Source organism: Hypomesus transpacificus, chromosome 15 (genome assembly GCF_021917145.1).
Source record: "Hypomesus transpacificus isolate Combined female chromosome 15, fHypTra1, whole genome shotgun sequence".
Taxonomy (NCBI): domain Eukaryota; kingdom Metazoa; phylum Chordata; class Actinopteri; order Osmeriformes; family Osmeridae; genus Hypomesus; species Hypomesus transpacificus.
In genome coordinates this window covers 10,732,097-10,804,185 of record NC_061074.1, presented here as the reverse complement: position 1 = coordinate 10,804,185, position 72,089 = coordinate 10,732,097, and the positions used below count along the sequence as shown (strand labels likewise).

Sequence of the window (72,089 nt, the reverse complement as noted above, 5' to 3'; positions counted from 1 at the left end):
TGTCATTTAGCAGACGCTCTTATACAGAGCGACTTACAGTAAGTACAGGGACATTCCCCCGAGGCAAGTGCCTTGCCCAAGGACACAACGTCATTTGGGGAATGATGGGGGAATCAAAACGGCAACATTCTGATTACTAGCCCGATTCCCTAACCGCTCAGCCACCTGACTTCCCTATTAGAATTGAATTAATTAAATGTAGTGTGTTCCTAATAATTAATGATAATAATAATGAATAATTAATTAATTGAAACAGACACATCATCCTTTCACTATACGCTTCATGTCCAGAGTAGGAAGGTTAGAGGGTCAAAACTTTGTCTGGCATTCCCTCAAAGATTTATGAGGATTTTACAATAAACGGATTGCCTTCTCAAATCCTACCCCTTACTCAAAACCTTTTACTGTGACGTGATGCTGCTACAGTAAAGCACACATTTTTTGTGTTTAACAGGTAATACATTGGTTTTCTATATGACAAATGTGTATAAGAAAAATACGAGGTGCCAAAAGCATGTCTTGGAATGATGTATTAAGGTACGTGGAACATAATGTATGCCATATAGGTAAAGTATGGATGTGGATTTGGTCCATAGATAAAAAACTCTGAAGCAACACCTGTGTTTTGGCCCAGGGGGCACCAGGCAGCTTGGTCGCAGGTGGGCGTCCTTCCATTCCAGACATCAGAAATAATCTGCCCTGAATTGACGTTAAACAACTCCCCAAGAAAATGGCCTAATGACAGTGAAGACATCCGCCTTAATGAAGTCCATACATTTCTTTCTGCTGCTGCAAAGTATTTTGTGAGGACTGTATCAGTAATTCATTGTTGAGCCAAGGGAGTTTTTTCTACAGTGAATCTAGGACACTTGGAACCAATTTAAGAAAGACCAGGGCCTGCCAGTATTTCTGTCTCTCCCTCCAGAACCCTTTGAAATCTCTCTCTCTCCCTCTCTTTCTTACGCACACGCAAACAAACACACCACAACCCCCTTACTTGAGTGAATCCCAGATCAGTGAATCAGATGTGTATGCGCCTCAGAGTCAGGTGAAAGTGTGAGATGTGGAGAGCAAAAAAACATAGAGAGTGGTAGAGATCTGGGAGAGGGTGTTGGAGGAGGGGGGGGGCATGGATTCGCTGGTGTTTTTGACGTTGTCGGGTTAACAGGATGAGTTCTTACCGCCTCAATCCAGCACATTTCACACTGGCACACGCTCATGCACCAGAGCCCCTCTAAGCACACAGAGTGAATCCAGGGAAATCGCAATTAGCATCCCCTTCCATGTAGCCCTTTGGGAGGGCTGTGCAGCAACAGCTGGGGAGATAGTTACCACTAGATGTCAGGCAAACTCCTTCTATTGCACAAGCTCTTGCTTTAGTCAAAGCATGCCAGCAGAAAACGTGTTTGAGATAGAGGATGAAATATGTTGAGCTAATTCAAATGTTGTTTGATTCAGTATTGGTCTCTGCTAAAGCATGCTTTTGTGTTTCATAAATTTTAGGAGGAAGATGATTCCTTTCTTCTGGCAACTGAGCGGGCCTGGCTTGAAATAGTAGTTTACCTCTCTCTCTCTCCCTCTCCTATCCGTCTGCAAGCCACTCAACAGAACGGCGTGCCAACACAACCCAAACACTGGCTTGTTTAGGGCAGGGTGTGCCGTCTTTGAGACCACTCCCTGGGTGTAATCGCCAGCCGAGTTTTTTCCAAATTACAATAACAGATAAAGAGAATGGAGGGTGATGAGAACGAGAGATTATGTGTCCAAGCTCAGCATTATCTGGCATCAGCTTAATTGTAACAAACAATCTTGTTCTGAGTGTGAGTGTGTGTCGGTGTGTGTTAGTGTGTGTGTGTGGGTGTGTGTGTGTGCAAGCCGTGTACAATGGGGGCAAAACTGTTTATGAACAAGCTCATTTGGGACCACTTTGAAGAGAGAGCCAGCGTTCTCCATCGTTTTTTCAAGTGCATTGGGAGATTTTTTTTCAGAAGTTGTTTTAGTTTTGACTGACGATAAACAGCCAATTTCTAGTTGTTTTTTCATGCGTCACAGAAGATGGAAGGACTGTCTACTGAGAGCACTGAGAGTCTTCTGAGAGCATGACACAGACGTCAGCGTTTCATGTCTCGCTCCCAGGAAGCAGTTTCCAAACCCTTCTGTCTCTGTTAGCTTTTGTTTATCTGGAATCTGTGAATGTTTGATCATGGCGGTCAAAAATGCTGCGGGTTACACGTTTTGTTGAAACATGGCGTGGCGAAACAACCTCTGGCGTGCGGAGTCGGAGGGACGGGTTACTGTGCGCCGAGCGCTGACATGTCGCTGTACGCCAAACGCGTGTGGGTTTCTCAATCCTGTTGTCCAGATGCTCAGGCTGAGGAGAACCTCAGACAGCGGTCGGGTCTCCACAACGTATTCAGAGAGAGGACAGGAAAGAGGGAGGGCGGGAGTGAGTGAGAGGGAGAGATCGAGAGCGAGAATGAGTGATGGAGTAGTGGGGCAGAAGGTGGCGTGTTGAGAGGGTAGAAACTGTGGCCTGGTGTCTCCCTCGTTGGCCCTGTTCTCCCGCCACAACGAGGCTTCGCCCAGAACCCCTACTGAGTCCATTCCCCCCCTCCACCCCTCCCCCCCTCCCCACACTGCCCCCCTCTCCCCTTTGCATGAGGAGAGGAAATGACCCAACACTGAAAGGAAGTGCTGCAAGGTGACCAGTGGCAAGCTCATTTCGAGGGGCGGAAGTGTGCGTTTGTGTGTCTGCGTGGGGGGTGGGGGGTGTGGGAGGAGTGGGGGGGGGGATGTGGTTGGTTGTGCGACCCTGCGTGTTTATGTGTGCATTTGTGTGAGTCTGTACGTTTGCGGTTGCACATGTGAGTACCTGCATCTGCGTGTGTGAGTGTATGTGTGTGTGTGCGCGTGTGAGAGAGAGAGAAAGAGAAAGAGAAGAGAGAGAGAGAGAGAGAGAGAGAGAGAGAGAGAGAGAGAGAGAGAGAGAGAAAGAAAGAAAGAGAAAGAGAGAAAGAGAGAGAGAGAGAGAGAGAGAGAGAGAGAGAGAGAGAGAGAGAGAGAGAGAGAGAGAGAGAGAGAGAGAGAGCGTGTGTGAGTGAGTGAGTGAGTGAGTGAGTGAGTGTGAGAGAGTGTTTGTGTGAGTGTGTGTGTGTGTATGTGTGTGTATGTGTGTGTGTGTGCGTGTGTGTGTGAGAGTGTGTGTGTGTGTGGGGGGGGGGAGTTTGTGGTGTTGGCCTAACCCAGGCAATGCTGTGCCACTGTTTCAGCAGTTTGGAGGGAGGAAACAGCTGGGAGAGGGAGGACGTGGCCAAAGTCTCCAGGCAGCCGTTGGGTTGCAACAGTCTGTGAGCGCACATCAATCAAACGCACCCGGCTGGGCTTGTTCTCTGTTTTACCCTTTAGCACATTCACACATTCACACACTACCACTACAGTACTTTCTTAAAGCATGAAAACGTTCCCATCTTTTGATTTTATTCAGGGTATTTTTGGCATAGGGTTCCGTTGTAGTTATTTTTGACTTCTAGTCCAAGTGAAAGGCTACCACAGCCAGAATATGCTGGTGATGTGTAGGAACGCGTCAACTTGAATGCTCTGCAACCAGACCATTGATGGAACTGTAGGACTGTGTGCAATAGATCTGTTTTTGAACCGTTGGATTCATAATGATTCCTGTGGGGTTTGATCCTGTCCTTGGGGACTTGTAACTTTCCCATTTAACCATGCCTTTAATCCACACACACACACACACAATAGCTCAATGGCCCGGTAACGTCTCTGTGGCTTTTAACCAGCCATTACTGTAAATCTTGTGCTAATGAAAAACATGTTAGAATGCACAGAGAGAAAAAAAGTTTTGTATGTTTTTTTCCATCTGTGCATGTGTTTGTGAACGTTTTAGTAGAACGTCCAAAAATAGGAGAAGAGATTGGAGAGAGAGAGAGAGAGAGAGAGAGAGAGAGAGAGAGAGAGAGAGAGAGAGAGAGAGAGAGAGAGAGAGAGAGAGAGAATAATACAGTGAGAAAAGGAACCGGCTGAGAGGTGAAATTCCAGGCGTGTCAGCATTTGTGGCAAACCCTGTCGGGGAGTGAGTGACTGTGGTCCTGAGAGGAGGAGGGTGAGGCCACAGGAGCAGGTAAGAGGAGAAGCCCCTGAGGGATGCTGGGAGGGCCGGGGGGGAAGGGGGGGCATGGGCACCCCAGTGAAAGATGCTGTCAAACCCAACGGCAATGACCTCAGAGTATTATTCCCCCTAAAACTCTACATAAACCAGTGCAACAAGACAGACTCCACAAAAACAAAAGCCCCCCAATCCCAGGAGAGCCCTTTGGTTGCCCTGGCAAAATACCTCACAATCCATTTCTAGTCAGGTTCCGTTAAAACACGTATACTTTACACCCCAACTTCTCTCCGCTAAAATGCCAGCCCCCCCTTGCTTTCTCTTCTCTCTCTCTTCTCCGTCTCTCTCTTTCTCGCTCCCTCTATCCATCTTCCTCTCTACCTCCTATGATTGGCTTTTCCCAGGCCCAGTTATTAATTGCCCAACCTTTCGATAAGCAAGGCTTAATCGGCGAGGCTCTTGAATAATGGTCCGACATTAATTAGAAGCAGCTGCCGGCAGTATTTATAGAATGATATAAAATGTCATTATTAAATTGTATCTGTCACCCAGCTGCCGAGAGCACATCTGGCAACTGGCCGGTCCTGCCTTGAAATAGTAGTTTACCTCTGTCTCTCTGTCTCTGTGTCTCTCTCTCTCCCCGTCCCCCCCTACTCTCTCTCTGTTTTTCTGGTCTCTTTGTTGTCCACTTTTGAAACAATAGCATAAAACCACCCCTCCTGAATGAAAACGGCTTCCCCTTTAGCTTGCCAGGACAGAGCAGTGCTTGGTAATGGCTGTGCTATGAAGGTGGCTGGAGTTTACTACCGCTAAGACGAAACTCCAAGCACCGATAGGCCCCAAGCACTGATGCAGCAATGCCAAAGCACCCTTACCAAATATTACAGAAACATACAAGAGAAGGTTGTGCGTTTACTTACGTAAAAGAAATACCTTCTTACAACAATGATGGCAATGGTCAAACAAGTATTACGTCTCCACAGCTAATCTTGATCATATTTGACATAGAGTAGGCTAAATTAGTATTTTGCTTAGAACTGTATGTCCTTCTAATCCTTATTTATGACCCCATCATTTAGACTCCCTTGAGAAGTAATGTGTACGACCCTGTTGTCAGTCCTAGAGTGGGGGATGCAGGTTTGACTGCTGCCGTGTGTCTCAATCTTGTTGAATAGCGTTCCTCGAACAGAGCCTTAGCATTTGTCTAACTTGATGTTCTCATCTCTAGGGCTTTAAATAAGGAGGACGCTAAGACAAACACGTAAAAGCTGTTTCCGTGCACAGACGTGCACACACACGCGCACACACACAGACTCATCTTTCACTGCTACACGCTGTATCGAAAATGAGTCATCGCTCCCCAAGTGACCTCCAACGTCTTACTCTATGAAGAGCCAGCAGAAGAGGCACTCCTTGATTTTTTCTCTCAGAATACCCATGCACCCACACACATGCAGTGTATATACACACACACACACACATACAGTGTATACACACACACACAATACTAGCACAGGACTAATATTTACAGTCTGTCCGCAGTCTGGCCACGGTGATTCTCTCAATCCTGGGGTGTCCGACAAAGGCCCGCTACGCCCCAGTAGACATCCACCCCCTCCCTCGTATCTGTCTGGTCCTGGCTGAACACTGCAGGTGGACGACATGTACCAGCCCTACGGGCCACAGGTCTCTTCAGCTCTCACACGTTCTTCCTGACAACCACTCTCTGCTCGTTCTTTGGTGTTTGACCTGTGTGTTTATGAAAACCAAGACATCTGCTATCTTTCCCTATTATGGATATCTCTGTTGAAAGCATGTTATTGGCAGTTTTGAGTATCACAAGGACAGTGCGGTTCGGGATGTTGACTGGCTTATCAACTGGGGAGAGGTTAGCTGAAATTCAGAACAGGGGACATGTTTTCTGCATTATATCCAGCTGTTAAGATGGATAAAGTATGCTACCATGAGGTCATGACAGAAGTGCTAAGTATATTAGACTTTTGGACACGTGGCACTGTCTGACTGAGTTTGGTGTCGCTGTCGAGAATTCCTGCTCGAAACCCATCATGACCCGGCCACAATCTGTTTCTGTTGGAGAATGTTCCAGGCTGTTCGTTTGGCCCACGTGTGTTTGAGCAGACCTGAGCCCAAATGAAACACACATTGGATCACAGAAGAAGCACTGTCTCTTCAGTCTTGACCCTGGACACAGACCCGCGGGCTCTGGGAGAATAAGGGCGGACTGTTGTGACGTGCAGCAGTGATATTAGAAAAACAAAATCCTGATACCTGCTTCTCCTGCTTTAGAGTGCTCTCATTTCAGAACGTTGCTACTGTGTCCCTTACTTCACCCATGCAGTGAGCCTAGATGTTAGGCAGGGGGCAGCGGTGAGCTGTGAAGAACGAGTGGTGTGGTTTGGAGAGCGCACTCAAGCCACTGACGTGCTGTGAACTGGAGTCATTTGTACTCTTCCTGGTTTTTCTCATCAAGGCCTGTTTTAGTCATTCATTCTCAGAGCATCTCTCTGAGAGTAGCCAAACCACTGTTTTTGACGCCTTTTAAAATAGTTGAATGTCAGCCATTTTTGGGATCCCCGCATTTGCACCAAGAGGCAATTTGTCACTCAACTTAACGTGACTTAATTTGAGCAATAAAACTAATTTGCAGCATGAGACATCTCACTATCGAGCACTTGTGTTCCAAGTTGTTGACAAGGGGAGTAGCACTAAAGCTGGTTAAAAGGCAATCAATCATTTAATCTTTCCAAACTGTTGGGTTGCTGGGCTGTTCTTGCAAGGCAACTTTATGGCCAGAGACGCGTCTCTCTGTGCCTATAGAGCCACTTGTAGAGTTTACACCACCCCATAGACACAAGCACTGAAAGGGGATCTCTATCGTGACAGGTAGTAAACGTACTCACTATGGTCGGCTTTTATATCTTTGTCATCAGTTAGTGAGAGACTTCTAACAGAGTATGTTTCGCTTTAGACCAACACAGTATGTGACTCTACCTTGCATTCCACTGGCCTTATAACCAGTGGAATGCAAATACTTTTTCAGGGAACCACTCACCCTTGGTGTATCAGTCTCAAGCACAAGGTTTAGACATTTTGATTTGACCTCGATCAGAGCCCTGTTGGTCAGGGGAAGAGGTTGCGATTTCCAAACCTGACCTGATCTCTTTTGGAGTTTAGAGATGCTGGTTCTCCTCTGATCTTCTCTGCTCGGTGAGTCCTGACAGGAGAACATCCATACTGTCAGTATGGATCCATCCATCCAGACTGGGTAACAGAGTTGCAGCTCATTTTGAAGCTAAGGAACTGGACGTTCTTACTGGCTAGCCCTCCCCATTCTCACTCAAGGCACCAAAAAGTGTAAACTCTTATTTGGGTTTGTAAACAGAGGTAGCTCTGGTCCAAAAAGGAACACGAGGTGAAGAGTCATGCACTTGAGTTTTGCATTTGTCACGTCAACATTCATTAATCTCAGTAGATAAGGTTGTGGTATTTTCCCTTGTGTTTTTTTTGTTGGACGCTCTTACAAAACTTTCAGACTTGTTTTGTTTTTCAAACTAGGACTCCTTTGCAATATGTTTGGCCTGACTTGACCTGAAAGATGATGGACGGTCTTTGTGCTGTAAGCTTGTATTAGGCACAAACAAAAAATTTTGTCTAATCTAAGTGATGTTAACATATTGTGCAGTTTACTGAATGGAAACACAGTTTATCTCATAGCTCACGTTAGACTTAGTGTAGATCTGGTGTTGGAGATGACTCAGCCACAGAGATACAATCAAATAATAGTACTTCACAGGCAGTAACTCGATTGTATAACGTCTAGTCTGCTCTGGCAAAACCTGAAAAAAAGAGAAAGAGACATAGGCTATGCAATTTACAGAGAGATCCATTTCCACTGCGGCTGGTTGACTTTTAACTGTTTCAGCCCGTCTGCCCCACACCTGGCCTTTGAGTGTGGCACTGAACAGACGCTGCACTGTTCCCTAGCCCAGACAGAAATGCAGAGCCTCGCGGAAAATAAATCAGCTGCACGTTCATTACACAAAAAGCTGTGGGCAGATTTATTTCATTATTGGGGCTTTTCTCATTGACAGAGTTCCCCCCCCCCCCCACCCTCTCTCTCTCCCTCTCTTTCGTTCTCCTTTCTTGCTCTGTAACTTAACCTTTAGAGGGGCTAGCCAATGTATGTATTTGATATTGCCACCTTGTTTATGTCTTTGCATTGCGGTTTTTGGAGCTTTCTAGAAAGAACGCCGGCCCAGCCACTCTAATGATTGCATAAAGACCCTTTATAAGTGTCTCCTATCTGAAGCACCTATAGGCTTCCTGAAACAACACAGATAAACTTGTCAAAACAAAACTCTGGCAACTGAGAAGGAACGGACGTGTGGAAATAATACGACTACTAAGGGCAGACATTTCAAAGTGTGCTATCATTTCAAAGTGTGCTACTTTAAAACTGTTAACCACAAAGCCCCATTTGAAATCTTGGTTTAAAAAAAACAATGTACCATGTTAGTTTCAGACACTGACTTGAATATTTGGTGAGATGGTCTTCCACAAGACGTTGCACCCGCAGTTTTAAAGAAATAAGAACCCAGAAAAGTTGTGTAGTACATTTTACGTAAACACAATGTGTAATTTTATGAAGAAAAAAAATAAGATCGCTGTCTCTATTTACCGCAGAATTCTAGCACACAAAAATAAACTACTTAGCAAAATAGCACAAAAATAGGGATTGTCTACATTTACCCTTGAAGAACATGCTAGCACCAACAGTGGGAATGTAACTAGCAATGCTAATTCTCATTTGGACATTATCAATGGTAAGGCTATCGCTTCCTGTCCTGAGGGAAGGATGCTAGCGAGAGAGCCACGTTTGCTCCCCACCATCTTCTCAGCACCAGCTCATGCTGTGACCAAGGGGTTATTTTTGGAAACTGAGGGAGATCGTGTTACATCTCTGAGAAGACCCTTTAGACAGGAAATCACACAGTGAGACACCCAACAGCTCCAGTATTCTTGGCTTGTAGCCTGGCTGGCTAACCCTGTAGGGCTGATAGGGGAGAGGACAGCCCTTTGACCAAGAGGCCCATCTTCCTTTCAACTCGCCATGAACTCTTCCCAACATACTCTCAGCCAGTTCTTAGACCACATGTAAGTGAAAAAGGAAGTATGTTGTGGTTTGAGGGCACATTTGTAGGTGATGTAACGAACGCGATGGATCTAAGTAAAACTGGAAATCAGATTGAGTTTCACACTGGAGGTGTGGTTTGGTCAGGGACGTATACATGAGTGTATTTCTTCCTGGGTCATGACAGAGAGTTGCACATAGCAGTACAGTGACATGTTTGTCTGGCAAGGACATTCCTGAGGCTGGCCCAGAGACCACTTTGTAACTATGTGGGAAATATCAAAGTCAAAGCCTCCACCACTGCTTTAGCACGAAGTCTGGGAGGTTTATGACGAAACAGCCCATTCCCAACCAGTGTGTGTGTGTGTTGGGAGGGGGAAAAAAAGAAACATATGTTTGCATGCGTCTGTGTTGCCATAGTGAAAGTTTACTAGCGTTGGTCTGACCTCAAGGTGTCAAAACTGCAGCACCAGAACGCCATGGCTCTGTCAAGTCAAAGTGTCAATCATGAAAGAAAATATGAATCAGTGGAGTCCCCTGGGTCTCCAACTGCCATAATCCACCCCTCTCTCTCCACAATATCTGCAACAAGACACAGCATTTGGCATCCATTAACCCAGTTTGGTGTGGGCACATAAAAGTTGACTCCAATTTTCTACAACCCTGCTCACCACTGTAGTCTCCAATTGGCCAGCTCATGGTTGGAACTCAAAATGGCCGCCAGCAAACACCAGACAAGGTATATTTGGGCAGACTGAGGTGACACTCAACATGAGCTGTCTCTCTGTGGCACAGCAACACAAAGTGACCTTGGAAACAAAAATCTGGATATGATCTTCAGCCGCCACCGAAGTTTACCCTCTCTTTTGCCTGGTTGGAAACCCCACAGTAACCTTTTTAATGGAAACACGTTTTCTGTATTAAGATCAAAACTCCATTGCACAGTGACTCCGCAAAGGGATACTTGACACTGTGATAGACGTTATAAAACGATGGGTCCCCTGAATGGGAAGTTCAACTGTATGAGAGGGCTTTCGGGCCTCAAGCCAATGAAAAGTATAGATGTTTTTAGGGTCCATGAACGTTAGTGATACAGGGATTCCACAGTCTTTATTAGTCTAGTCTGGTTAAGACACCCCCTACCCCATAACTTCTACCCTCCTCCATTATAACTTTTGCTCTCCACGAAAACGTACCTCTACACCCACTTGCAATTTCAAGGTGAGGTAGCACTGACGCTGAAATCAAAACAGGAGAGAGACATTGGAGTTGGAGCTAGAATTATCACCCGGTGTCCAGATTTTAGCGTAGGTATCATATTCCTTGGCCAGGACGCAGGCTCTCCTCCTCCTCCTCCCTCACTCCCTCGGCTAGACCCACCTTCATTAAAACCCACCGGAGGGTTATGAATGGGCCTGTCTGGTGCTCCTACACGCCCTTGACGGCCCAGCTGGTTCTTATTATGCACTCAGTCTGTAGGAGAGAGAGAGGGAGATAGAGGGGGTGAGACAGAGGGAGGAAGGGGAGAGCGAGAGTCGGAGGGGACGGCGAGTGTGTGTGAGTGAGAGGGAGAGAGAGAGAGAGAGAGAGAGAGAGAGAGAGAGAGAGAGAGAGAGAGAGAGAGAGAGAGAGAGAGAGAGAGAGAGAGAGAGAGAGAGAGAGAGAGAGATGGAGAGAGGGAAAGGGGTGGTGTGTGTGTGTTGTGGGGGGGTTGGTGGGTGGGTGGGCGGGGGTGGAATGGGCGGCTGCTTTCATCTCGGCACAGGTCCCAGCTAAGCCCTGCCAGGTATCTATGATGAAGCCCAGAGTTCAGGTGCTGAGAGGAGAAGTGCTGGGCGAGGGAGATAGAAGCAAGGCAAGCGAGAGGGAGAGAGCCTTCACTTCCGGACCTTCGGCGTATCCATCCAAGCCTAAGAACCTCTCTTCTCCTCTCTCCTCCTCTCTCCTCCTCTCCCCTCCTCTCTCCTCCTCTCTCCTCCTCTCTCCTCCTATCCCCTCCTCTCTCCTCCTCTCCCCTCCTCTATCCACCCCCGCTATTCACATCACTCACTGGTTTTGTTGCTTTACAACCCCCTCACATTTTTTCACCTGCTCTGCCTCTCTGTAATTTATAGTAATAAATGAAGAGTTGTCTTTTTTTCCTTTTTTTCGCTGAGCCGTGGCCCTTACTTTCCTGGCAGATGTCCAAATGTGAGAATGGAAGATTTGCCCCCTGAGTCCCAGACATACTGTTTTGAGGCCACTTTTTATGAAAGTGAATAAATCTGAGAGGCAGAGGCGAGGTAGATGGGTAAGTCCCCTGGCCTTTGCTTCTGGAGTGTTCTCCGGCTCCCGTGGGGGAACGCGGAGATTAACGGAAGGGTGAAACGGAGTGCCAAGGCCCGATGCTATGCTTCACCTCGGTATCAAGTAATCCGAGGTTTACTTCAAACATATTTCGCTTTTAGGATGAGATTTCTTACATCACTGAGATTATGGATCAAATCTGAACCATGATTTTACACGACCGGCGTCGGATTTCAGCTCGAGTCAGAAACGGATGAGAACCCATAAATGTACCGTGCATCCCCACAAATAACCCCCCGTGGACGCCACCATGGACACGAGAGCAATGACCCATCGTGAAGTTCCCTTACTCGGTCCATATGCATGTGTTTACGAGTGTGGAGAAGCTCGGAGTGACTGACAGCGAATAGCAGCTCACTGTGGTCACGGTGGGAGAGAGAGATTACGTCCGCCTTTATGGCCCGGTGGGAGTGTATTGTTTATAGGGCAATATGGTTCCGATTGAGCTGCTCGAACACAGATGCGCACGCACGCGTGCGCGGCGACGCGCGCACACACACTTTTTTTTGTGCGCCCAAGAGCACGGAGAGGGAACGCTCAGACGTGCACTTGCTCACAGACATACATATGTACACGTATGAATGAGTTACACACGCGCATACTCTCACACACACAAACACACGCACCCTCCCCTCACTTTCCCAGGACTTTGTAAATCGCCGGACTTACGTCGAGCAGGGGGGGGGGGGGGGGGGGGGGGGCAGAGAGTTTCTGTTCTCATGCCCTCCAAGCCGTGAGCAGCCCCCACAATGTTGTGTTCTTTTTCTTTTTTCTTCTTCTGGTCTTTCTCTCATCAGCGACACACTCATTGAGAATAGCTGCGAGGAGCCTCCTCTCTCACCCCCTGCACACAGTGCGGCTCATGTGCTTCCAATTAGGTTTTCATTTGTGAAGAAAAGAGCAGTCCCTCCCCTTTCAGACACACACATGCACACAAACACACAGACACACACACACAGGCACACATACAAATATACAAATGCAAACACTTAAAGTACAAAGTACACAGCCATACTCAAACACACACACACATGCATTCTGACAAATAAATACAGCAACACATTTCACTCCGCATAGATACGTCGGTGCTTGGGAATTCATATTTTAGCACATTTCAAAAAGCCGCTTATACAAACATGACCTTTGCTTGAAAGCCAAAGTTGCGCATACTGTGAGTGGCCAGTTTGTCCTTTAAGGTATGGTCCTGGGGATGTGAAATGTTAGCGCCAAACTTCACATTTCGAACAGTTCTCAATGTGTCCACTAGAGGAGCTCTTACCTAACCAGAGAACCACAAAACATTCACAGTTAATGGACACACAATGGAGCAACAGCAGGTCGTTGTGTTCAAATTGATTTGCTCAACAGTTCTGTCGTAAGTTTCCAAAGTATACCACGTAGTGTATGATTTTATAGCCAACATCACAAAACCACAAATGCAAATCCACAAAACGTTGTTTGTCAGTACACTGTTCTGTCTTGTACAAATAGAATTGAGCATACAGTGAATATTTGGTGCATTTCAGGCACTTAAAACAGATTGAGTGCCTGAAATGGAGGAAAGCATGCAATGCAGTATGAAAACTCTGGACCTTATGTAGGACAGCAAAACTGCAACACCGACATTACACAATTTCATTATATAGTATATGATCTGTATTCATTTGATGAAAATGTACCCTCTCTTCGTTTCTTTTCAACCTCACAGTGCTCATTCTTCACACGCACGCTTTTCCACCAAAGGTCTATTGTTTCAGTTGTTTCTAGGCCATTTCTTCTGCAGGTGATTGTATTTGCTGTTGCCAGGGTAACATTCTAATTTGGCCACATTGAAGACGTGTGGTTAGAGCAACAGGTGCCTGTTATTTTTGGTCCCCTTTCTTGCAGTGTGTGTGTGTGCGTGTGTGTCTGTGTGTGTGTGTTACCGTGGTACCTTTACATCTTCAGAAGGACAGAAATACACACCTGCCGGCTGAGACAAAAGGGACCAAAACACCGGCTCTGCGGTTCGTCAAACACCCCACCCAAGGGATCCAAACCATTTGTTTATTGGCTCCCTGTGAAGGTGTGAAGTACAACACCGAGAGAAGAAAAAAAATGCTTGTGTGTTTGGGTTGTGTGTGTGTTCTAAATCGCACAGAGAAGTGCGCCGAAAGTGACTCATCCCGTCTACCCTCCTCCTCTTGCTGTACCGCTCGACAAACTGTCGCCTTTTGTGACCTTTTCAATGTTTCCATAGCAGTGTGGTGCACGGCACGTTGGGTTTGAACAGAGATAATATCATGTGGGTCCTCTCACTGATATTCAATAGCTTGTTCTGGCAAATTTGAGTGGATGCATGAAAAACGAAGACATGTTGCCAGATGTTTCTTTCATGTTGTTGGTACAGTGCACTGCAGTGGGAGGCTGCTTCTGATTGGGCCCGTCCTCCACTTGAATCCTGGTCATTTCACTGTCATTTCCATCACCTGGCTGAAACTGATTTGAAGTCTTTGATTGCAGGTATTATGCTGTATGATTGTTCCTTTGCTGAGAATGCAAAAAGGCTTTTTCTATGAGACAATCAATAGGAACTTGAAAGAACAATTGGCCTTTCCTCAGACCACATGCAGTGGACACAGCTGTTCAGTAACACAACCTCAAACATAGATGGGTTTTTCACTGTAAACAGTTCAATCTCACAATGCGGAGAAAAAAGTATACTTAGAGTGCAATTATGGACAAAGTGCAGTCCAAGCTTGCACAAGGTCATTAAGAAACACTTATTCTTCACTTCTGTAACATAATATCCTATCAAACTGTGCTCGTTCATGATTGTGTGTTGAGGACGGTTACAACATGGAGGGTAAAAGACCAGTCATGGTTGGAGTCCCACGGTAGTCACAGAATATTGTAGAAAGCACTTCTCTTCCTGAGAGGACAAATTTGTAGTTCTGTTCGATGTGTGTTTGAAGAAGAAGTGTGTCCTCTTGTGTCCGCTTCTTCAGCCGGGACGCCGTCTGTGCATCCAAGGAGGGTGGCGTGCCTGCCGTTGAGCCCTCGACCTCCTGGAGAAGACCCGGCCCTCGGCGAGGCTGTGACCTCAGGAGACCCTCCAGATCCTCGCTGCACTGCTCACCCATCCCAGTCCGAGGTGATATACGCTTCTGAGGAAGGGGGCTCGTTTGACCCCGGCCCACCCCTGGCGACCCCCCCTCCCCATGACCCCTCTCCAGGAGAGGAGAAGGGAGCTGGGCTCAGGCCCACACCACATGAGGCACCGCTAGGGATACCCCACTCTGTTATTCCAAATCTCTGGTTACAGTCCTAAACCCAAGGGGGTCTTTAACAGGCTTGGGGGATCACGACCCTGACTGTTAACAGCTCAGAGGTGAAAGGCTTTTTTTTCCACATTGGCTCCTAAATTTGGCATGTTCCAAAAGCCCTCCCCTGGCTAGGGTTGTCCCCAGAGGTAGTGTCCGTGTCTAAGGCTTCCCCTGTGAAGCCCACCACTATACTTGAGCTGGGCCAGGGATATACTGGGGATTGCTGAGTGAAATGAGAGCCCGTTTGACCTGTGAACCACAACAACTCGGACCACCAAGCCCAACTCCAGCCCAACTAACAGTCAATAGAGATGAATGAATCCTACAATGTTTGTGCTTTACCCTGTCAATGAAAAAAAGGATGAATTGGTTTTGATAGAAATGATAAGACCTTTGTGATAATAGTCGATACTGATGTATATTGCATTGCATTGCATTTTATGAATCTAATCATTTTGATTATCCAAGTATTTCAATGAACGAAAGTTGAGAAGACAAGTCCCAAACAATTTTTAGTCTAAACATCAAAATTCCGTGCCGACTTCTTCTTTGACCTGTTCATTTGTCTTTTTGACAGTGTGTCAGTGTCCTCCTCCGTTTGGAGATTTCCATTATCTTTCATGTCATTATCTTCTCACGTATCGCATTTGAACTTGTCACAGCCCATCGAAAGGTAGTAATTGATGCTCAATCTGAAACAGGCCTGACGACCTTCTGCTCTTTCTGTCAAAATTACACCTGCCATTTTTTATCTCAGAACACGCCTGTCACGATAACAACAGAGTTCTGTCCGTGGGCATATTTTGGCTCACCTGTCATCTGTGCTTACTTGCAGGACATATTTGATTACAAAAAAAGTGAGTAATATCTGATCTAATTCAGGTTTGCGGTGACGGAAATAGCTGATCTATTTTGTAAACCAAAAAACACTCAACCAATAGTCTTAGTCGGTGAAAAAAAAAGGCCTACAGAATACATATGATGTACACAAATATATACTCATTCCACAACATGATTATTTTAGCCCAGTTCAATTCAATCTTTAGGAAGGACACACACACAGTGGACTTAGTTCATTGAGGTAGAAAAATTTTTCATGTGTCACTTAATAGAGACTTCCAGGGCAGGTGGTCCATCACAGTACATATTGCGTGTGGTCCAGCTGAGGATATCCTCTCTGAAATTTCTGGTAAAAGGAATGGGGGTTTGGTCGAGGGTGTGTTCATCCAGTACTTCATGAGAGTCGAACAGACTACTAAACATTCTTTTTAAGAGAGCAAAAGAACCCCGAGTCATCCTTCCTGCTTTCATCCGATCCTACACCTCCACAGCCCCCTCTCCATGCACCCATGGAGGGGGGGGGGGGGGTCTGTTTCTATTTTTAACTGCGGGTTTCCTCGTCTTGTATTGTCGTCCTTCTCCTCTATCCACACCCCCGCTTCCTCCCAGCATTCGCGGCCCTCTCTTCCACTTCCTGTTTGTGCGGCAGATGCAGAAGGCCTGTGGCCAGAGAGTGGTCGAATAGAGGCTGTTGAGAGCGTCTCCCCTCGACCAACCCTGGCCGACAGGAAGACTGGGTCAATGAGCAGAGCGTGGAAGGCCTTAGTCATGTCTGAATCAACTACAGTATCCTAATTACCCTCCCAATGGATGGGAAGGGTCACCATACACGCATGTTCATAGGGAATTCCTGACGTTGTTTATACTTTGGTTCACAGATGATATCTCCACAGGGGCGGATCCAAGCGGGGGCAATGCCCCCCCAGTGCCCCATGGGAATTCCCCCCCAAATGGAATGCTGTGCCCCCCCCCCCCCACCCCCCCACACACACACACATTATTGCTATAGCTAAACATTTCTATTAGAGACCTATATACATAATGCCCCCTTCTGGAAATCAAATGCCCCCCCTGTACGATTCGTTCTGGAAACGAGCCTGTATCTCTAACTTTCAATGACTTTGTCCCATTGATAGTTTGAGATCAAGTGTGTGATAGAACGATAGAACATTTTGCTTGTGGGGCACTCAGTGTACTCAGAATACTTGAAGCAAAACAATGACATCCATACCTCTTCAAAGTGGCTGTTTAATCGACTTGGTCACACACATCCTTGAGTGTACCAGGCCTGTCAAAGGGACAGGGTGTGACGTATAGAAGTTGGATACACTGCGCAATTTGGACCACCCAATTATGTCGGTCTACATTATTATCATTCATCCAACATAAACAAAAGAATGTCTTCTGAAAGTTAGGAAGTTTTCTTTTTTGGCACCAAGAGACTGTTGTGTTTTAATCTAGAATGAGGCTGAGGAGTGGAGTCCTCTCTGATTACAGCAGCTTCTGCCAGTTCCTCCTCAGATCTTTGCTCCCTGGGGAGGACTTTTTATAGTCAAACAGGAACCCACCTAACCCTGTGGGATTTCTGTCCCATGCTTCGGCATGACAGAATATATTCAAATGATGCCTTTTTTCAAGCTCCATTGTTTTACTGTTGAGCTGAAACTGTTTCTTTTTTGTTTTTTTTACTTTGATTTCTGTTGTGTTGAAGATTTTTGTGTCAAAGGGTTAAATGCCTTATGTTTCAGATTGTCTTTAACTTATACATACATGTAAAATGTCACTGAAGCATTTTGGTAGTATTCCTCATGCAACAATGGCTGAAATATTAACTGGTCACTGTGTTTGAATGCGTGACAGGTATAAAATAATATGAATTGAACACAATATTTTGACAAAGAAAATGCTGAACAAAGAGAGTGATGCCTCGACTGACTCCAACATTGATATGTATTTTGTTGTTTGTTACACCACAATCTACTAAACCATGGCAGGAAATGATGCAAGCAGTGACCTGTAGATGTGAAAACATTTTGGAGAGGGGGTCCCAAGAGAGTCTGCCTGACAATGGATCAAACTCTAACATCAGACAATAGAGCATAAGTCAGTTGGCAACATCAATACCCGGTCCAGCTGCTTGTCTCGCCAGTTGTGTGGAAAATGTGTGAGGTTTGATTACTCAGACCTTCTGGGGTCTTTAAGCCAAGGTTACATCCCACCTACATTCATTCAAAAAGCCCCGCTGAGACAGTGCAGCGACTGGTTGACCTCTCACCTCTTAGTCTTATCTACCTCGGACATCTGTGTAGTCCTCGTCCCACAGATGTTTCCTGGTTCACTTCTGCGTGGCAGACGTAGCTAGCTAGCGCTGGGCCCGAAACTCGTTCCGCCTCCTGGCCCCGAGCACGTGCTAGACCTTGGGGTGCCATCTAATGTGTTTACGCAAGGCTTATCATGGCTGATGATAGTCGCTTGGCAACTGTGACCAAACAATTCCGGAATGTCAGCAGACAAGTGGGCGAGGGGATACAGAGTTATTTTTTGATCTCATCATGACGCGTAGGAATGAGGATAAACAGGAGGAATATCATTTGTCATGGTGACGTTTTCTTATCCAAAGGACGATATGTCATGTAATTGTACTTGGAGGAGAACAGGACTTCAACCCCACTGAGCTAAAATAAGATGAATCCACTGTAAGGGGTATCATGTTGCTGTCCAGCCACGTAAAACCTACGTGACTACGTGCACCACTTCCAAATTTGAATGGTCTTTCTTTTGTTTAATGAACAAATGTTGGAGAAGGTCCAAATTTACCTTACAAAGTACCCTTCCCAACTGGAAGTTCAATTATTATTCAGTCATCATGTTTATAATGTGAAAAGAGATCACTATCTGATTTTTAGTTGGCTCCATTCAAGACTTTACACACGTAGACAGAGTAGGCTTTTAGGAAATCAAATATATTTAGAAATGCCAGTCGTTAACCAATTCATGTATATTAGTTACATTTTCTTAAATGTTATACATAATATTGTGATGATATTGAGTACATGAACTTTAAGTAAATTGTACTTTATTTGTTATTGTAATATCAGTATGTTGTGGGAATCAATTGTCATTGCAGCTGGACTACCCTTGCAATAGTGCTACATTTCTATACATGTCCTAATTACTGTTACCCAAATTGGTTTCACTTCCACGTTTTGCTTGCATCTTGCCACCACTAAGACCTTAACATCTTTACATGCCTAGAACATTCTGTCTACTCCAGTCTAATCTGAGATGCTTTCTCCAGGCTTTGAACTTTGAGATCATTTCCACCGCTGTTAAGCTAATTGCTCGCCTCCCTCTGAACTAGAGTCTCGATTTGACTTTTACTGCGGTCTGATGATAGCCGTACACAGACTCCTGTGTGCGAGAGAGAGAGAGAGAGAGAGAGAGAGAGAGACAGAGAGACAGAGAGACAGAGAGACAGAGAGACAGAGAGAGAGAGAGAGTTACTCCATCATCTATGACAGGAGTGGAGCCTGCTTGACTCTCTCCTCCTCCCCAGTATCTCTACTCCTGGAGCGGGAGAGGCAGATAGCCATGGCTGGGGTTTGGGTACAGGTCGTGACTTCTATACAGTATGGTGGGTAAAACCGGCATGCTTTCACAAAGCAGATCAGTTGATAGTGTATATTTAGTTGAGTGTATACTTCGTGTCTGACTGGTTGTTTATACATAGTTGTATTTGTCATTTAGCTAAGCATCCTATGTTTGGGGCTCTTCATTACGATAAATAATAGGCTCCACCAACAGTAAATACATTAGTATGACTGCTAAAAGAATAGTTTGACTGAGGTGCAGTACTCCAACCAAACAGCTTTCTCAATGTGATTTTACCTACGCTGATGGCTTGTTTCAGCCTGGCATGTTCATTTGTATTGTAAACACAATGCAAAAATATCTGGCTGAACACAGTATGAAGTATCTGTCACACCAAGCTGCCACAGACGCAAAAAGGCTGCAGACAGAATGAGCCTGCAGATGAGAACCTGCACAATGCATGACATCATGCAACTGCTTTTGAAGTCTGCAGATATTAAACACCCTAGGTGATGTTCAGTGGTTTTGAAGCTTGCAGGAGCACCAAGCAATCTTCGATTGTCACCCACGCACGACAAAAAACAAAACTTGAACATGCCCCAAAACATGAGGGATTTCTAGTTACAGACAAAGACAAGTTCCAAAGAATGATTGTTATGAGTGTGAATTCAAGGTTGTTACGTGACTCTGACGTCGGCAGTCTTCCACAATTGACTCTGATGTGGCCGTTGACTCGATACGCTATAACTTTCCCAAATGTTTTGTCTTTGAGGTTTATAAATATGCCTGTATGCAATTCTCATCAATGTATGTTTTTGGAGGGTTCGTTTTCAACATGCCTTTCATTCTGCTTTTATAATATTTATCTTTTTTTTTCTTTTTTTTATATAAATTCTGATTAATCAAAAATAACTGTTGGGTGATTAATATTAATGAAATGTACTGTTATAGTGCTATTTAAGCAATCCACTCTCCAAATTAACCATTAGGTTGTTTGTGTATTTGTTCTGACAGTTCTCAGAATTTGAGAGCAAATTCTGAAATTCTGCTCCCAACTAGGCCCAATACGTTTCCCTTCAAACTTCATCTTCATCTTAATTCAAAACACATTTTTTGAATGAATCCTTCATTATCTTCAAGACTCTTGCAACATCATCTGACAAAAAATAAACACATGTTTAGACATTATTTTTATGTTCAGGTCTTACAGGGTTAAAGTAAAACTTTGAATGATCAAACTTGATGAATGAAATCGAGTTTAAATCTTGTGTTAGACTAGCAGAAGTGATCATTGTTTAGTGTTGTGCTGACTGTAATCAGGTAAAGGTGGCAGTTGCCTCTGGCAGTAAATATGAAAGCCTTTCCATAATTCCATTCCACGTTTTGCTACTTTTTGAGAGAGAAACCACTTAAAGAGTTTGAACCTGCGTTTCCAAGCTATTTCTAGAAAGTATCCATTCATAAAGAGGAACTACAGTATTGGCCTATCTACTGGAATTGATATACAGGGGCTTCCAGGCAAAGGGATCTATTTAATATCCTCCTACGTTTCATATGAGTTATAAGGATCAGAAGATATTTATAGCACTGCCAAGATGGTTGATGTTTTCCAGACTCTTTGCCTTGGGTCTTCAGGGAGTGACCAGCAGATGGTTCCTTTATTCACCTTCTCTACTGTTAGTTTTTCCCTCTCATATTTTTTTCACTCTTTCTCTTTCTCGGTTTTATGAAAAGAATCAGCTGAGTCGTTTTGGAACGAGAGGAAATCCTATCAGATCCACAGTGCACCCAACCTCCCGTGTCATAAATTATTGGACGCTTCAAAGTCACAGGAAGTTGAGGCCTAATAAGGTGTTTCCTCCTGGTTTCCTGTTAAGCTAACCCTGCACCAGAGGTACTTTACCCTACCACTGGATCATAACATTTGACCCCCACACACTTAAACCAGGCCCATTATGTGGTCAAGCTGCAAACTCACCGTCTCAACAAGTCTCGGTGGTTGAGGTTCTTGCGCTTTCTGTCTTCGACCACCAAGGTGGAACTCTGTGACACTTTTAATTAGAAACACACCTTTTGAACGCGGTCTAGAAATGGACTTTGATTGTTACATCAAATAAAAAGATGCACACGTACAACGCAAGCATTTCCACATCCATTCCCAAAGCGCCGTTCTTCTTCCCTTCCACCCCTGTCTGTTCTCCACCCAAACCCAGAGGGAGGAGGAGATCAGGTGCCCCATCTGGATCAAATCCCACCTGGGCCCGGATCAAAATAAAGGCAGGGTGGATGGGCCAAAGATAAGACAAACCAGCCTCACATCAAAGTCCGGAGGAAGGGGCAGCTCTCAGCCCGAGGGGGACGATGTTTGGAGTGTGGGTTGTGTTGGGTTGGGTTGGGTGGGGGCAGCAAGTGCCCAGACTGTCCACGCTCCCCTGGCTAACATGCACCACGGCTGGGTGTCTGCACGCTCTCATCTCCATGCCAGAGTTTGTCTTTGAACCACGGGAGTCATCCTCCTCCTTCTCCTCCTCCTCGCGCCTGTTTCACAGATAAGATGCACAGATTAAACACGTTGAAAGGACATGTTTCCAATTTGACTTGTGCCACCTTCCCCCTTCCCTTCCCCCTGATCTCCTCATCCCTCGTCCCCTCCTCCAGTCTGCCTCCCCCTGTCTGCCTGTGCCATGTGTCAGACAGCTGATTAATTCTCCCGTGGAGAGACGCAGAAAGAAAGGGGGGGTGGGGAGCACCAGGGCAGAGAGGAACGAACGGCAGATCGATAAATCATCTCTTTATTCATCCGCAGGTAAATGCAAAAACATGGCCGTGGTTAAAAAGACATGGATCTCTTCCCTGATGTCTCACAGATGCTCCTCATTAAGGTCTTCCTGGCCTCAGAGCAGCACTGTCATTTATAAACTGCTTTTACATGCAGAGCCCTGGGATGTGTCTTATCTCTACTGTGCAGTGTGTGTGTGTGTGTGCGCGCGCGCGTGTGTGTGTATGCAGGTGTGTGGTATAGCAGAGTATTGCTGAGTGTGTGTTCCGTGGCTGGCTGGGAGTGATTCCTCTGTGTGTGTGTGTGTGTGTGCGTGCGTGTGTGTGCGCACGTGTGCATGTGAGCACGTGCGTGTGTGTGCATGTGTGTGTGTGTGCGTGCGTGTGTGTGTGCGGATTTGCTTACATTAAACAATCCAAGTGTGTAATCTGGTAACCCATATCTTTAGCAATATCAAACCACTCAATTTGGCTTTTGAAGTCATTGGAAGCAATCACACAATAAATATTTGTACATACTGTAGTTACAGGATCTTTCTTGCAGTTTCTTACACGGTTTCTTATACTTTTGCCTCCAGAGTCATTAGTTTTAACTATGTATCTCTTGTTGGTAATCAGATGATAAAAAAAATCATCTGTTTTAATGTTACATGAATTGTACGTTTTTCTAAGGTGGGTTCTGAATAGTTTTTTTTATCAGAAAAAAGTCTGATTCTTGGTTTTCCATCTGCACACACTCTCTTGTCCAACAGATGGTGTTTCTATCCAGTGGATTGCTTGATTAGAGTTCCAGATAGAATATTCTTAAATCAGATAGAACCACATAGGGTTTAAAAACACATTTGTTAATAAAAATAGATATCTAAAGTACAGTAGCACACTGTACACTGTACTGACAATCAAAAGCTGTTGGGTACTAGTATCCTCGTAAGAACATTCTGTCTTATTTTTGGTGATCCTCAAAATCATATAGTTTACTTTCAGAGCAACTGCTGTTGGCTGATGCGAGTGCTGCTATAAACCAATGTCCTCAGGAAAAAGGAGAAAAGTTTGAGTTGGGACATTATGTTTACACAAGTAATGTGCTGGGCTAGCAGTAGATAACATGTCATCTTCCCTCAATGTATTGACCTCAGTGGAATTGTGAAGTCCATAAATGCATCAGTTCATTGAATTCTTGATTGAGACGTGTGGATTTAAAGAGATGGCTGTGTTTGGAAAAAAGCGAGTTAAAATAGAAGAATAGTTTCATTGAAAGACGTTTTTTCCCCCTTTGTTGAGAAAGGCATTGTGGTGGAGATCCCAGCCTCTGTCGTTGTCTCTCGTTCAGAGCAGATAACAGCGGCACAGTTCAGCTGTGCAGCGTAGCAGGCGGCCAGCCATGTTCTTTGAGGTGTTGTCATGACTCTGATAAAGGTGGTTTCCTGCCTCTGCTCCACTTAGCTGTCTCGGAGGGGAAGACGAGAGGAGATTGTGAAAGTGCAATCACAGCGAAAAGGGAAGGTGCAAACGTCTTTGTGCCAGATCAGCGAAGCACGTCCTCCTGGTCAGTGTTGGGCTTTGGGTTGCACTGTCCATGTTTATGACTCTGCAGCAAGTTGCTAATGGCTGCCAGGTTGTTGACCCCCACTGAAAACAGACGTTTTCTCTCCTCCCCCTCGACACTGCTGGTCTCCCCTTTTTGCTTTCTTTAGTTTTATCTGTGGGCTGCTGACGCCCACTCACTCTTGTGTTTAGCGAAGGGAGAAAAGGGTAGAGAAAGCGAAGGGGGTGGAGGGGCCGAGGGGGGGGGGGGGGGTTGTGTTCTGGTGAGATTGGAGCACTTTTGGACGGTTTCCTATCTGTTCTATGTCACTTTTTTGTTGTCATGTGATGCAAGGTTAGAATTAGATTTAGGTTCAGGTAGGAAGACTCAGTAGTAAATTACAACACACTTTATTGACAACACAAACACTTTCGTCCTGGTGTGTATGGTTCTGTTCGCACCGTCTCTCTGCAGGTAACTCAACTGAGACACTGTCTCGACATTGTGGCAGAGCGCTGTGATACACATCCCCCCCTTCAGAAGGAGAGACAGAACCAAGGGTGGAAGCCGGGGTTGTGGAGGCAACAAAGAAGAAGCAATGCACATATTGTGTAGTACCGGAGCCATGTCGGAGTGCTCGGGAGTTCCTTGTCTTAAATAGAGCGCCCTCTGCTGTGTGGAGGAGTGTCAAGACTGCGTGACGTGACAGTGGTGCTGACTGACAACGCTAAGGTCTCAGAGTCTTTTTGGGGGAGATTTGGGTGATTGTTCACACCACGAAAAACACTTTGGACAATTTTGCACTCACCGTTCACTGCTGGTCCATCTGTGTTCTGTGTCCAAGTCCTCTGTACTGTTTAACATCATTGTCCATATCACCTGACACCGAGTCAACCAGCTACACTCATGCCCCAGGCCCATCTCTCTCTCTCTCTCATATACACACACGTTCACTCTCTCTCTCCCATTCTCTCTCTTTATTTCTGTCTCTCTTTGTCAATCCATTTGTCTATATCTTTTTCCGTCGGTTTCTCTTTCTTTCCTCTAATCTCGCTCTCGCTCTCTTTTCCTGTCCCTCTTTCTCTCTCTCTTCTCCGCGCCTCTTTCTCTGTCGATCGGTTTCTCTCTCTCTCTCTCTCTCCCTGTTTCTCTCTCTCTCTCTCTTGCTGTGTCACTGGGCTGTAGGGGCGGAGATGGTGAGAACAGCAGGTCCTGGTCTTTCCCAGCCACGGCCCAGGAGATTGCTCTGGAGCATGGAGCGCGCCACCTCTCCGTGGCCCCCGCTATGTGGGAAAGCCCTGGGAGGGGGTCCCTCTGAACACACTCAGGCTCTCGGCCCATTTCAGCCAACCCAGCCCTGCGCAGCTCTGCCCTGCCTGGCCTGTGAACGATAGTTAGCGATGTGTGTTTTCATTGCCGTTGTTTCGCCTTGCCTTACAGACAAAACAAAAGTACCACACAAGTAGTTACCAGTTGGTTCTCTCCTGGGGGGCGTGACCCCTTTGTGGCCATGTCGAAGACCAACGTAAACAAGTGTTTCCATTGTGCCTAAAATGGCCCCTTTGAGATTTATTGATTGACACTTTTCCTGGTCAATTGTTTTGAAACTGTTCTCTAGTTTCATCTCTTTGTCTGTTCCAGGGTTGATACCGTTGTTTTTTTTGTTCTGTTACAACCCCTGGTGCTACAACTACAAACAACTGTCAGAATCATTTCTAGTATTGCAAACACCCAGGTACTGTTATGACTCAAATCCAACTGCTTGGCTAGGCTGTTCTGTGTTATGTATTACACAATTTGTGCTACTACAAGGTGGTTTGGTGAGTAATCTCCAGAAAGTTCCACCATGTTACACTGATACTAAGCAGAACAGTCTGTTGAGTTTCAAACCTCAGGAACCCTAAGGCCAAACTGAGAACAGTGACCTCACTGACTTCAATAGGCTTAGTGAGGTTTTACTTTTTCTTTTCTTTTTTATCCCCAATGTGTCAATTAGACAAATTAATTATATAGAAATTAGAGGTATTCCATTGTGTAAGACTACTTTGTCATAAAATCTGCTGTCTTAGCAGTAGTCCAGCATAACTACTTTTCAGTGGTCACACAAACAAGCTCCCAACCCACAAAACCCACTCTTCTAAAAAGATCTATGTTCTTCCAGTCTAATGTGCGACAATAATTTGATGTCCATATGTGACTGGATCCTTTTATGGGTACCTTGGTGACCTGAGGTGAGTATGTCTTCTACACACAGCGTGCAAACAAACTCTTTCTGCACCCCCCCCCCCCTCTCTCTCTCTCTCTCTCTATTTCCCTCTCTATCCCTCCCTTAATATCTCCTCTCTTAATGGTATGTGTTACATTGTCGTTTTTCTGTCTTGTCTTTTACAGTTTCATTGACCCACTGAGGTGGTATACAGCTGGCACAGACACCCTGTCTCTGGTTTCTGTTAGGGCTGAGTCACGTGAAGGCTGTTTATGGTGCCTCAGCAGTGAGGCTCTGGGAAGGGAAGCAAGCTCAGAGTGCTTTCTCTCTGGGTTCTGCGAGATGCATGTCATGGAAGTGTCTTTGGGGGAATGAAGGCAAGATCTGCTGGGTCGTGGGCGGGTGTTTGTTCAATGCTGGATGTTAGAATTTTCTCCTGGTGCGTCGTCATGTGACCTATGCTTTTCTCACACACTGAGAACAGGCAGATGTAGGCATGAAGTCATGGACAAAACCTTTGTAGGGAAAAAAGTCTACGTAAACATTTCAGCTCCCACGAAAATGTGTAATAACCCTATACTTTGGAAACCGTGTTGTAGAAGATGTTGACTTAGTGTTTGTGAAATGTTGTCACAAGTTTGCTAAAAAAGATGACTTTGGTGTGTGGTCTGAAACAAGAATACAGTGAGCTTCTGACAAGGTATGTGGCTCAAAAAGGTCAGAGGACCTCAGAAATCAGTCTTCAAGAAACCTCTGTTTCTAAAAAAAGCTTATGTTGACCTTTTTCACTACTGTGTAAAAATGACACATTTCCATAGTCTTGTCAAAATGAAAGTACATCTTTCCATTCCCTCCCATACACTCCTTCATACATGATGTTGACCTCTTAGGACTGTGAGGTACTGACTATTTTCAGTATGAAAAAACATGAACTTTGATTTTAAGACCAGCAGTTGTGGTTTCACCATCAGTACAAGTTGAGGACCCTTAGCTGTCTTTGCAGATGCCTGCATCTTGCAGCCCTCTTCTGGGAGGAACCCTTGGGTCCCAGAGGCCTTCTCCCGAGGCACTCTGGGAACTGCCCTTCTCACTGGTAAGGCAAGTGGCCAGCAGGCCGATTAAGTCGGGAATGTTTTCTTGGGTAAGTTTATGCTTGGATGGTTTATGGCTCGAGGCACTGAAGATATTTACAGTGTTATTGCTAGGAGAGAAAAAAAAAAGTTCATTCATGTAGAATGCAATGGCTTTCACACAAACCCAGAGTGTTTGTGTCCTTTCCCAGAAAACTTTCACCTCCGAAATGTCAAAGGTTGTCATAGATTACTTTACTCACTATGATCATTGGAAGACAAAAAAGGGGGAAGATTCCTCACAAGGACAGTATCTAACAGGACTGTGTTCCCTTGTTTTTTTTTGCTTTTACGGATTTGACTACTCAAGGACGTAAGTTGAGTCCCAGCTGGTTTGATGTTGTTGGTCAGAAAGGCTAGAAAGGCTTTAGGTTTCATGTCTGGAAGAACCTGGTATAATAATGGAAAAGAAAGGAAAATCTAACAACCAAAAACATAAAAAATCTAAAGGAAATTTGATGTTGACACAGTGTTACTGGAACAGTTAATAATTTGCCAAAAAGGAAAACAAAAATGCTGGATTGCAGTGTGACATGAAATTTGGTGTTCAGTTCTAGCCACATGAGTCAGATTCAGTGTCTGGGATAGCAGGTGCTGAGCTCTCTATTTTCTCTGCTTCTTTTTCCCCTGTCTCGCACTTGTTCATCTGTGTTTGCTCTTTTGAGTTCTAACTTTGTTTGCATTCTGTGGCCATGTTAACCACCACTTAGAGGAAGGTTGGGGAGAGGAGGGGAAGGGGAGGCAGGGAAGACATGGACACAAGATGGCCACTGTCCCACTGCTGGTTGCTTTCCAGCTTGACGAACAACCGGCTTTGCCAGTGGTCTCTTTCACGGTCGTCTCCATCTTTTCAATAACTAAATGTAAAACGGACTCATGACTCGTGACTTTCTCAAACTGCGATAGGCAACATTAACAGAAGCAAAAGACTGATATGTATTTAAAAGCCTATACTAGAGAAGAATAGATCATGGATTTACAGCCTAGGCCAGACCCGGGATTACCCAGGAAGGACACTCAGCACTACTGGGCAGTAAATCAGCTGTGCTGAAGCAGGAGTAGGCCCAGTGAGCCAGTGGTGTTAGGGGTGGAAGGTCAATGGGAAGCAAAGCTCAAAATCAGGCAGGCACAATCTCTTATCTGTTGCTGACCTGATTCCTTGACACAGCGCAAAAAGATGCATCCTCCTCATGTTCTCTCTGCTGAAAATGGGACACGTTTCCTATTTTCATCACTGACCAGTTGGTTAGATGTTATGGTAAAACACCAATATTTGAACACATACTGTCCTTAGATGTAAACGAATGTAGATGAATGTTGTCCTTAAAGTTCCCCAGTCTAACTAACTGCTGACAGTTACTGCAGCTTTGGGGCAGTAGGCTGACAGAGAAAACATTGTCAGCCCTTTGCTAACAGAACCCGGCGACGCTGAGAAGGGGTAAGGACTTCTTAGCTTGTGTGTTTTTGTTCGCCTACGGTGATTGAACATGCTTATTTCTGAATATGCATGGAAAGTACCTGCTATTATAAGCAGGGGTTTGAGTGTTTGTTGACTTGTTGCGGTTGAGAGTCACGCAAAATGTGCTACAGCACTGACCACACACGAGCACAGGGAAAGCGTCTCATTCAGAGTTGGGGGGTCATCAAAGTGTGTGTTAAAAGGCGAGAGATGAAGAGCGAGAAGGAGTTAGAGAGAGAGATAGACAGAGAGACACAGAGAGAGTGAGAGTGAGAGTGAGAGAGAGAGAGAGAGAGAGAGAGAGAGAGAGAGAGAGAGAGAGAGAGAGAGAGAGAACAAGAGAGAAAAAGAGAGAAAAAGAGAGAAAAAGAGAGAAAGAGAGAGAGGTATGGGATGAAAAAGGTGTAGTAAGGAGAAGCCAAGGGAGCTTTGTAGTGGATAGCTGACCTTAGCCTTCATTTCATTCTGAGAATAGGTGGGAGTGGGCCACTGAGAACGATTCATTGGCCCTAGCATTGTCTCTGTGTGTTTAAGCAAGTGTGTGTGGATGTGTGTGTAAGTGCATATTCACTCTGCCTCAAAACTTTATCCATCAAATTCTAGACACTCACACTATCTACAGACACACTCATCATCTGACTTTAAAGCGGTGGATACAGAATACTTTGCAAGATACGAATATGAAGTGATTTATTGAGAATTCTGACTTCTGATCTTCTTGGAATAGTTAGAGGTATACTTTAAAGAACACAAAGGATTTCAACCGTATAGAACTGCACATGTGGCATACCAAAAGTAAACACGACTCATGGTCTTGTACAGACTCTAAGTTTACCTGTCTCTCAGAACCATGGAAAACACTATCTTACCATGTAACGTAAGGAGTCAACAGGCTGTCAGACCAGGAGGGAGAAATACTGAATTGAGAAGGCTGGAGGCTTTTGAGGAGTGGGCTGAGTGGTGGGGGGGCTGTGTGTGTCGGTGTGTGTGTGTGTGAGAACCCCAGACAAGGGGGCCAGTGCTCACTAACTCTGATTGAAAACAGATGTTGGAGAGAGCCAAGACAGAGAAGAAAATGTTTCGGAAAATTCTCAGGCCTCAGCCTTCCCTTTCTGGGCCCTGGCCCCTGTGTCCAATCACAAGGCAGCATATGGTTGTCGGAGGGGCGTTCCGAGCACGTTGATTGGCCGATCAGTGAACGTGGGCGCTTGGAGCAGATGTCTTGGGAAAGTTGCTGAATCCCAGTCGACCCGCAGTAAAAGAGAAGTGAAAACATTCGGTCGTACAACTGGACAGTGACCAAAACCTGTTCTAATCCAGCTGCACACACGCACATGCACACACACTTTCACACACACACACATTCACACACACACATACATGCACACACGCCCGTCCACTTGTACAAACAGAAGAACACATGCATGGATCCCTACTCTGAGACCCACTGTGATGCCGCCAGACTTATAAATATAAAAGGAAATATCCTATTCAAGTTCAATCAACAAAATTGCCCTTTTTAATGGGGACCTATTAAAAGTGACCTTCATGCATAAATAGAAAAGTTGACTGGAAGATCCCACTTTCTTGCTTTTGTCCTTGTGTTCTGGAGAATCCATTTGGAAATGAATGGAGCTGCAGGCCTTGACACCTTTTCCAACCCTCTCTCCTCCCCAGACTCGCCTCTCCCCCACCTCACACCTCTCCCCCCTTCTCCCCCCTTCACCCTCACCTCCTGAAGCCCCACCTGGCCCAAGACAGTCCAGACACGCGCACAGTGCCTCACCGTCTCACAAAGAGCACTTCCCCCGTCCCCCATTGTGGCTCGGGTGTCAGATGTAAAGCCCCGCTCCTGTAGCATAAATCAATCACCATTACCAATGTGGAAAGTCCACATTACCATGAGAAGCAACCCCATTTCCGTCTCCAGAATGCCAGGTCGGACGGAGGCTGGACCTTCCTGGTGAGTGAGTCTGGGCTGGGGCAGGCTGGGGGCAGGCTGGGCCCTCATCTCAGCTGGGATGCGGGCAGGTCCAGAGGTGGCTCTGGGAGTCAATGGCATATTAACTGGGGATGCGACAAACGCCAATAAAAATGCAAATTGCTGCCAAAGCAGAGGATGCCCCCAGGGCCGACCTTCATAAAGCAGGGATAATACAGTCTCCGTGCCAGGGTCGACATGTGGGTCAACACCACCACAATACCCGCCAAATGAGAAAGGAGGACTGTGGCGGGGGGGGGGGGGGGGGGGGCGGTGGGAGACGACTGGTGGCGCCTCCTTAGAGTGGGAGGGAGAGTAAACAAGGTGGCGGCTTTGTGCGTCAGTCGTGTTTGTTTGGTTTCCTGTCTGTTAATTAAACCTGTAAGCATAAATGTCAAAAAACGAACTTGGCTTGAGGTGTCCTACAGATGTGGTCTGAACAGTGCCATGTTTGCTGTATGAGTTTCAATTGAAACACTTTAGTGTCACATTACACACCTCACTTATTGTCTATGCAGAAAAAAATGAGGATTTCCTACTACTACATTTTTTTTCAACAACAGTGACATTCTTGCACAAGTATCCAAACAAAACTTGTGACGAAATGTTACAAGTCTTGGAAGTAACCTCCCCCTTGCTCTAATGTTGCAACAGCAGGAATCATGAGAAGGGTCAGTGAGAGAAGACACTGCATGTTCTACGGGCATGGGCCAGAGTGTTTACACACAGTCCCCAGACTCTCCACTACCCACAGTCCTCTCTGATCTACCTCAACTCCACCATAAATAATACCAAAAAAGATCACTGCTCTGTGATGTCGTATCAGACAGAGCCAGAGGGATGATAGGGTCATGTTTTATGTCGGTCTTCTGTACGTAACCCAACTGTTCAGCTGTATCCACTTGCGTCACACAAGGAGTTGCCTGTCCCTGTGGGGAACAGAGCCTATGAGAGATCACTTAAAACAGCATTATTTATTTTCATCTGTATTACTTTTTGGCTCTTCATCAAAATCGAATGGGTATAAAATTGGATGCCTTGACGTCCAAGAGAAGGCACATATCTTGGATCTTGGCCCTGTTAAGTGTCATCCCCAATTGAGATGTGCACTTCGATGTACACTCATCAAAAAGAACTGCACGAAATGTGTGATACCAGACAATGAACGATTACCGACAAGCCGAATTCTTCCTGTTCCCTCCTCTCCTCTCCAACCTCCTCCTCTCCTATGCCTGTTGAGACAACTCGCAGGAGGCAGACGGAGCTCGCTGAGGCCTTTAGATAAATATTTAGGTTGAACGTCTGACAGACGAATCTCTCTCCTGCGACGGAGCGCTGTGAGCGACAAGGGGGTGGGGGGTTGGGTAGGAGGGTATGGGGAGGGGGGGGGGGGTTCTACTTTCAGCCAGGGAGGCAGACTCCTCCCGACATATCTGTGCCCCAGCCAGGTGTGGCGGTTCTCATCTCTGACAGCGGCCCTTCTCTCAGGGATTTAGAAGGAAAAAAATGTACTCGGTCTGAAGTAGCAAATGGAAACTTTTTCTGTCGAGTGAAATAGAAAAAGAAAAAAAAAGAATGCTCGCTTTGTGTCTTCAACTCTGAGGCGAGTAGGGATGAGTTTTTGGGGATAATGGGGTGGATTTTGTTCCAAAATCATTGGAACGGTGAAGTGTTTGAAGACTCGGTTGCCTGGTGTTACTGTCTGGTCTGGATCATATGCTTGGGGTGGTGGAATGGGAGAACAGCCACCTGTGTAAGCTCAGCATGCCCTGGCCGAGTATACTCAGTGAAACTAGTATACAAAGGAGTCAGATGTGTGCGCACGGGCATGTGCATGTTAGCGTGCATGAGATTTAAATCAGGTACCACATATACTATTTGTAAGCGTCTATCTAGTTTGCTTGTGGAACGAGACAGGCAGCAAGAAAAGCAAGACTCCAACAAATTGCTTATAGAGACAACAGCTGCCACCACAGTACTTCAGACTCTGTCTCATTCCCTCATCTTAATCTCCTCAGTTAATTCTACAACCACGTTGTTGGTTGCTTTGAGGATTTTAGTAAGAAGCATCAGATTTCCTCTTTGACTTCGCTTCTCTATGGTAGGATTGAACATCTGAAGTTATAATCCACATCCTCTTGCCATACAAGTCCATACATAATAGATTTGTCGGATGTTGACGGGTGAGAGTCCTGATCAGGCGCGTTGCTAGACATAAAGCTCTACTGGGGCACCTAGTCATTATACGTACAGTTCCGGGACGTACGTTTTATATCAGCTTTGATAGGGACATCAATAGTTAATGCGGGCTCGCGCCATAATTTGAGCGCAAATACCGTTTCTTGAGCGTCATGTAATATAATACGTTGGACTCATGTTACTATGTTTGAGTCAAAATAAGATGATTGGTGGCCTGTTATTTAGACTCTCTCGTTTCATCACGTTTACTTAGCATACCTCAATTCTGACTTGCGTGCCGACACCTGGACTTATCTGTGCAAGCTACAGTGGCTGTTATAGCACAGAAGAGCGTGCGGACAAGGAGTTCTGTGGGCAGGCATCAGTTTGTGTTTTCAACTGCGTTGATTTAACAAGCGTTGATTGGGATACTGCGATATTTTTTCCGGCTATTATCGATCTAAATGAACGCGCTGACTAATAAAGTAAATTGTTAGAACTCAAACTTGTAATGGTTTTAAATGTATTGGGGCACAGCACATTTATACTGGGCACGTGCCCCAGGAAAAAAGGTTCTAGTGACGCCACTGGTCCTGATCTATATTTGAACATGTTCCGACGCTTTGTCCAGAGTCCTGACTGTTGTAATTGACTCAACCAGCTGTGCAGGGCCACAGGCCCACTGGGTTTTTATCTGCAGTGGAATTTCGATAAACCCAGTGATACGAGCCATGAATGAGCTCTGTGTGGCCGCTGCTGATTTGGCGTCGGCCTTCCCCGTGAGTGACACGCTCTTTAAGCAGGGACACGCCAGCGTCCCAGCATGCCTGTCAAAAGGGGATCTTTTGACAACAGGCTGCTTGGGCCAGTTCATACTGTATAAGATCAATACTGTACATACAGTGCCCTCCAAAAGTATTGGAACAGTGAGGCGAATTCCTTTATTTTTGCTGTAGACTGAAAACATTTGGGCTTGACATCAAATAATGAACGTGAGACCAGAGATCAACGTTTCAGCTTTTATTTCCAGGTATTTACATCAGGATCTGATGCACAACTAAGAAAATATCACATTTTGTTTGAATCCACCCATTTGTCATGTGATCAAAAGTATTGGAACAGATATACTTAAAACATATTTAAGTGAATAAGACTTAATATTTAGTTGCAAATCCTTTGCTTTCAATAACTGCAGCAAGTCTGTGACCCATTGACGTCACCAAACTTTTGCATTCTTCCTTTTTGATGCTTTCCCAGGCTTTCACTGCAGCCGCTTTCAGTTGTTGTTTGTTTTGTGGGGTTCCTCCCTTCAGTCTCCTCTTAAGCAGGTAAAATGCATGCTCTATAGGGTTTAAGTCTGGAGATTGACTTGGCCAGTCTAATACCTTTCATTTCTTGCCCCTGATGAACTCCTTTGTTGTTTTGGCAGTGTGTTTTGGGTCGTTATCTTGCTGCATGATGAAGGCTCTGCCAATCAGTTTGGTTGCATCTTTCCTTAAATTGGCAGACAAAATGTTTCTGTAGACTTCCGAGTTCATTTTGCTGCTGCCATCATGTGTTACATCCTCAATGAAGATTAATGAGCCCGTCCCAGAAGAAGCCATGCAAGCCCAAGCCATGACATTACCTCCACCGTGTTTCACAGATGAGCTTGTGTGTTTGGGATCATGAGCAGTTCCTTTCTTTCTCCAAACTTTAGCCTTTCCATCACTTTGGTAAAAGTTAATCTTTGTCTCATCAGTCCATAAAACTTTGTCCCAGAATTTTTGAGGTTCATCTCTGTACTTTTTGGCAAATTCCAGCCTGGCCTTCCTATTCTTCTTGCTAATGAGTGGTTTGCATCTTCTGGTGTAGCCCTTGTACTTTTGTTCATGAAGTCTTCTGCGAACAGTAGATAGTGATACCTTCACTCCTGCCATCTGGAGGTTGTTGCTGATCTCACTAACAGTTGTTTTAGGGTCTTTCTTTACAGCTCTCACAATGTTTCTGTCATCAACTGCTGATGTTTTCCTTGGTCTACCTGTTCGACGTCTGTTACTTAGTACACCAGTAGTTTTCTTCTTCTTCAGGACATTCCAAATGGTTGTACTGGCTATGGCCAATGTTTCTGCAATGGCTCTGATTGATTTTCCATCTTCTCTAAGACTCACAATTGCTTGTTTTTCACCCAAAGACAGCGCTCTGGTTTTCATGTTGTTTTCACCTCTGAATACAGTCTGCATAGACAAAACCTATCTTACCCAATCTGAACCTGAGTGTAGACATTCAGTGGTATTTATTGATTGAATAATGTATGTAATAGGACACACCTGGGCAACAAAACACACCTGTCAGTCACATGTTCCAATACTTTTGCTCACGTGACAAATGGGTGGGTTCGAACAAAAAGGTGATATTTTCTAATTTGTGCATCAGATCCTGATGTAAATACCTGGAAATAAAAGCTGAAACGTTGATCTCTGGTTTCACATTCATCGTTTGATGTCAAGCCCAAATGTTTTCAGTCTACAGCAAAAATAAAGGAATTGGCCTCACTGTTCCAATACTTTTGGCGGGCACTGTATATGTATGTATCTGTATATCTGTATGTGTATCTGTACGTGTGCGTGTGTGTGTACAGTACCAGTCAAAAGTTTGGACACATGGGAAAATGTGTCCAAACTTTTGACTGGTACTGTATATATATATATAAATCTGAGATTCAAAACACTCACAGAACTTGCAAGCGAGTTATGTACTTGTAGGGATATGTGGACCCATGTCTTAGCTGTCTTGAAAATAATTGTTTTATGCATTTTTACTGACAGTATTATGTGTTTTTTTTTAGATCTTACGAGCACGGGTAGAAACTTCCAACAGAGGATAGAGTGGAGGAAGTTGGTAGCTCATAATTTGGCAAGTAGCCCAAAGTCACAACTTTCTAAAGTAGGTAGTCAAGCATACAATACTGTACTCAATGACTACACAATTCACACAAGATTAGGAAATATCTGTTCACATATATTTTTTTATAACATAACATTTCAAAGTACAGTAAGTACAATAAGAAATAGAAGCTACAGTTTATAAAACTTTCCAGCAGAAATCAATGATGGGCCAGCATCAGCCTTTTTTTCTTGAGCAGACAGGTCTTTTTCTATTAAAAAAGAAAATCGCTACATGTTTTTGTCCTGCGCTACCTTTTATTTCCCATGAAAGCACCAGCTGTCTGTGTCTCTCTTTTATAAAATATAAATTATCGAAAAATATTCAAATGTTTGTGAACTAAATACATTAAAAATGATCTCAATAACAAAAATACAGAAAACACTATAAAATATACAAAGAACTGTAACATCGAGGAAAAAAAAGGGTTTCCTACTGGATCAGTCTGAGATATGTTACCATGGCAACGTATCTATGTATGCATGTAAGTAGGTATACTATGATCTGTGCAATACTGTGTTTGTGACATTTATCAATATAGCCTAAATAATTTTTCCTGACAGTTGAACAAACTTCATTCGAAGTCTAAACAGGCACGTTAATAGACAAAGATACTCATATTCTGACCTACTACATATTGTGACTGGCACCAAGGGCATAGTCAAAAACAAGTTAAGCATATATTTAAATATCTAAAATAGTTGCCCTGGTATAAAACATTCGTTGGAGGTAAAAAAAAAAAAAAAACTGAACAGTGAAAATAAAACAGTGATTAAAATCCTGGACCTAAACATGCATTAAGAACTAAATCAAAGCAACTAAAGGTTGACCTGCCAAAACATTCAGATCAAACAGCAAGTTTCCATTTACTGTGTGAGGGTTTGCGTGCTTGTGCTAATTGATAATACCGAAACCAATCTTGTAGCTTGTTGGCCAACTAATCAGTTACAACACACAGATACAGTATCTCTTTCTCAGAATTTGGAGAGCACAAAATATGCAGTACAAGGGAAAGTTCTTGGCATAGACTCAAAGTTGAGCACTATCCCAGATAGATCAAAGTAGATAAAACTAGAAAAAAATTACAGTTTTTTGGTCCCTGTATTCCAACATGGTGGAGGGTACCCCACAGCCCCACAGCCAAAGACCTCACATGGGTTTGGTTATTATTCCTGCTTTGTCTCTTGCTTATTTGTTTAATCTGGGTCTTAATAAAGCTTTATGAAATACAATCTGTACAAATAGACATTTCAAAAGCTATTCTCATCAGTATGGGTAACATTCATCCACTGTAAACAATAACATTTTTATTTTAAGATGATATTTCTTGACTTTGGCTTTTCCCATAAGGCCGGCGTAGAGTATTGGTCCCACTGAACTGACAAAAGTGGAGCCACGGCTCCAAACCTAACCAGCTATCCACTGAGTGGTCCAAGTGAGCTAGACTGTCAAAATAAAAACGTTCATATACTTTTGCTCATCCATTCCATAGACAAAGTAGGGCGTCTTTTTTTTGTCTAAAGCACAGAAAATTATGAATTACAAATTACCATTTATAGTAATGCCACTTGCCCCCCCCCCCCCTGCCTCCTGTACATCTTGAAGTTGACCCGTTTGTCAATGATTTCGATTCTTCCCTCCTTTAACAGTGGTACAACAAGAGCGTCTATTTACACTTCATTCAGCAAAGGCCTCTGAGCAATGCAGTGCTGCTAGAACTCAAACCACACCCTTGCTGTCAATTATTATCAATCACACGTCACTTATCAACCACCAATCTATAGTTCCCGGTCCACGTCTACCCAACCAATCTCCTGCAGCCTCCTGATACACCCCTCCTCAGACCGTCGCTGACAGCCTAGACTTCTTCTCACCTCCTCTGCTAGCAAATTTCCACAAACACCTTAACCTTCAGAGAGTACTGTGCAGCAACACTAACGTGGGACTTTCATAGCACAGTACCCTCGATACACATTCCAAAAGCTTTTCTCAAAAACAGTGCCTTGACCTAGGATGCAACTCGCTACACTTGTCGCCCTCAACATCTTGAGCATTTGGAACAGCGTGGCACTCATGCCTGGTCTTCTCCATGTGTGAATGGACTGGCCGTCCTCGTACTGGCGTACGAGTTGAACATACATGCTGATCAGAATAGTCTCGCAAAGACACTGTCTCGCTATAGCAGAACGGCAAATGTGCAAAGGTGAAAGCGTCAGTTTTAAAAGAAACGGTTACTTTCAGTTGGCTGTCTATCAAGCACTCTTGCTATGAGTAAGGCGCCCTTGTGAACTCTGCGAAAACGAGAGAAAATGGCCAGTGTCTAGTGTCGTCTGATAACCAAATTTGCATTTTGACATTTTTTGGCTCGTGAAGGGAACAAAACAGGAGTAAGGTTAACCTCACACAGAATATCTTCTGGGTTCACAATACCTTCATTCGTTAAAAAGACAGCCTTCTTTCTGAGCCTTGGTAAGCTCCAAACAGGAGTCATTAACAATAATACTGGCACAAACATACAGTATGGTTCAAAAACAATAGTAAAACAAAATGAATTTTTTTTTTGGTCCAAGCTGAGAACACTACCCATGCCTATTGTGTGTGCAGTGAGGCAGAGAAACAGTGAGCATGTAAATACAACATATTTCCATTTTCTATTTTGGCAACAGATTTCATAGCAGTAATTTTCCTCTCATGCAATGTCCACCCTACAATGAATCACCCTCTCTTTCTCCTTCACAGCCCTCTTTCTCAAAGTCAGTTACTTGTGCTACTTAGGCAAAATGGGCACTCTATTCAAACAAACAGCTTTCCATTCACTTTGAGCTGCTCAGTTATACCTGTATATAATATTCATACACAACGCCAAAGCAACAGAGTATGAATTTTCACTGTTGGCATGTGCTCCATTTTAATATGTTGCCTGACATGAGCTCAAAATGTTTCAGAGACCACAGTAAGATTTTTAAGTCCCAAAATGGTTGCCCAGTCTACCGGATAGTAAAGAACACTTTCTGAGCCCCTAGTCTTCTCGGCTGCTTTGACACTGTCCTTTTCTTTCGTCCTGTAGTTTTTCACTCGTCTGTATCGGGCTTAACGTCCAACATGGCGTGGAGCTCCTCGGGGGTGTATCCCAGCAGGCTTTTTAAGTCACAGACAAAACGGTACACGTAGCGCTTGCCCGAGGTCTTGTGGATGATGTTCTTGTCATAGTAGTAGCGCAGGCCGCGACTCAGTTTCTCGTAGTTCATCTTGGGCTTGTTTTTCCTCTTTCCCCACCGCCGAGCCACCTGAGTCACAAAGAGCGTTCAGTTACATAGTGTACCAAGTGCCTAACACCCATGTGATAAACTTCCAAACTGCCTTATATGGAACTTCGGAAAACAACCCAGATGAAGTTTTGGATTTATTAACCCAACAAAAAAATTATCCAATTCGGTTTGTTCCGAGTAAATGACCCTTGCCTCGTCACTGACAACTTCCTGTAAAACACCCCCCCCCCCCCCCCCCCCCCCCCCCCCCCCCCCCCCCCCCAAAAAAAACTCAAAACTCATCTGTCGAACCACTCTGAGCCCCCCGACCATGTGACAGTGGTCTGGGAGGGAGCCGCGACCTCTCACCTCGTCGGGGTCAGAGAGCTTGAACTCCCAGCCGTCTCCCGTCCAGCTGATGAAGGACTGGCACGACTTGTCCGTCAGGAGTTCCAGGAGGAATTGCCAAAGCTGAATGGGCCCGCTGCCTGCAGAGCAGAAGAAGATGACAGCGATTAGAACGGTGCTAGCTAGCATACTTCGAGAGAATAAGAGAAGCGAACCAAATTTCAGCTAAGTAGGTGACATAATACGTCAGTGTAGCATTTGGAACAGTTCTGTTCACGCTTTTGATTTAACTGACTGCCTTGGGCCATTCATCTGACCCTTGAAGTAGACAATGTGAAAAGTTGAGACAGAATTAGTGGGGATAAAGACGTCCTTTACAGCACAAGGAGCCCATTCATGTCTCCTCTCGGTCTGTTCGCCTTGAGCAACATGCGTAGCTGCCCCGAGAAGCATGTGTTGGCTGGGTTCCGTCGCATATTTTGGTCTCCTCCTATGAATACCATGATGATGAAATCATGGCTGTTCATGTCCCAGATCTGAGGACATGACTTCATCCAAGCATGTGTATGCGTGTCTCTGTGTGTGTGTGTGTGTGTGACTGAGTAAGAGTAAAGGAGAGTGCTGAAGGAGGTGATTACAGTATCTTCTAGGTCGACAGCGTTTGCATAGTCACCACTGATGTCCAGGCGAGCACAGAATACATATTTTGTTATTGGAGTGAAATTCATTTTGCAGGCTCAACAAATCAAACAAAATGAAAAGGATGAACGTGACAGCGACGTCACTACGTCTGTATGGGGGGGGAGGAGACGAAGAACCATACATGAAAGCCTGCCTGCTCTGGTAACTCTGATCTTGGTGGTTTTCTGTGCTATGACAAACCCCCTGTTCTTGGCTTGTGAGTTCACAACCACACCTACTCATGTAGCGCCTCCTCAGCAGCGGCTAAGAAACAGCAGGTTTTCTCAGCTGCCTCTCAACAAGAGTCAAAAGGCACACGCCAACAATTTCAGAGAAATGGGCCTGTGGGTTTTGCGCTTGAGAGCGAGGGCGACACATGCATACAAGCCCTTCGCGCTCAGAAAAGAACAGACACGCGCCGAAATGGGAGAATGGATGTAGCGGCCCTCGACTCGCCGTATACCAACCGACGTTGTCGCACTGGGTCTCCTGAACACTGAGAGCTTTGAGACGCATTCCATGAAGTCTGCTACTGTAACAGAGGGCCCACATAAGGGAGATACAGTGCCCATTTAGCAGCCCCCCCCCCCCCCTGTGCTCTCACGCGAGAATGTAGTCGAACCCCCTTCCCCCCCCAAAAAAAAGCTTTCCAAAAATATGAGTGTTCACAATGGTCTTCATTGAAAAAGACTACAGTGTAGCGAATGAGGGTGTAGGGGCTCACAGTCAGAGCCATGTCAAAGATGTGGGCGCAGATGAGATGAGAGAAGAGGGGGGGGGGGAGAGAGAGACAGAGAGAGAGACAGAGAGAGAGAGCGGGAGAGAGAAAGAGAGAGCGGGGAGAGAGAGAGAGAGAGAGAGAGAGAGAAAAGCATTGAACGAGTGAGTGAAAGAGGGCGAGATAAAAGGCGTATGTGTGCGCATGTCTGTGAGAGTCAGAGAGTGGTCGGACAACCCCGGGGGTGTCAAGAGGTGTGACTGGAAATGAAAAGCATTTAACCTCATAGTCGGACTTATCTCTCACCTCTTATCGCTTTCCTGCTTAGGCTGTGCAGAGAACGGCATGTGCTTGTATTTGGTTTGGCGTAAGAGATGCCCATTTTAACAAACATCAAATTGGGATATATCATTTGGCATATTTTCCATTGCAGCTACACTCGCTGCAACACCTACTATCTCAACTCTAACTCCCCCTTCGCTAACCCGCTCTCCCCTTCTTGCTCGCTCTGTTCACAGCCATTTTTTTTTACCTCCATCTCCCACATATTTTACTTTCTCCATCTTGCGGTCACTTGCTGCATGAGGGGGCATCTACTGTAGACTTACTTGCTGTACGGCATGTGTAATAACAGCTAATGCCAACAGCTAATGCCAACAGAGGCCAGACCTTTTCTTTATCCAGATAATTATGATATTTTCCTCCATTTTTTGTTTCATCTCTTCTCATTCTGCATTCCTCCAGGTGCTCTGCAAAAGTGGGGTCCCACCAGCAGAAATAATGTGCAACATGCGTTAGCATCTCAATGGGTTTCTGTGCTGTCCTGGCAACCATTGATACGGTTGTTAGAAACACGTCTGCAAGGTTATATGTTTTGGCAAAGGCATCTGCATGTGTGTTTTTGTACCGTCATGTCAGAAACGTGGTCCAAATATCACATTTACAAAATCATGATTCATCCTCGACATTGGAGTGCACTTTATCATTATCTGCACTACATCAGAATTCAAAGGTTTGCGTAACTTCTTTAGGCCTACATTTCCAGTTGAATTCTTTTAGACAATACAATAAAAGAGATGGATATACAAATGAATGACGCACCGTTTAATAGAGGTCTTGTGAGTAGCATTGCCTTGGGGACTGCAAATTAACTTGACCCCAGGTCAAAACATAATCAAATCTAAGCATACATCGTCAGTGACGTACAGAACGGATTTGGGCTTTCCCCCTTCCACTACTAACAATCTTGTGACTTCAATGACCTCACAGCAGAAAAGCCCCACAAGATTTGAGCTGAATAGGTGACAGTTCAAGATGTTTGTCTAAAACTCTTGATGATTGAAACATTCATCAGGAAGGTTTGATTCTGTGTTTCATGCCTGTAGACATAGTGTTGTGTAAGAGTTACAGTTCTGAAGGTTTTGTCCAAACTGGCAAACATTAGATGGCAACAGTAAATGTAATTCAACTTTTCCACACTACAATCCCGCCATAAAAGACAGAAATAAAGAATCCAAGAGATTGTGTGTAACACATGTCAGACACCTTTACATTTAAATAGAATATGGAGGCGTATACTAAAACGTAAATAGGCTTGGGGAGATGAAGAGATAAATCAACTCTGAAGAACAGGGGTGGGTAATTTCTTTCTTTCTCTTGCTGTGCACGCGTTGCTAAGACAACTTGGAAAATAGGTCGAGATGCGGGACAAAGATAAAAAAAAGAAAAAAAAGTGTGCAGATGAGACAGCAAGAGGTGCAAGGTGGAGAGAACAGGGCAGGGAGCTGCAAATGATTGTTGTCGTTCTTCCTGTTTCCTGTAAGGTGCGCAACTCGGAGCCAGCTTAGGTTGGCGGAGTTGTTGAACTCCTCTTTTAAGTTACCTCAGTTATGTTGAGGCGCACCCACACCTGCTACCACAGTGCATGCAAAACCAGTAGCTTACGTTACAATACATCTAATACCATATCCAATGGAGACCTATGGCTGGCAAAATCATTTAAGAAAAACAATAATAATTTGCTGATATACCTACATTTAAAAAAGACATGGCACTGGTGTACGTTTTACAAGCAGAGATTCCCCCAAAATGGTCAGACATTCCAAAAAGTACTACTGTAGCATGTGACGGCCATGCGCCTGTGGAGGTGGTGTCACCTGTGTAGCCGGCGAGGGCGGCGGCAGGGATGACAGGCTTGTCCTTGCTGAGGTCAGAACGCTCCCTCACGTAGTCCTTGAAGGTGCCCTTGGGCTTGTGGCCCTGCAGGGCGCTGGGGTAGTCCTCCGAGTCAAAGCTGTCGTAGGAGGGGACCCGCTGGAGGCTGCTGAAGGAGGACTGGCTGCTCCAGGACTGGGTGAGCCGGTCGCAGCTCTCCAAGCTCTCGATGCTCTCGAAGGAGTCCTGGCCGCCCAGCTTACCTGGGGGTGGGGAGGACAGGATGGGGGGGGGGGGGGGGGGACAGAAGAAGATCACAGGAGTTCATGAGTGTTGTTGCTCCTGAAAAAGGTATTTTAGCCGTGCTTCGGATTAAGGGAATTGAAGTGCTTTACACATTTTAAGACCACGTAGACAATGGACTTGACAATTTGCGACTTCCAATAGAAATAGGCCACCACTGCAGCGACAGAATGTTAATTGTTTCAAGCTGCAGCTTCAGAGACAATATTTACACCAGGAATACCCACGAGGCTTCGGCAGCAAATGAGTCCTTCTCGCTCTTTCTCAACTGAGGCTCGTTGTTTTGTATGCTGCAGCGTTTCTCTATTTCACACTCGGCCTCGCTTGTAGGGCTGCTATTTAGTTCAGACTAATTGGAAGACGATCGCACAAATGGCTCCGCTATTTCTGGCCGAAAAAGATAAGAGGACTCTTTGAATTGCCAGCTATTAAAGTACGAAACGTAATACAGTGCACCAACTTGCTCCCCGAAAATCTTCCAATTGTGAAAAATTGAAGCCACATGTTGGGTTTCATTTTTGTGCCACAAATACTTTCCCACGTCGAGGAAAAGCTCAATGCCAGGCCCCCTACTGCCCACTCCCCCCACCTCTCACGAAAAAAAAAAAAAAAAAGGAATTCTTTGGATTTATGATGTTCGATGTCTGGACGTACCTTGCGGGCAAATGCCCAGGCCGTTGGAGAGAATGTGTGTACTGTGGCTAACTCTATCCATCATACTCCTGCTCATTTGTTCAGCTGAGGAGGATTGGGGGGAAAGAAAATCCCAGCTTTACTGGTATCGATGTAAACCACACGGCTAATTCTTCTCCAAACTATCAAGAGGGGAAAGTGAGCAGATGTGCCTGTGGTCCGAGCAAACAGGATGGGTTCATGAGAATGCCCGTGCTCCCTGGCTGACGCCAAGTACAGAAAAACCTCAAGCTCGAGATGTGAGACAAAGACAAACACCTCTCACTTGAGGTGTTTTACGTAAAAGGTTTGAAGATAACGTTCTTCGACCTCTCAGGCTTTGTTCGCGTTTCGCACTGACAGGAAAACAATAGACTGCTCTCGTCTTTGGTAGTTTTTTTTTTTGGTTCCCAAACCTCGTCTCGTGTGAGCGGGGGTGGGTGGGTTTGTTTGTTGGAACCACAAGCACAAACCTTACTGCCTGTTTTCTCCTCACCTTGTACACACGCTGTTGTGGCTGGGTAAGCTTTGACAGCATCAGCACCATCACACACATCCATGTGGGCACACACACACGCATGATTGTCTTTCACAAAGAGAACTCAATTTGGTCTTTGCTCCAGTTATTGACCGGCCTCACAGGTTTCAGTGAGAGATGAGCGACGCTAGTTCAGGCATGGCACTGGGCAGCGCGCGTCATATCACCCATCGCCGTGTTCCCAGCCCAGTGTGCACGCATCCTCGATTACCTTAGTGTTCTGCCGTTGCTGCCACCCACCACCATCTACTTCTCCCCCATGTTGTCTGTCTGGATTTAACTCGTTGCTCCCTACCTGCATTTCATGCATGCTGCAGTGAAGGCAGGGAGCGCTTCCCCATGCATGCTGCAGTGAAGGCAGGGAGCGCTTCCCCATGTACATCCATTCCGCCAATGTTAAACCTATTCTCGTGTATGTGAATAAATAGTGAAATCAATCACTTGAGTGTCTTGACTAAACTACTGGTAACAACGGCCTCTAGTGCATGGGAGCTCCGGCTAACCTGAGGTAAACTGTCCACTCACCTCTGCTGATGCGGCCCACACACATGTTGTCCGGGGAAACCACCTCCTGCTTGACTGTGAAGTAGTGGCCCTGCAGAGGGTTGAGGGGTGCGTCCCGGAGAATGACGTTGGGGTATTCGCTCTCGTACTTGAGTGACAGCAGGTCCTCTGAGCTGATTGGGTGGAGCGTCTGGTAGGACTCGGTGATGAAGCCGGGCTCGGAATACTCCGAGGGAGGGACGCACTGGGCATGCTCAATGCCGTAGCCTTGAGAAACAGGAACGGAGGGGGGGGGGGGGGAGATGGAGACAGAGAAGGATTAGGCAATCTGGAACAATTTCATGTCTTAACAGGCAAGTCATGGTGATTAGAACCGACAATTACAACACAGCATGAGAATAGCTCACAAACGAACAAACTAACGATGATGAATAAATGGGGTCACATGCAGTATTAAGTAGTGTGTCAAAAAGGGATATTAGAATAAAATGAAGATCTATTAGTTAGAAAGAGACCGTCTACGGTGTTTATCCCCCTCAGAGGTACTTACTGACAAAGTAGTCTGAGCTATAGCGGGATTCCTGGAAGCTGGAGGTCAGGCCGTTGGCGTTGGAGAAATGCTTTGTGTCTTCTTCATGAAAAATAAATTATGAGCATCACTAACCCCGTCATTGATTTCATGTATCGTATAACTGCCGTGAAAAGCTGCATTGAGTGTCGGGCCTGACTGATGAAAGATTAATGACCTGAGGTAATTCTCCTTTCCTCTTTGGCTCCTGTTACGGTGTTAAATGCTAACAATGCCTATAAAATTGACCTTTTAGCGTAGACTAGACTATTGTTTTCATCCGCTCTTCGAGATGTCCTTCTGACCCGGCCGCTTGAGTAACCGGTTCTCAATACAAATGAAGGACGCGGCCGTGGGCGTGCAGCCTTTTGGCTCCGATTGCCCTTTTACCTTTCTGAAGCATCTCCAGGTGTTCCCAGAGGATGTCGCCCACAAAGTCGGGAGCCAGGTCCAGGAAGCGCTCCTTCCCCAGGGCGCAGAGGACGGCGCCGTTCATGCGGAACTTGTGGAAGTCCACGTTCTTCAGGCTGAACTCGTTCACCGTCCACGCCAGCCACTCGCTCACGTGACTCTCCGCCCACACTCTGGGATCTGGGGAGAGGGGGGAGGAGCCGAGCCCAGACTTGATTGGAAGGGTTAGGGTGTGGGAGCATTCCCACACGGCGGGGAGTCTTCCGGAATCTCATTTGAACATTTCCCGTGAGCTACGACACAGATCTTCAGGGTGCATGGACAAAGACGTGAAACCCTTCACTGACGTCTTGGTAAGAAACGACCCCCTTGTTCATGCTTCATATAAATGGTGAAAAAACATCGCACTGCGATGCCATCACAATGGATTTGTATTCTTTTTTAGCGTTGATAAACGAAACATGTAGGCGGGTCTATTGTAGACGTTACGTAGACATTAGAGAATTAGGTATTTGGCTGCCCTAACCATATGCATGTTAGGGCAACCACAAACGATCAGCAGTTTCAGTTGTCTGCAAATAAGCACTTAATAAACAGGAAACCCCCCAGCTAATTCAAGGCGGTATGAGGACAGCCAAAACACCATTCAAAAGCAGAAACACCATTTGTGTACTTCCTAAATAGCTAAGAAGTGTTGTTCGTCATTAGTATGTGGCATCATTATAATATTGTTTCGAACCCCTGCTTTCACCTGCAACCCTTGCACAGCCGTTCTTCCATTTTGGAAGTTAACTCTTTATGTATCGTGGAACAGACTAAATGCAACATTGTTTGCTGGATCGTGTCTTAGCTTTCGGCAGCATGTCTATGTGTTTTTTGGGGGTGGGTGATTTTCTAAGAGACGGTGTGTGTTGCTGTTTGACCAGACAGACGGTCGAGGGAGAGAACTCGATGGCCCCCAGCTCTACGCGGTACCTTTGGGAATGCCCAGTCTCTGCTGCTCCTTTGTGAAGCCGCTGAACGTGGCTTTGAGGGCCTGAGACATCATCTCTTTACTCCCCGGAGTGAGCAGGGGCACGTCTCCACACTCCAGATCTGAAAGATAGAGGAGGGAAGACAGAGATGAAGAGAGAGAGTGAGAAAGAAAGACAAAGAGAGAGAGAGACAGGGAGAGAGTGGAGGGAGGGAAAGAGAAAGGGGGGGGGGGGGGTCAGTCTCGCTAACCGGACACACTGTAGTAGCCACACACACACTCGGTCTTTAGCTCTAGTTCCTCTCTCACCGTGATCAAGCACTTGGCTCAGCCATTACATCCTGTTCAGACAGACAGTGTATCGACATCCCATCTAATCCATTAAATGTCGCAGCTGTCGCAAAAGTGCTCAGTGTATCGCAGGAACACACCCTTTCAGGGGAAAAATTTATTTGTTTCCCCGCCGTGTGTTGTCCAGGTGCCTCTGTGTTTTGCCAGGACACAGGATACGCGCCTGATATCTAGACGCCAGAAGTCGCCACGCTGCATTGCTTCGAAGGAGCGTGCCCACAAGTGACTGGCTGCCTGGGTGGGACACAGGGTGAAGCCTGGGGTCTGTCTGAGATCATTCCGGAACCCTCTAATTCAGCCCCTGGTCACACAGGCACACAGTTAGGGCGCCAACAGAAAGGCCTACTGTTGCCCTGGCTAGGCATTGGGTCAAACGGTCAGGGTCAAAGGTCAGCAGTGAGGTGATGATGTCACCCTGGCCTCTGGGGTGTGTGTGTCGGGGGAGCGACGACTCGCGGTCACACACACACAGTGTTCTCAGTTCACACATTGGGTATCCAGCTGGACACAAGGAGAGTCTTTGATGGCTTTAAACAGTGCCTGATGACTGGCGGTGCTCTAATTAGATTGACTGGTCTGTGGAGGCTGGAGGAGACAGAGGCGGTGTTAGAAAGAAGAGTTGATTCAGGCGAGGGGGGAGGAAGACGGGGGAAAGCCCCCATGCCACAAAAAATACTAAAAAAACTCTGATTTAAACAGCAACCCCACCACTTTTTCCACAATGGGGAGAGAATTACAGTGCATGCTACAGATTACTGAGACAACCCTCTAAGAATGTGCTTTGAAAGTCGCCACAAAAAAAGAAGAAGTATTTGACAACAATGAACACTTTCTACAGTGCAGAACAAGCAACCTCAAATAAGTTGACGCATGCTTTTTGTGAGTTTTGCCTCTGCATCTCTCTCTCTCTCTCACATCGCCGGTGTCATTCTCCCAGATGTTCTGGCCTCCTCTGCTGGATGGGCCAGCGTCCTGGACTCTCTTGGAATGCTCAACAGCTGTCCCTGATTCGCCAGTCGCGCCGACATAACCCAGCGCTGGAAGGCTGGCTGACAGGAGAACTAGACCTAGCCCTGTCTGTGTTGCTCTGTGTCTGTCTGCCTGTCTGTCTTCCACCATCCGTCTACTCACTGGGGGGGGGGGGGGGGGGGGGGGGCTTTCTTCAGACATCGTGGTCTAATGTCCTTACAGAGCGCTACGGCTTGCCTTTCCGGGATGACTGGAGACGAGTTGGTCCCCGCGTTCATCCTTCCCTCTCCCCAAAAAGACATCCCCCCAAGCTCCCTGTGTCTCTTACCATGGAGATGGTCAGCGTGCATTAAAACCATTAGAATTCCGAACATAGAGCAATGAAGCATTGTGCTAATGGTTTAGACCCACATCGCAGCTGTGTGTGATAGCTAATGCACAGCGTCCATTAACAGAAGAGGCGGGCTTGGATCTTTAGCCGGTGAATGGCTGGGTCCTGATACGGTTTCAATAGCTGCGTGAGAACCATTAGCCATGGCAGGGTCAGAGGCTCTGAGCGTTAAGTGTCTCCTAACCAGCCCGATCCACACTGGATGATTGGAGTCTGTCTCAACCCGAGACGAGGCTCATCCATTAGGACGAGAGACGCTGGAACGCTCTCCGTTCCCCTCGTCCCGTCTGCCGATGGCGGGATGGCAATGTCGCGGGACGAAAAGACGACATGCGCCAAACGAGCGAGGGCCACATGTGGATCGGGTATCGATTGCCTCCTCTCCAGTGACATCACTATGTGATGGTCGGACATGAGTGGTGAGTGGTCTGCCACGATGGTGTCACCACCCCCTCCCCCTCCCGGGTTGCCAAGGAGATATCAACCGCTTGGACGACCTCTCTCCCCCCCCCCCCGAACCTGCCAGGCAGAGATGAAGGTTCTGCCTAACACCTCACACCCAGGTCGGGAGAGTCAAGGAGAAAGTGGTGCACATGCACACACACACACACACACGTGAACCAAATTAGCAGTATCCTTTGCCTGTGCGCCAGAGCGAGGGCGTGAAATTTGGAATTTTCGGCCGGGGGGCTACAGCTCTTGGGAACTGGAGACCCTCGACAGGGCCAGGCGAGATGGGGCGAGGTCGGGGTGGGGAGTGTGTGTGTGTGTGTGGGAAGCGGAGGGGTGACTCATCGGGCTGTAATTGAAGCCGATCACAGGACAGGAGGAGGAGAGGGGGAGATGAATGAGAGGACTAAAGAGTGTACTCTCTCTCTCTCTTTCCCTCTCTCTCTCCCAAGGTGACATCAGGCAGGAAACGGACCATCTCCCAGGCGGAAGTGAACTTCCTTCATTCGTGAAGGCGGCGCCGCCTCGCCTAAGATGATGCAAGGCATCATTGATAATGCAACGTGGGCTACTCTCTATATACAGTACCAGTCAACATTTTGGACACATTTTCCCATGTGTCTGTGCAGGTTTTGACCACAATGTGGGGAATGCCGTGGGCGAGTAATAAAAGAGGGGTCTATTCAGAGGAGCTGTTGGGGTGTTTCTAAAGTAAATCACTTGATGGGTGATTTAGAGGGACGATTTATTTTGGTCTCCTTCCGAGATCAAAATATACTTCAGACAAGCGATCTATCTCGCACCCTCTTTTGCTTGAGCTGTGTATGGGACAGCTGTTCTCATCACAACGCTTTTGGTCCACTTCCTGTTGCGAAGGTGCCACTTGATGAGGTCGAGGGGAGAGGTTGAGAAGGTGGGTCAGGTGTTTTAAACCCGGAACACCCACGGTGAAGGAATGGAACAACCCTCTCGCTCAGCTATGGTAACTGGTGGGAGAGGTGAGGGACCATACCAAAAGAACGGGGGGGGGGGGGGGGGGGGGGGGGGGGGTGGAGCCAGCCTATGGTGGTCTGAAGGGCAGCCCCGACCCCCGCAGAACCCCCAGTCCAGAGGTGGTGGTGCTATCTGGGGGGCTCTTTGATGGAGATTCCTATCTGTCCCAGTCTGGGAGAGCCAGAGGTCATAAACCAGGCCGACATGAAGGGAGCCCATTCAGGTCCCAGAGGGTAATGAAGTGGCAGGGGGGCTGTTGAGGGGGAAGGAGGGGGGGGGGGGGACTCAGATCTCTAAGAGGGACGCTTGTTCTTCAGCCCCCCTCCCGTTTTCTACGTGGCTATTTGGATTTCCATCTCAATGCAGAGAGCCGGGGGCTTGCAGGGACAGGAATAGAAGTGGCCGGCGGGCGTCCACAGTGCGGGGAAGCCCCGGAGCCAGAGCGAGGAAAGGCCAAACCCAGACCCAGACCCAGGGTCAGACCCAGGGCCAGACCCAGGGCCTGCCACCCGGTCTGAGGTCGATGTCCAGGCCAGTATCACATAGCACTGGGACAGTGAGTCTATCCTTAGGCTTCCACCACTGTCTGTTGGACACCGTCAACCCTGTACAAGTCTGTGGTTGTGTGCCAGCCCACGCAGCTTAAGGCCATATTATGCTGCTGCTGACTTTGTACTAAAAAGACTACTGTCTTTTTACAAAGCAAACACTGGGCTCTCCAGGAACACCACACTCCAGGAGCACAGCCTGCCGACGCTGGCAGAAAGACGACTGTCTCGCGCTCCGGCTGCTTTCTTTCCCTACCTCCCTCCGTCCCTCTTACTATATCTGCAATCACATTAGCTTATGATGTGAAAGGGCATTAAGAACTCTATATTGTTTGCACAGTCTCAGGTCTGGCGTTATGACATTAGCTTCATGTCTCCATTGATCCCTGGCTGGGCCTGGCTGGATGCTAAGTGTCTTCCAGTTAAAAGCTTTGATGGAAATTCCCAGCTTTCCTCAGAACATGACGGAACACAAAGTTCTTACAAATGGCTCGCCTTCACTCTTCATGCATACCAAACTGACGCAACTAGACACGAGTTCTCTGAGAATGGTGTTCTGTTCTTGTATTTTGTCTTAGACCATCTCAGAATGTGAAATACTTGTGAAATTCCTCTCTTTGCCTAATGTGAAAAACAGTGTACACAACTTTATTTCACAACCCTTCAAATGTACTTTGGTGGGTTGAGACACATGGAGAAAATGAGAGGAAGTTAGTTCTCTCTCTTTTCGTGACACAGGCTTTTGCTCGGTTCTACCACACCAGAATGCAGGTGGTGTTAGCTTAGCAACGCGTTTCCAGCTAGCCTTCCCCCAGACCCGGCACTGGTGTAAACAGACAGGGGATGCTCTGAGTGAACTGTTTAGGCGCTAAAGCAAACACACGTCTCTGACAAACAGTTTACTCCCGCCTTTGCATTCTTCTAAGAAACCCTGTTGCCTGTCCGGTTTTCCACCCAAACGGACACATTCCTCCGGAAACTTTTCTGGACACTTGAGCGTGAAATACGATGAGAAAGGGATAAACCAATGGGAAGCATGATTCACTGTAATCCATGTTGTAGAAATGAATGCTTTCCAATACTCTTTGCACAAACACAGTTCTGTACATAATTATACATCACAATGTAGCTCATGCTAGCAGTTCATTTGAAAGCAAGATATGGGCGACAGATGTATACTCGATAAATTAATTCCCCCAGACCACACTTGCATGCCATACATACCACTGGTGTTTTACAATTGCTAATATGCTTCTCACAGCTTTTTCTTTTGCTTCTAACAAAACCAGAACATTACTGTGGCACTGACGATGAAAGATCTGAGCTTCGATATATATCGTCCACCATTGAAAAGTAATGTATTATTTTTCTAGAGTTGAACCTGACTCAAACCCATATGTTGAAGAGAAAGTCCAAGTTTCCTGTTTGAGAAATACAAAAAACTTGTTTTACTTATTTGATCTTGAACTTCTTCTCTGCTTGATAACACCAACACATGATAAGAAAATAATGTCCTGCAATATAATGTTGGCGTTCGTACATAAACACACAAACAAAACCACACACGCAGGAACAACATTGAGTCAAAGTGACTCATGCTATCAAAAGAATGACTGGACCCCTGGGGAATACACTGGTGTTCATTTTCACAAGAGTATTCATGACGCAAACCGGCATCTTGAAAAATGCCTATTCCCATACTCGCCATTTGTCATTCATTCCTCATAGGTTTCCATAAACCATAAACCTATGAGGTCGAAAGCAGCACACAGGGATTCTAAATGTGGGTTTTATGAGAACCTGGCAACGTCGAACTCCCATCAGCAATGCAGTACAGTGGAAGGGAAGTGTCAAAGTCAAGTTCTCTTTAGCGCTGGCCCTTGGGCTCGCCTCAGACGCCTACAGTAATTGTAGCTAGCAACACTTAGCGACTAGCAACCTGGCCACTCCGTTTCTCTCTCTCTCTACCTCAACTATGCAGATACGGAAAGACCAGACGAGGAACCCAGCTGTGAAAACCGCAACGCCTCACCCCCCAGCCTCTCAGCTTTGACCCTAGCCCCAGCCTCTTATGTCTCTGCCTGCCAGAACACATGTGCCTGCCTCCCACTGCCAGTGTGTCACTGAGGCCCCCACTCAGCCTGCTGTAGGAGTCCAAGTCACACCTACAGGGTAGAACAGCCCCCGAAACCCGTCCTCCACCAAGAGCTATAACGGATTGTTCTCCGCCATAAAAGCCGATCTGCTTGTCGATACTGTTTTTATGGAGTAGGTTTTACATTCATTAAAAGAGCCGTCTGGGACTTCTGGGACCTGGCTGATTACAAAAGCAGCCCCCACTCCCTCCCCCCCCCCCCCCAAAAAAAAAACGTTGACTCCATAAACAGGTGGCCGGCAGAAAGCTAACCCGCAAAGGGAAAACAAGAAATCTGGGTCGCTCTTCGTCCACCAAAGACCTCAACCGGCCTTGTTCAGGCCGACTGAACATCGCTGAAAACTGCAAGTCCTACAGGACAAAACACTGATGTCTATAGCAGACTGACTCCCTCTTGTACTTTGGGACGAAGGGGAGGGAAGAATGAAAGAAACAAAGAAAGACTTTCCAAGCATGGAACTGCAACAACCATAATAGCAACAGCAAAGGAGGGTGGACTAAAATAGTTACGACCAGGGCCATGGTGGGACGCGTAGGCGGTAGGTGGCCACTGCTCTGGAGCCATTTTGGGGCAGTGCGGAGCCCCACGGGACGCCCAGTCGCTCTCATAATGGGGAGGTTATGAGGAAAATAAATGCCCGTGACGGGGGTAGTCGAGTCGGCGGCGCGCGCCAGCAGTCAGCAGGCGTCTGTGACTCAGTGATTAGTAGCGTGAGACGTCTGGAGATGAGACAGGGGCAACGCACCAGGGAGAAGCCACATCAAGGGCTGAGGTGACGTGACAAGCTCATGTGGCCCACAGAGGAGCTGGAAAAGAAGGGAGGGAGAGAGGGAGTGTGGAAGAGAGGAGGAATGAGAAAGAGGGGGAGGGGGTAGGACGTTGTGAAAACCTCCAGGCTTGTTAACTTCTTTTTTTCCAGCACTGGAACGTGCTTTTCTCCTTTTGTTTTGGATGCCGTTTTCAGAGGAGCAAATGATTACAGAAAAGAGGACATTAAAGGGCACTCAAAAACGTTTTTTTCTCTCTGATGTTCTGATGCTCCAGTCGATCGTTTAAATAGAGAGTTTTAGAACATGGTTCAAATCTGAGACAAAATCATTTTTACAACTATTTCACAGAATCCCAGGGGCTTCTGACACATCAAATGGACCACACCTTTGGCCGTCTCCCTCTCTCAGCCTGCCTAGCCCTCACGCTCAACACACGTGCTTGCCATTCAGCCCACTCTCGTATCTGGAAGCAACTCTCCTGCTTTCATGACTAAGCTGTCTAAGGCAAAATGAAGGCGCGGAGTCACACGAGAGGCATCCTCAAACTGCCCACACATGACCGTCTCTCTGTTCATGGGAGACGGTATTGCACACAGACGCATGAATGAATGGATGACGAATGAAAAATGGGGGAAACACTGGTTCTAAGGAATAATGGGGTGAGACATCACATCCCATTTGTGGAGACAGACGGGGTCCTTGTGGACGCACATAGACGTCCATTTGAAAAGCGATTACGCTACATGTAGATGCGTGAGGCCCATTCAGTAGAATAGGCGCCCGATGCCCACGAGGCACGAGTACAACCTTGCGTGTAGACATCATTCGGTCACGCACACCCGTTAATGACCACGGGCAAGACATCAAACAGCCCCTCGGTGTTATGATCTGGAACTGACAACGTGGTTGGCCGGTTCTCGGCGCTATGCAGATTGATTGAAAAATAGATAAATAAATAAAAAAGACCTGGATTGACTACAGTTCTGGTCGAGGCAACGACCCACATCAGAGGGAGAAGGGATGGCTTCAGAGCTGTTTGCACAGCTGCCAAGCTGCCAGGCGGGCTCAAACATGGGTACATTACACACACACACACACACACACAACGAGCCGCCACCGAAAGGAGTGCTGACATGGTCAAAACAGCCCTGAACTTACAGGCTTATGCAACAACACACAACCAGGCCAAAATGAAAACACACTTCAGCGTGTCAACAGGCGGGCGGGCAACAAGGGAGAGGGCCCTGCGCCCGCGACATGGGAGGTGTAGTGTGTGTGTGTGTTGTGTGTGCCCATCAGTGTGTGCCAGCTAAGACAAGCAGCGGTGTGTTCATCAGATAAAAGGCAGCCGCACCCCCCCCCCCCCCCTCCCCCACTGAGGGAAGCAGAGTCACAGACATTCCTGACCGTCACTGAGCCCTAACCTCCAGCTCTCACAGAACCTCACACAGGGACAGCTCCATTTGGGTGACATCAAGATACCCTCGTACCAGATTTTTGAATTACATGAATGAACACTTACTCCTACTAATGCACTCCATGTGACTGGTAAAACAAAATATGGTTTCAGAAAGAAGAAAATGATGACGGCATCAAAAGAAAAAGTTGTACTTTTAAATATAACATCCTCCCATCTTAGGATGAGATCTCTGTTTCTTAAGATATTCTGTCTCTTCCTCTTCTCATCTTCCAGCCATGTTATGGCTACAGGGGTAGGCTGAAAATAACTGGTGCTGGTTTGAAGTGTCATGCAGCCAACGTTGTATCAATACACTGCTACTGTAACACAGTGGAAATAGCAAGAATACAAGAAGCTTTGTTTGGTGTCACCTTTGACCTCGACCGTCTGTAAGCACTTAAAAGGAATTAACTCAATGAGCTACGATGAAAGGGGACTTGAGTAAGTTGACACTTGCTACACCTTGACAAAGGAAAGAAGATAAACAATACTATGAGGTGTGCTTCCAACCACTTGACTCGTGTGTCAATGTGCATGTACGAATGAAAGATGAAGACAGAAAGGGGAAAAGTTGAAAAGTGAGGAACAAGAATAGGAGTGTGTGTGTGTGTGTGTGTGTGTGTGTGTACGTGCGATGGATCCATCATACCTCTTGGCAGCTACACGCTGACCCGAGTACACACGGTAGAACAAGAAGGAGCTAGCTTACGAAATGGTTTTGCAAGATAGCGCTACGCTTTGGCAATTCAACTGCAGCTGTCAGCACAATTTCTTCTTTACAGGCGCGTGTGCATCGCTTTGAGAACTTGTGTGCGTATGCCCGCGAGCAGTATGCAGGTGTCGCATGCAAGAAGATGGGAAAACATCACAGCGTTCACCTCAAGAAGACATTACACCGCTACGTTCAGCTCAGTGGGTTAGGGTGTTGCTTAAGTATCGTGTTTCCATGATGTCCTAGAGCCATGCCAACTTTACAGCTGCTACACCACCCAAGCAGCCGAATTAGTTTAGTAGGCTCATTATGACAGTAGGCAACTACAGCTAAGTCAACAACATTAAATAAATCTGGGATCCACCAGACAAGCTTTTTTTTTTTTTTTTTTTTTTTTTTTTACATTCACTTCTTGAAAGAGTGCAAATGATTTAAATTCAGACCACAGACTCAATCTTAATCTGGACCAAGACATAAACAAAAAGAGTGTGAGCTTGTCTTCCTCCCAAAGTGTCTGATAATGCCAGCCCCAGTCCTGAACCTGCCCTGTACGCATGGAAGCTTCCGGGCCACAGGGAGGAGACCCAGCCCTCAGGCCTGCACACTCATCACGTTAGCCTCTGAATCCCTCAGGACACACACATTCAACCACTCTGGAGAGGGAGTGGAGAGGAGGGAGGGAAGGCTGATGAAGGGAGGAGGGGGGGCTGATGACTGGGCATAACTGCCAGTCTCCCGTGAAGGGCGGTATGCCCTCCACATGGCCTCCCCTGCAGCCTGTGAGTGGGCAGGAACGGGCAAAGTGTTGGGAAGGTAACTGGTACCATGAGTGCATGTTTATAGCAGCCTTCAGTAAAAGGGCTGATTGTTTCAGAGGGCAGTTAGCTTTACAGACAACTCCACGTGACTTCCAGACACTCACAGAAACACAGAATGTCTACGGTACTCTACCGAATCCTGGGTAATATAGCTGTCTACTGAAATAAGTTAGCCAACAGGCTAATGGTCAATTAGTCAGTGTATGTAGCCTACAGGTAGTCAACATGACACTTCTAATGTTGTATTGTCACACTGTATAAAAGTCTACACCTAGCATAGCCCATGTAAATGTATGTCATGCAACAAATGAATCAATGATAATTTAATGTGCGATTCAATTTACAACTGGAAAATATTCTTGCATGTCTCAGTTCCCCGGTGCAAGCAGACATTTCCCTTACTTTAGGCTTGAAGAACATGAGTCGTTTAAACAAACAATCTTGTAGATAGATACTGTACATCCACCCAGCTGCCACGAACAACCGCTATTCTCTCAACAACACGGACATTATGTCCCATTAAATGACTTTATCAAAAGCGCACTTAGCATCACTCAGAGGCAGACAAACAGTAGGATGCTTCAACGGATCTCAAGAAGCCCACGACGTAACCAGATTAAATGCATTAATACAGGGCAATTGTACAGCCATCATTCAAAACAGTACTGTAGGCTAATGTTCGCCTCGTGTAATACACTATTTTCTTTACTCACCGTCCATTTTTTCAGATTTAATGATGGTTAACGTCGGTTTCATATCGACAGCTGCCGTCATGACCATCAGATCAATTTATTTGATACAGCTGCGTGCGGTCTATGTTCTGTGAAACAATAGTTCCGAAATAATTTATATAAAAAAAATTCCCTATGTTGTCCAACAAGCTTGGCTTGGCAATTCTGCGTTTCTCCTGCCCTCCCGCCTCAATTGAACTACACCACAATTCTATTTTATTTTGAACTAACTTCTCTTTCGATCTCCGTTACTCTCCCTCTCTCTCTCTCTCTTCTCTCTTTCTCACTCACTCACTCCCTCCCTCTACCACCGTCAGGGCGTATCTGTCCTCTACTGCGCGCATGTAGCTTACAAGGCAACTGAATGGGCGGCGTTTAGACTGAGAGTGATTCACAATTCAATTACATTCTTGCCCTCTGTCTTTGGGAGAATACAGACACATTATATCTGCGCGTCACAGGCGACAACGCACGGACTGTTCCCTTCACAGTTTCTCCTTACATTTGAACGGTAGTACCTACTCCTTTAGACACATAGATGGTTGAGAATCCTTTGAGTGTTTGTGTTGCTTTCCAAATTGCCTGGATTGGTTTAGTGAGTTGAAAAACCTGCAATTATGGAACTAAGATTTATTTAGTAAAAGTTTGACTTAAATGCCCACAACATTACGGCTGAATAAATGCCCTTTATTCATGTTTGCTTAGATAAATCAGTAGTTCATCAGTGCTTTGAAGGTAGTCTAAACAGAAAAAGGTGACATTAACAGTATTTGACAACTGTAGCTTAAGGGGCAGCAGTACATAGAGAGCGTCATGGGCCAAGGGAACCGTCTGTGTCCAATTGCATAAGTCCAAGCGTCCCTATAACTTGTAACCAGCCCTCATAAACACCCCAGAGTATTTCCTGTTCACCTTGTACTGATCAATAAACTACAAGCTTGGGTTTTAACAGAACTACTCACTTGGATCTGTGAAAAAGGATGACGCCTTTGAACCAAATGCTCAGGATTCAAATATGCCCTTTGGTGCAGGGGAAAATGAGGATAGCAGAAACACATTTAAAAGTAACCAACAAAGTAAACAAAAATATGCCTGTTTCAGTGGGTCGATCCCCCATGTAGCGCCACAAATACATTTCATTTGAAAGGAAAGGGTGACTCTGGCCTGTTACCTACTCTAATAAGGGGCGATAAGAACATCATATTTGTATGTGCCTGTGCAAGAAAGACATGGAATTCATATCAAGGGAGAGGGAGTGGACTAGTAAGGCCCCAGTTGAAACGACCAGTCGCAAATTACCTACCATGGCAACAGATTGTCACTGCAATTCACCATGCAGGTCAGTGTGCTGTTTGTGGAACGCACCAATGTTGGCAACTACCTCCCAGGCACTATTACTGGAGGAAATATGGCAACTGGCAGGACTAACAGAATATTAATTTGTTAAAAACATTGCAGCGCTATAAATCACACAGTAGGCTTGGTTCCATCCAACAAATGTATCCTTAATCATTCTCTATAATTTCCCCAAATCTGCCCAATCTATGTCCACAAAAGAAACCTTGTTAGCCAAGTCAATATGGTGCATTCTAATATGCATGGAATATGATTCTGCTGGTGTATGTCGTTTCAAATGGGACTGAGGAGCCAGGAGTATTGATTATGTATGGATTTTTAAATAAGGGATTCTTTACAGTCCCCATTAGCTTGCCCTGAATCAGGTTTCACTTGTCAGATAGTGGCTGCCGTGGCAACGTCTGAGGAGAGGGGCTGTGGGTTTTGCGGTCTGCTCCCAGCAAGAGGCCATCGAAGGGGGGTATAGGCATGCAAGGAGACGGGGGGGGGGGGGTATCTCTCGCTTCACCTCAGTTACTCTCTCGCCTTCACTCCATCTCTCTGACTGCACCTCTTTGTTTTGTCTTAATGAGCTCCTTGTATCTACTCTTAAAAGGACAGGCTGGGTCCTTTTGTGCCTAAGGGCAGCCATTAAAACCTAATTGGGTTGCTGACTAATATCTAGACCGGAGCTTAGTGGGCTTTTCCATGGGGGTGCGTGTCATCAAACCACCCCCACCCCCTTCCAGACACCACCCCCCCTCTTCTTTCTGAGGTGGGTGAGGAGTTAGGGTTAGCAGGCCCCCTCCACCTTTATCATCTTTAATATGCGACACCACTCATAAACAAACAGCTCCTGTGTGTCTTTGGCTCAATAGTAAAATAATGTTTCTAGTTGGCAAAAACAGCCTTTAAAAAAAAAAGAGTTTGGCAGAAACTCGAGAGGCTGCATAACCAATTTCGTTTACAGCCTTGTCCCATATCTAAGCAAACATGTGAGCTTGGTTTTCACTGTCTCCAATTTCTCACCTGGCAAATGCTGTTACCATAGCTCTGACAGTTAGCGCTTCATGCGCTGAAGCCGTACTCTAGATGTGATGCCATTGCTAACGTTTGCCTGAGAGACACATCTGCGATGTCTGACTGCTCATCCCTAATCCACACATGGAACTGGTGCACCTGCTGCTCACAGGGTCAACTGACAGCTAGCTGAGAGGTTAGCGTTGTCGCAAATCATCCAGAAGCCCATAGATTTTTTTTGCTTTGACACCTAAACGGTGTTAGCTGGGGTAAAACCTCCACTGATCTGACATAGAATAAAATATGTTAGGAAAATCTTTTATTCATACATTTTTCAATTGTGTGCTTTTTAGTGTACTGTATGGAAATTTGGGAGAAACTATCTGAGATAAGTTAAATATCCATGTTAGGCAAATCAACTTTTAGCCTTGGTTGAGAGAAATCCTGTACATTTTACCACATGCTAACACTGAATTTCCCTTCTGTAACCCTCTGTCATTTCGATGTTAAGCTTTACAATATGTTCATTTAAAAGCAAATTATGTTGGGAAAGCATGTTCTCAATGCAGTGGTACCCTTGGGTCGGCCCTCGTCTATACGGGAACCACTTAGGTACTCTCACACACACACACACACACACAGACGCACGCTTTTTGTTTCTCCTGTTTAGCGCCTGTTATCTGGGGATGCCACAGGATGGATGCAGTCCTGCTGAGATCACAGCATACAGTGGGGAATCCAGCTAGGTGTGTGTGTGTGCGCGTGTTTCTCCACTCCGTCAGCACAGTGTGCATTTGAGCGTGCAGGGGGTGGTGCTGGGGGCCTCTCCGAACAAAAGCTCTGCTCTTTCTGAACAATTAGCTTCGCTAAAAAGGACATCTCTGCCTCCATTAGCGCCACCACGTGCCCCCCATCACTCCATTGTGCAGATAATTCAATTATCCCCACCCCCTCTGAGTCTCGTAGCCTCACAGGCCTCCCTCCCTCCTTCTTTCCTCCCCTCCCTCCCTCCCTCCCTCTCTGCCTCCAGAGCTCACTGATCAAATTCAATCACTCCATCCCCCCACTACTACAGGAAAGCCCCTACGTCTTTGTGACTAGACAACATCCCTTAATTCTTCTTAATTTGACTCATTCAGAGTCAGTGGAGTGAAAGAAAAAAGGCTGGATCCTTTGGGGAACTTGAAAGATCTTTGAAGTTTGAGGAAAAAAGAAAAGAAATAATTAAGTATTCTTAAATTAAGTATTTTCTATGGGTTGGTAAAATGCTCGTGTCAACACTCACAAGAGTTCCAAGACAGTGCCATTCCTTACTCAACACAAAGGAGGTGTACCCTGAGACCTGCCTAAGTGCAACTTTGGGATGAACTGGCCGTACCTGCAGTCCCACAGAATGTGATGTCGTTGCAGACTTAGTACATTGGAACCAATGTTCCACAATTCTTTTCTTACTCCCGTGGCATCTTTTTAGTCACTTTATTGCTGCAGATGATGAGATTTTTCATATTTGTTCTGGGTTGTAATGATATGTTTATATGTAGCGCCTTGCATGGTAGCTCTGCCGCTGTTGGGGTGTGAGTATGAATGGGTGAATTGAGAGGCAAATGTAAAGTGCTTTGAGTGCCACATATAGAAAAGCGCTATACAAATGGAGTCCATTTTCTAAAATGTCCTGGGGGGGGGCATTTGCAATACGTAAATTGACTAACTGTAAACCCAGTGACTGTGCCACCTAGAGACTCCCTGTCACATCTGTGCTACAACCACTCTGACGTCACCAAAAACGGGTCACGGCTCGGCGGACCGGGGGGGTGACGGACTGAAGCTGCATTGGCCGGCTCCACCTCTAGAGATCTCTCTCTCTCTTTCTCTCTTTCTGTCTCTCCTTTTTCCGTCCTCCCCTCCTCTTGTTTTGTTTTATTGTCGTGGGGGGGAAGTGTGCTCAGGCCTGATTAGCATCGCTGTTTCCTCCTTTCCCATAACCTCCAGACCCCCACAGGCCGCCTGTTTACTTTTAGAAATAAAAAATGGGCCTGCGCCCGTGAGGACGTGCCCCTCATCAGAGGCGAAACCCCTCCCCTCCCTCAACTCAGACCCACCGCCCACCCCAACCCTGGGCCAGTGACCCCCCCCCCCCCCCCCCCGGATCCCCTCATTCCTTTTCCTCCCTCACTGCCCAGCTGTCAAATCACATCAAATAAAACACAGTCCAGTGGTCCCTGAGTGCCATATCACAGCTGTGCGCGTGTGTGTTTGTGTGTGAACGTGCAAATACATGAAATACAAATGTACAGTGACCTCATGGGTGCCTAAGACTGGATGTGTGTGTGTGTGTGTCAGTGAGCTTTTTACTGAATGGGAGCATATAGTCGTACAATATGTGCTGGGTGCGAACTTAATGAATGAAAGGTTAGGTGCTCTAGTGTGTGTGTGTGTGTGTGTGTGTGTGTGTGTGTGTGTGTGTGTGTGTGTGTGTGTGTGTGTGTGTGTGTGTGTGTGAGAAGAATGTGTGTATTTCTCGCGTACACTTGTCTGCGAGAACATGTGAGTGTACACAACATGTCAGGATTGGCGCACACACGCGTGTGCAGTGGATCTCTTAAGTAGGCGTTTGTGACGGAGCTCAGCAGGGTGAGAGTGGCCAGGGTGCTGGAGAGAGGAGCGGGGTTCCTGTAAACACAGCAGTGGCATGGCAGATGTCAGGAAGCAGTGTGTGTGACAGTGAGCTCAAGGCCAGACGTGCCATGGCCTCTTGAACATACAACTTCCCTGCATCTGCTTCCACGACTCTGACGGTGCACACACTTTACATTGAAAACACACTCAATAGGTTTCCCCGACAGACTGCTTGTGTGGAATTTTGTTGAATTTAAACTAGACTCAGATTGTGTGTTGTTTACGGCTTCCGTGATTTAGATGGGATTTGCAAAGGATCAAGGTTTTCATTCTCAATGTCATTTGCTAAGTGCACCTGTGCCTGTATTAACAACATGAAATCCTTCCTGAGGCAAGATGGGTCTTGTTTGTATTAGCTGAGGATATAAAAAAAACACAAAAAGCTTTCTTATAGGCCGTTTACATTTTAAGTTCTAGGTGGGTAGGCACCAACAACATTGGTGACCATTTTCCATAAGGCCATCTGGGCAATCTGTTGAGGTAGCCCAGTCAATCTGTGTTTAATTGCACTGGCTCTCTGAAAATGAAAAAAAAAATATACCAAAGCAAACATCCATCGGCAGAAATATGGCATTGATTAATTGTGTGCTGGGACTTGGGCTGTAAAATATGAAAGGCCAGCTCACGTCATGTATAGTAAACGTGTTCTGAGCCAAGGTGCACAAAAGACAACTTCAGCAAAAACAAGCCTCAATGTACACGCCAGGGAAAGAGCATGTGGCATTAGTATGATGTAGGCTACCGAAAAGGACCACAGGCCTCTTTTCAAATTGATTGTAAACAGAGGTTGACCTCAAACAGCAGTAGCATGCGAAATAAAGGAGGTCAACATGTCTCAGTTCGAGAAGCCAAACGTGTCCCACCAACGGTTCCAGGGCGTGGAGACAATCACTGACAGTGTCAGGGGTTACTGCTCTGGTTTTGAGGTTAGTGGAGCCATTTGTCTCAGTTCACTGGCTGCGCTACACCTTCGGTGGCAGCACAGATATGTAGATGATACTCCTTGGGGTAGCAAAATGACTCTAATGGTATCTACAGGCGGTTGCAAAAAGACCGTTGAAAAAAGACAGTTGAATGTCAGATATGCTGTCTTGAGATCAAGAGAGAGAGAGAGAGAGAGAGAGAGAGAGAGAGAGAGAGGAGAGAGAGAGGAGAGAGAGAGAGAGAGAGAGAGAGGAGAGAGAGAGAGAGAGAGAGAGAGAGAGAGAGAGAGAGAGAGAGAGAGAGAGGAGAGAGAGAGAGAGAGAGAGAGAGAGAGAGAGAGAGAGAGAGAGAGAGAGAGAGAGAGAGAGAGAGTGTAGACAGAGAGAGAGAAAGCAAGAGAGAAAGCAAGAGAGAAAACAAGTGAGTGCGAGAGAGCGAGACAGAAAGAAAGAAAGAAAGAAAGGAAGAAAGAAAGAAAGAAAAAAAGAGAGAAGAAGAAGGAAGGGGGGGGGAGGTCATCCCCCGGACATTCTTTTTCACTTGGACAATATTTATTTCAATGGTTTAACACAAGCACCACCAGAGGAGACTCAGAGAGGAGTGTGTCTCCAGCAACAAACATCAGAAAATCCTATCAAATCCTCGAGTCCAGAATGCACTGATGCGTCTCCTGAGACACAGTCAGAGGCTTGGGAAAAAGACGGCTGCCCTTTGGCCAGAGCCGTGCCCCCTGCATCCAGCCGGGGGGGTGGGTGCAAGTGGAAGGGGCGGGGGAGTCGTTGGTGACGGAGGAAAGACGGTTCCCCGAGCGCCCCTGACCCCCACCTCCCACCCAAACCCTCTTCCGTGGCATGTGTCCCAGTACCCCCCCCCCCACCCTCCCCTTCCTATCTTGGCATAAATCACACTCAGAGAGGAGGCCAGGCCAGTCCAGCAGTCGCAAACGCACTGGAAGGAATGTTCCCGTTTTTAAATAAACTGCCAAAAAAAACGTAAGAAGGAAGAGTTTTGAGGGGTCGAAAATATCTGGGGCATGAAGCCAATCCCCCCGGGGAGGAGAAGAGGAGGATGAGGAGGAAGAGGCATCTGGTAAAGGCATTGCCCCGGGGTCAACCTCACCAATCTCCCCAGAGAGCCGGAGCCCCACAGGGGGTAGGCCTCAGGGCTCACAATGCAGCAAGTGTGTGTGCGCGTGTTCAAACCCATGTGCCTGAATGAAGACAGACTGGTTCCAAACGGAGGGGTAAACTGTGTGTGTGTGTGTGTGGATGTACGCTGCCACAAGTGTGGATGTGTGGGCCCATGTGTGTGACTCACAGTTCACTTGTCCACTTGCCATTCCCTTCCACACAAAGTCCTTTGTTTGCATCGAACACTTCATTCACAATGAACAATCCCCCCCCCCCCCCCAATCGGAGTTCCGTTTCTGGCAACAGTCCGTATGTGAGACCTACTCAAGACTCATGCGGAGGCAGATTATCCTAAGGTACACAGCAAACATATTGTGCTGCATACACATTCTGTACAAACAAGCACACACTTGAAAAGCCCACCATGTGACTGGATAGGCTCCCATTCAAATATTTTGACATACATATGTTTTGTTTGGCTCCACTGATGTTGGACAACCGGTTACAACCTTCCAGCTATGTTGGGTAAAAGATACAGTAGTTGTACAATATAGCATGTTGACAGTTAAGCGTCTATAAACCACGTAATCAAGTATCCTCCCCAAAACATTGTTGCCATAGCAAAACCAGGGCTTACCGGTGTGGCAGAGGTCATGTCCGTTGGGTACCTCCTGCAGGGGCACATCCTGGGGGTAGAGGGGCAGGGAGGGGTAGTGCTGCTGGGGATGGACCACCCCAGGGTGTTGGGTCTGGGAGCCGACCGCCAGGCCTCCAGTCTGCCTCTGTGGAGGTACAATACATAGTTGACCAGGTTTGGTTCAAAGAAGCAACATAGGGGCAAATTTAAAACTTTAACCGTGCTTGATTGAATTATACTCAGACATAGGTAGAATATACAGTAAGTTTGAAGTTGGATTATTATTTGTCAAGCACTGTAAAAGTTATTTTTAAATTAATTTGAAGCCCTAAAAATGCCCTTTCACCTAAGAGGTCTTGGTGCTGCTGTGTTGCTTTTTTTGTTTTATGGTTCCCATAAAAGATAAGACGGAGGCTAAATTTGTACTCTATTGGTTTATCTTTGCCTCAGTGTTTTATCCTGTTTATCACCACAAGGTTTGCATAAAAAATTGGACGTCTGAATGAATAAGTGAGCGGGATATGATTGTGTTTGTAGATGAAAGCGATAACATGCAGCCCATCAGCAATACTATTCTGAAAAGTATTTCCAAACTCCCCCCTTCTATCTCATATCAGTTTCACCAAAACCATCTAATCATCATAATTCATTTGAGGTATTCACTTTCTAACTTGATTGATATTGTGTGCCGTTTCATAAACATGGATTATTGGGTGTATTTTGGCTTCGGCAAGGGCACAACCTTTGTTCTCTCACATATGTTTATTCTTTATTTATTATTATTTTCCCACTCCTAAGGATCCCTCATTATTTGTACTACATAGACCATGCCGGTGTCAAAATGTTCGTCTTGGTCCCGATTGCGTTGCTTGTTTTTTTTATTTACGTTCTGTTGCATGGTTTAGGAGTTTACGTTTTTGTGAAAAAAGTGCCTTTTGTGGCACAAGCGACCTCAGTGCTAGCCTAACGTCACAACATCATGCATATAAGCAATTCAAGACTTGCATGTACAGTGAGTAATAATGTCACATTAAATAATGTAATTAAACTCAAGCTTGTGTCATTTGGAGCAGATAAACATCTGAAAACATGCAGGGCTAACAATAGACTGTTTCATTATACACTCTGATTATTTTGGAAGTGTAAATGAGCAGCAACAAATGTCTGCTTTTTGATCTATGTAATCTTCATACATAATAGGAATGCATGTTTATTTGAATTACCCAAATATGACTTGTACAATTTAAGTTTAAAAAACGCAGCCATCTGCAACCGACACCAGCACATCCCACAATGTCCCCAGAAATTGTACCCTCTCTAGTTCACATTGTGTTAGACTGTTATTGAACAATTATCATCATACTTTTAGGAATCTATAACAACGGATGTCCAAATTGGACTGGAAAAAGAATGGCCAGTGACTTTATGTTAGACTTATTTACTTTATATGAAACTGTACAGGGTGACAGTATGCACTTACCATATAAAAAAAAAAAACTGTGAAATGTATTCAACTTTCAGACTCTGATAACACTCCCACAACATGTCAGAATACCCACTTGACGTTGAGTCAACAACCGGTAGCTGGGAGCACCGAAGCGTTTAGACAGTATCAGGACCAGAGCAGAGTATCTCAGGTCCCTGATCCAACAGTGGCCCCTGTATCCCCCACCATGGACTTCTGTCTACCCTCCCTCCACAAACCCCCCGGGACCACGCTAGCACGGGGGTGCCAGACTGCCAATCTGATAAGGGCCCCCTGTTAGAGCGTAGCCTGGCTTATCAGCTGTGAGCTCTGCTGTCTGGAAGTATGGAGAGGGAGGGGCTGGGGGAGGGGGTCTCTTCTGGGGTTACGTAGACAGATTATGACGATGCAATCAGGGAGCACTGGTGGTGGTACTGGTGGGGGTCGGAGGGTGGGGCAGAATGGTAGTCATATGGGATTTGATAAGGCTGTCTCGAGTAAAATAAGCTAAACATCCCTAAAGCATGTGAAGTTGATATATCCCTGTAACCGCTTGTCAAAACTATTGGGAATCAGAACTTTTTAGGGAAATCATACTACCAACTGGTTGGCTGGTGATGTCAAGAACCAATCGCGAGGCTGAAGACGGATAAATGCGTGACAGCAGACGGGCAGACTACAAAGACCAAACAGTCCCCATGTTTGTCGTCCCATTTGGCAGGAACACAAACCACGTGTTTTCAAACATGGCACAAAAAAACATCAAACCCTATTTTTCGCTGTTAATTCATGCAGATGCATGGAGGAAAAAGAGAGCTGCCCCGCACCCCCCCTCCCCCCGCATCCCCCCCCCCCGCACCCTCCCTCACCTTTGGATCCTGGGCCGGGCCCCGTTAACAGTCATCTCAATTTCAAAGGCGGGCGCGACCACCTGAGCCAATTAGGACGCGGGGCGCTCTGTCTCGCCGTGTTTTGTTCGGGGGCCAGGCTGGGTTCCTATTTGCATGTGACCTCTTCCTATTCCTCTAATGGACCTCCATTCTGCATACAAATGGAGGCATTTCTGCCAGCAATTCTTAGCCCTGCACCTTTCATGGCTCACCTGACAGGAATCCCAATGTCCCCTCGTTCCTCTGATCTCGCAAGCTTTATTCAGGTTGCCCTTTCATTTGGTGGGGACCAACACTGGGTGTGCTTACAAACATTGGGCGATATAGCCCATCAAGGAACGGGTTAGGTGGATGCTGGGGCTTGAGATAGACTTGGTTACGATTGTGGTTCACAATACACTCTATATCCAGGTCCATTTGTTAGGGCTTACTGCTAGTAGGGTTAGGTGGTTAGGCACACCAATATGGAGCAACTGCCTGAGACTCAATTCAGGATTGGGGGTTGTTTTATTCCTCTCATCTTTAGCAAAACCTTTTCATTGTTCTAGTCCAGTTCTTCCTGGCACAACCCAGAGCTCAGATGTTGGACATTGGTATTGCAGGGTACGCCAAACACTACAACTTAACTCAAACCATGACCTGGTGTTACGCTGGGCTAAGGGGTTTCCAGTGGTGTGTCCTACCCATGCAGACACTCTCCTGCACACTCCTGGACGCGTGTGGTAGGTGGCTAAAGTGGGCTTAAACACACACACACACACGTGATTTACGGCTGGGGGTCTTACCATCGCGCCCAGACGGTCATAGGGGTGAAGGGCTGGGTAGGAGGAAACTGGATCCATGTAGTAACTCATCATGGGGTCTGGAGGAACAAGCCTGCGGAAGGGATCAGCATGCACACACACACACACACACAAAACAGTCAGGGCGGGGTCCCCTATCAATCACACGCTGTTTACACTTGCTGCATGTGTGAGTGTGCGTGTGTGTGTAGGTGTGTCTGTCTGGTTTTTGTATGTGATGTATAATCACAGTGGCACCGAGCTCTGTCCAGAGCAACATGAAAAACGTGAGTGTCCCAAATAACGTAGTAAACATTCCTTTCTTTGTCAAAATCACCAGGTTTGGCATTCATCAGATGAATTTTAGCTCATTTTCTGCTGATGATGTGCAATTAATTGTTTAGTAAAGTTTGGAATGTGTTGTCACCCAAGTGTCTTCAGCCATAGTCGTTTTGTGTGTCAAATTTGACCAACATTTAAGAACATTCAAGACTAAGAGAGTAGAAAAAAAATCCATTGACCGGCGTCATAGTGGAAAACTAGTCCCAGCTTCCCTTCCCCTGCCCGAGTCTCTCGTCTCCCTTCCCCTCTCATCTCTCCCTCCCTCCTTCCTTCCCTCCCTCCCACTCACTTCGGGCATCTCTTTATCATTGTTTACTAGCTACAGCATCAACAGAGGGACCAGGAACCCAGCTGTGTGGATTATGTTTATAGGGGAGCGGAGTACGTGGGCAGACACAAGATGTATGCTGACTGGAGGCTACTCCAAATCACATTAAATCCAAACAAGAAACACATCACTTACTCATTTCATAACTAATCAGTATGGTCGATGTCAATACATAGAAAATATGACTTGTCCAATGTAATCCTAGCAGATGTTCAGTAAAGTGGGGCATAATTGCCAACAGACAAATATGAAATGGATGTGTTTTAGTGGAATAGGATGGTTTACCACGCATAGATTAATACATTTTACAAGACCATGCGGTAAAAGTAAATGGCCATATCATGCAAAGCCTAAAACAGAATACACTTTTTTTTATTATAATTTTGGCTCTCTTGACCATACATTTAGTCATTAAGCAGACGCTCTTATCCAGAGCCATACACACACTTCATGAATGGACCAATGGGCCAGTAGATAAACTAAACACAGATGCACGTGATACAAATACTATGCTCAGCTCTAACCTTAAATAACTAAGAATAATCAGTATACGTCAATGTCAATACGTAAACCGTTCGACTGGAAGTAACACTCATCTCCTAATTTGCCCATCCACATTCCTCGTGGGACGCGCGACTGTAAAGGTACCATTTTAAAGCGACTAATGCATTAATACCATGTTTATGCAGCGACTAATGAATTCAGTAAGATATGTACTCTTATACTGTCTATCAAACAGTCAAATACGAAACCGAACTTCCAACTTACCGTTTCAGGTCGGAGAAACTTCCTGCAAATTGACTTCGCTGTGTAGTTGCCTGTGACACTTCAGCTGTAGACTGCACTGATAGTGTACCTGGCTCGCAGCGAGTCCAAAGAGGAAGGAATGAACACATGCTGGTGGTAGTCCCACCCTCCAATAATATTGAGATCCACTCATAATCCTAGGTGGGATTTTCCACGTTCAATCATTGAATATACAAACACGTGTTCGGGTTTGGGCTTTAGGCATGTCATTTGCCAATAAAGACACATTTTATTACTATTAGCCTATCTGAAGCTAATTAAGCCAATTCAGCTGTTGACTTTTCTATATTAACCACACATAGCTATTGTTCAGTTACATTATTCGAATGTTCCAAATAACTGTCTTTTCAACATGTTATCAGTAATAGATAATTGAATCATGTCACATGGGCCATTTTTATTTGATGTTCATCTCTTTGTTGGAACTTACAGTAATAACCTCACCTAATGACGAAAACCAAAAGGAAAGGAGTCATTAGGATGATGAACATCCTGCAATGCTGGCTTCAAACAATTGTGTTTGCGTGTGTGCTAATGTGTGTTCGGACCGTTTTGTGCCAGTGTGTGTGTGTGTGTGTGTGTGTGTGTACAAGCATGTGTGTGTATCATACATCATCACATCATCGAGGATTCAGGGTCAGATCGAAGGGTGGTCCGTTTGTACCCGTAAACCAACAGCCACCTTTTCCTTGAAGGAAGTGTGATAGTGTGTGTGTGTGTCACTGCAGTGTCACCAGCATGCCGTGCCACTAGGATACCCTTGGGCGGCACCTGCTTCCTGAAATGTTTGCCCCACCAAAGTCCCTGACAGGCACACGTGTGTGTGACACTGATTAGGGGTCCTTAGAGAAAACTCGGGCACTCTGGCGCAAAATGGGAAGAGGCGCCATGACATATACAACAGTGTTGTCCGATAACGTGCAGCGATACACAGAATTGATCGTATGTTTTGTATTTTTATCAGTGAATCCGCAGTTAAACCAGACGACCGTCCCGTTCAGTTGTGGGCGCAGGTTGTTTTTTTGATGATCGTCTCAACACTTGCGAGCCATCTGAAACACCTTGTGACGCCGTGGTAATTCCTCGACCCCGGTGCAACATTTGTTTGAATTAGAAAGTGCACGGTTGAAGACCCTGGCAGACGCTCCTCCTCAAAGTAAATCTTGGAGAGGGGGTGTGGAGAGGTGGGGGTGAGGGGGGTGTGTGAAGAGGTGGGGGCTTTCAAGCACCAGGTTAGAAGGAGTGCAGGACAGAGACCTGTGTCAAGGGAGGCCCCCCAGGCAAACGTGGGGGGGGGGGGGGGGGGTCATGGCCAGGCTGGGCTTACTCAGGGGCCCCCGTTTGAAGCCGCTGCCTGCCACCCCCCCGACCCCATCAGGGGGCGCATGGCAACACGTCGTGGAGGGCGGGGTGGGGTGTGGGGGGGGACAGAAGGAGAGGGTATGACTTATAGCCGCGAGGAGAAAGAGAAGCTCGGACATGACATGCCCCCCCCCCCCCCCCCACCGCCCCCCGTCTGATGAGCACAATTGAATAAAAGCGGCCGGCGAATGCGATCCAGATCTTCTGCCGTGGCCCCCGCAATGCTGTTTCAATTAGAGGCCCCGGGAGTTCAAAGGCGAGGCCTCGATACACTTCTGCTCCGCATGAAGCACCTCTCATCACTTGGCCTCATGCCTTTCACCTCCCCATTAGGGTGCCACCTTTTTCCGTTCAGATTTTGCCTTTCTGCAGCTCTGTCCGTGCCGACTGCAAACGTGCTTTACATTAAACAGATAGTGAATGCCATGCCATCACCTACGGTAAACGCCATCACTCACAGGCCGGGCTTGCTTTACGACCCAGTGCACTGTAGATCGGAGCATATCCGTCAGACCTTTAGTGTCAGCTTGTGCTTTTTCACACATGGGCAGTTTTTATTCTTTCTTCAGTCCGATATTGGTCAAATGTACGTATGTTTCTTTAGGTTTCTGTGTGTATGGTTGTGCATTTGCCTGCCGTGTGATTCATTTTGTGGCTTGACGTTAGTTGTCTTAAACTGTAACCGTAGTTCTTCCCCATTGCTTTGATTTCAAACTAAAGACCCTTAAAAGCTTAAAGGGATGAAATGTAGCTTAACCCAAAATCAAACCTCTCTGATATTTCCATACCTTCAATTTAGCAGTGAATGCACTAGAGTTCAAACCGTGTACAAGCGTGTACTGATGCAATAATACACATTAGTAGTAGTAGTAGTTGGAAGTATGCAGTACAGTAATGTACTGCAAATAGGCCATAGAGCTTAATGTCTGATTTAATAAGAAAGACATTTCCCCCCATACATACATTTTGTGGTCACTGTTTTCTTCCAAACACTGTTTTCTTCCAAACCTGAGCCAATATAAGTACGTCTTGTTTCTAAACCTCATAATCCCATCAGTTATCAGCCTCACACACAACTTATTAGAGGGAGAAAATCTCAACCCATGTCCTACCTATCTTCAAACATTGAAAACATACCTCTGTCATCCTATGCACACACACACACACACACTCCTCCTCTCCTCAAGATGTCCAGCAGATCGTTGAGCAGGCCCAGACCACATATCCCTTTGTCTCACGCTTTCTCATTTTGGATCTTCTAAAGATAGAGTTGACAGGTGATATTAATGGCCTTTTATTAGCTAGGATGGGCCTGATTGCTGGATGTTTCATCTGCATTTCTGCTGGAGAGAGGGAGGGAGGGAGGGAGAGGGAGAACAAGAGAGA

General features: G+C 46.1%; 1 protein-coding gene across 2 annotated transcripts; it reads right to left on the bottom strand.

The window, feature by feature from the left end:
• Positions 1-35,601: 35,601 nt before the first annotated feature.
• ets1 (v-ets avian erythroblastosis virus E26 oncogene homolog 1) lies at positions 35,602-69,441 on the bottom strand. 2 transcript variants are annotated; one of them, XM_047035252.1, is made up of 10 exons: positions 69,303-69,441; positions 67,868-67,958; positions 64,728-64,872; positions 46,660-46,779; positions 45,664-45,864; positions 45,256-45,336; positions 44,727-44,972; positions 42,691-42,951; positions 39,157-39,275; positions 35,602-38,826 (listed from the first exon to the last, which is right to left on the bottom strand). In XM_047035252.1, the coding sequence occupies exons 1-10, from the start codon at positions 69,428-69,430 to the stop codon at positions 38,611-38,613; spliced, it is 1,608 nt and encodes a 535-aa protein (XP_046891208.1). In that variant the 5' UTR covers positions 69,431-69,441; the 3' UTR covers positions 35,602-38,610. The 2 variants fall into 2 exon arrangements, with proteins under 2 accessions (XP_046891208.1, XP_046891209.1); XM_047035253.1 differs by lacking the exons at positions 64,728-64,872; positions 67,868-67,958; positions 69,303-69,441 and adding an exon at positions 56,988-57,360.
• Between the last annotated feature and the right edge of the window lie 2,648 nt (positions 69,442-72,089).

Coding starts and splice junctions, on each gene's coding strand:
- ets1 (XM_047035252.1), bottom strand. CDS start 69,430: ATGTGTTCATTCCTTCCTCTTTGGACTCGCTGCGAGCCAGGTACACTA. Junction 46,780..64,727: donor ACATGACCTCTGCCACACCG/GTAAGCCCTGGT, acceptor TCTATCTTTCAG/ATCTGGAGTGTGGAGACGTG. Junction 38,827..39,156: donor AGCTCTCTGACCCCGACGAG/GTGAGAGGTCGC, acceptor TTTGTGACTCAG/GTGGCTCGGCGGTGGGGAAA.